The sequence below is a fragment of the Molothrus ater genome, chromosome 24 (assembly GCF_012460135.2).
Source record: "Molothrus ater isolate BHLD 08-10-18 breed brown headed cowbird chromosome 24, BPBGC_Mater_1.1, whole genome shotgun sequence".
Taxonomy (NCBI): Eukaryota; Metazoa; Chordata; class Aves; order Passeriformes; family Icteridae; genus Molothrus; species Molothrus ater.
The window spans coordinates 1,456,974-1,526,893 of NC_050501.2; the positions used below are offsets into that span (position 1 = coordinate 1,456,974).

At 54.6% G+C, this 69,920-nt stretch overlaps 1 protein-coding gene across 1 annotated transcript; it reads left to right on the forward strand.

Annotated features, from left to right (window-relative positions):
• The first annotated feature begins 11,669 nt into the window (after window positions 1-11,669).
• On the forward strand, window positions 11,670-28,430 carry SERINC2 (serine incorporator 2). Its single transcript, XM_036397241.2, has 10 exons — window positions 11,670-11,760; window positions 19,694-19,855; window positions 21,104-21,291; window positions 22,262-22,341; window positions 23,229-23,366; window positions 23,851-24,020; window positions 24,458-24,548; window positions 24,637-24,772; window positions 26,182-26,391; window positions 27,120-28,430. The coding sequence occupies exons 1-10, from the start codon at window positions 11,722-11,724 to the stop codon at window positions 27,256-27,258; spliced, it is 1,353 nt and encodes a 450-aa protein (XP_036253134.1). The 5' UTR covers window positions 11,670-11,721; the 3' UTR covers window positions 27,259-28,430.
• The last annotated feature ends 41,490 nt before the right edge of the window (window positions 28,431-69,920 follow it).

Sequence of the window (69,920 nt, forward strand, 5' to 3'; positions counted from 1 at the left end):
GAAGGGGAAAATGATTCCAGAATTATTCCCTGCTCAGGCAGCTCCCACTGGGAGCTGGCCCAGGGCAGGGCTGTGGTTCTTGGTGCTGCCCCAGCGTGGGGCAAAGGCTGCTCTGTGCTCCCTCTGCTCCTCCAGCTGCTGCTCTGGGGCTTTGCAGACCTCAGGATCCTCTTCCCAGGATGCTCCCAGCAGGATGAGCTGGGCCTAAAATCTATCATTTGTGCCCTTCTGAGCTTTGGGAGAGCCCTGATTGATCCATCAGGGATGTGAAGCCAGTGAGGACGGGCTCCGACTGCTCCCTGCTCTGCTCTAAATTCTATTTTCCCCAAAAACCCAGGATCCAGAACAGGGAGAAAATCAGTCTGGAAGAATCTGTTCTGCTGCTGCTGCTGCTGCCCAGCTGCTTTATCCCCCTGGGGCAGGAGGGTCAATGATCCCCACGGAGCCTGGGGCTGCTGCAGGGCTGGGGCAGCTCCTGGCGCTCCTGGAGGCAGCAGGGAGGGAGCAGAGCTGTTTTCCACTCCCCTGCCCAGCACTGCGGGCTCTGATCTGGGCTAAAAGTCACTGCTGGGGGAGAGCAGCCCTGTGCTGTTCCTCTTTTAGATGCACCTTTCTGATTTCCAGCCCGGCTGAGTGTGACCGTGCTCACAGGGGTCCCAGGATGAGGGAAGAGACGAGGATCTGACTCCATGTTTCAGAAGGCTGATTTATTATTTTATGATATATATTATATTAAAACTATACTAAAAGAATAGAAGAAAGGATTTCATCAGAAGGCTGGCTAAGAATAGAAAAAGAAGGAATGATAACAAAGGTTTGTGGCTTGGACAGAGAGTCTGAGCCAGCTGGGCTGTGATTGACCATTAATTAGAAACAACCACATGAGCCCAATCCCAGATGCACCTGTTGCATTCCACAGCAGCAGATAACCATTGGTTACATTTTGTTCCTGAGGCCTCTCAGCTTCTCAGGAGGAAAACTCCTAAGGAAAGGATTTTCCATAAAAGATGTCTGGGACAGCTGAGCCCCTGCTTGCCTGCTGGGGACAAGGTGACGTGCAGGGAAGGTCACTCCTGAGCCCAGGGGCTGCGTCAGTGCCTCCCTTAAGGGGCTATTTTGGGACATGGGTCACAGGGTTTGGGGACCTGTGAGTTGTTCCTGGCTGGGGGCTGGGACTTTCCATGAGGTCCAACAGGACACGGCCCTGTGGCCACCCTGGAGGGATGGAGGTGGCTCCTGAGGGATGGACCTGCAGGAAACGCCCTCAGCCCTCGGGGAAAACCTTCTTGCCTGTGAGATCTGGGGGACAAAGGCAGCCAGAGCATTTCCTTGCCTGCAGGATTTCAAAGCAGAGGGAAAATGCCAGCAAAGAGCTCCCAGGGAGAAGATTTGTCACACTGAGCAGAGTCTGGCCATGTCAGAGCTGCAGCAGTGCCCTTCCCAGGCACCCTCCGTGCTCCAGGACTCTGCCATCTGCATCCCAGTGTGCTGCTCCGCCCTGTCCTTCACAGGGCACAGGGATTCTGCAGCTCCATCTGCCCCCAGGACATCAGGGACCTTCTGGAGATCCTCCCCCTCAGCGTGTGCCCTGCCCAGAGCATCCTGCCCCGCTGGGGGACAGCGCATGAGCTGCTTTTCCTGATTTTATTCCCTACTTCGGGCTGGCAGGGCAGCTGAAATATCTGCAGTGAGTTGCACAGGTCTTTGCAGCTCATCTGCAGCCTCGCTGTCCCCGGCAGAATGGAAAATTTCAACCAAAAGAATGATTTGTTGCTGTTTTTGCAGCAGCAGACGCTCCCTCCTGACCCAAAGGTGAGGTGGATCCCGCAGCCAGACCCAATCCCAGCCCCAGGCTCATCCTGCTGCCAGCTCATCACAGGAGCCGGGGGAAAAGGGGCATGAATGACTCAAAGTGCCTCTCTCGGGGCTCAGCCACCAAAATATTCATCCCCTGCCCCAGTGGACCAGCAGAACGCGCAAATTATTTCTGGGAATTAGCTCAGGAAAGCACCTTGCCTGTGCATTGGCTCTGGGATTGGCTGGAATCCCACAGTTCTGGGCACAGCCTGGGCTGCACAGGCAGGAGTGAGCCCAGGCAAGGTCAGGACAGCTCAGAGCAGCACAGGAGGGGCAGGAAGAGCTGGGATGGGGCTGGGAGGAGCTGGGATGGGGCAGGAAGAGCTGGGATGGGGCTGGGATGGGGTGGGAAGAGCTGGAATGGGAAGAGCTGGAATGGGGTGGAAGAACTTGGATAGGGTGGGAAGAGCTAGGATGGGGCTGGGAGGAGTTGGGAGGGGGTTGGGATGGGGTAGGAAGGGCTGGGATGTGGCAGGAAGAGCTGGGATGGGGTTGGAAGAGCTGGGATGTGGAAGGAAGAGCTGGGATGTGGTTGGAAGAGCTGGGATGGGGTTGGGATGGGGTAGGAAGAGCTGGGATGGGAAGAGCTGGGATGGGAAGAGCTGGGATGTGGAAGGAAGAGCTGGGATGTGGTTGGAAGAGCTGGGATGTGGAAGGAAGAGCTGGGATGTGGAAGGAAGAGCTGGGATGTGGTGGGATTTGCCCCGTTCTTGCTTTAAGGGGCCAGATCAGGGCAGTGAGGGGAGCGTCTGGAGGAAAGGTGTGCTGGAGTTAACCGAGCAGAAAGGCAGCATCCCCAAAAAGATGTGTTCATGGGCAAAAGCAGGAGCGCTCAAATCCATTCTTCGTGCTCCAGTAACTCGCAGATGCCTGGATGGGGATGTGGAGCCTCACGAACACCGCCCAGCTCGGGGAGCACCTTGCGCCTCCTGTCTGCGCACAGAGGGGACAGAACTCGGCGGTTTCACCAAACCCACCCCATTCCGAGTGCCCGGCTGAGCGCAGGGATGCTGCAAACCGGCTCAAAAACTGCCAGGAGCCTCCAGGTGGGGGGACAGGGAGTGGCCACGGCGGTGCCGGAGATGAGCCCTGCCCGCCTCCAGCTCCCGCAGCCGCGGGGATTTGTGCAAAGCTCCCAGCGCCCGGCCTGGGCTTTTTTTATCCCTGGCTGCTCTTACGTTGACATTCTTAGCTGTGCCACTGGCTCCGGCGCTGCTCGCTAACCCCTTTTACAGGCGGCTAAATATAGCCCAGGCAGCCAAGCAAAATCTGCTCGGCACGGCCACGTGGGGCTCGGTGGAGCCGGGGGGGCTCTGCCGGCACCGGGGGGACAGCGCCAGCCCCGAGCCGGTGGCATCTGTCACTCTGTCACCCCTGGGTGCCCCAGGTGGCTGCTGGGGCTCCCGCCGGGCTCCGGGCCCTTCTCCCCGCCCTGGGTTCTGCTCCCAGCCCGGTGCTCCCGCCCCTCTGGAGCATCTGGAGCTGGTTAGGATCCCTGATCCTGGAAAAACACGGTGGGAAACACGGCTGGCTGCTGCGGGTAACAAAGAACAGCCCTGGGAGCCCGCGGGGTGCAGGCAGCAAACCCCAAATCCATGCAGGGCAGGCCCAGGGCTGGGGCTGGGCTCAGCTCGGCTCCTGCAGCTCTGTCAAACACAGGGTGGGGTGAGAGCAGAGATCCCTGCAGCCAGGGCTGGAACTTGGGGTTTATTGCAAAGGGCCTGGGTGCAGGGCCCTGCTGGGAGCTGCCAGGCACAGCTCAGAGCAGGCCTGGGAGAAGAGAGGGGGAGAGAGGATGAGAGGGGAAGAGAGCAAAAGGAGTATGACAATAAATGGGGTAAAAGGCAAGAGCTAAGAGGGGAAAGAATGGGAAGAGAGCGAGGCTCCCGTTACAATACCATAAATCTTCTGTGCTGAATATTCTAATTCTCGCTAACCAATCTAGTCCAAGACACAAATCCTACAGCATTTATATACAGCCTATAAGAATCATTCCATTACCACACTGGGTTACATTTTAAACCCTACAAACTCCTCTTTGGGCCCCTTCTGCCAAGCTGGCAGGGTCTGCTCTGAGCCTTGGGCCTGTCTGCAAGCAGAGGGGATTGTTTGATCAAAAGGGGATCACCTTCAGCTGGCCATGCCATTGTTTTCCAGTTGTTCAGGAACTGAGGGATCTCAAAGCTTGCTTTCATTTCAATCTCACTTAGAGTTTCCATATTCTCAGAATCTTTTGCCATGCAATCACATTTATAAGGCTTTCCTGTTCCATCTTCCCCAACAGTGGGGAGGGGACCCCAACCCCCAAGGCTGGGATGGGCCTGATTGCAGCTGGGGGCTGAGGGCAAGGGTCCTGTGTGCCCTAAATCCCACCCCAGAGCCCCCAGGATGCCAAAGGCAGGGCAGCCCCACAGACCAGGGGTTTGTCAACCCCAAACCCGTCACCCCAAAGTTGTATTTGGTGCCATGGCTGCATTTCCCTGTCTGGCCAATTTCTGCTGGATCCATGAACTCATTAAGCAGACACTGATCTCATTGTCTGCATTGTCTCCACGCTGCCACTTATGGGGTTTTCTTTTTTTGTTTTTTTTTTTTTTTTTTTCCTTTCTCTTTTTGGTTTTAACTGGCAAGAAGGAGGTGAAAGGTCGAGCAGAGAAGTCTAATTGGATCTCCATGGCTCATTAACCCTTCCCCAAGAGGGAGAATCGTTAAGGCTGCAGATGAAGAGGCTCAAAACCCGCACGTGCCTTGGGCAGCTCTCCTGAATTTCCATCCCCATGGCATTGCCCTGGCTCCTGTGAGCCCAATGGAGATGTCCTGTCAGCCAGGGGACGTGGGGAATGCGTGGAGGGACTCAGGGAGGCTTCTGAGGGGAATGCTGGTGACTTGGGGTAGCTTTGGGTGGCTCTGGTGACTTTGGGTGGCTTTGGGTGACCATTGGGTGGCTTTAGGTGACATTGGGTGATGTTGGGTGACATTGGGTGGCTTTGGGTGATGTTGGATGGCTTTGGGTGACCATTGGGTGGCGTTGGGTGACATTGGGTGGCTTTGGGTGACTTTGGGGGATGTTGGGTGGCTTTGGACACCAGGAAAGAAAATCGAGGGCCTCCAGTCTTGAGGATCCAAGCAGGAGCAGGGGGAAGGGAAGGGAAGGGAAGGGAAGGGAAGGGAAGGGAAGGGAAGGGAAGGGAAGGGAAGGGAAGGGAAGGGAAGGGAAGGGAAGGGAAGGGAAGGGAAGGGAAGGGGCAGCTCCTCCTGCCAGGTGGGTGAAGGACATCAGAGCAAGGTCTCCCCCTGCTGCTTCCTCCTGCAGGCTCCGCACCCCACTGCCTCTGTGACTCAGATCCTTGGGGAAGAAATGCAGCTCATGGTGGAGTAACCCCCCAGATTTTCCAGCCCATGAGAGACGCAGTGGTTGTGGCAGCACAGAATCTCTGCTGTGACACTGCCATCCATCACCAGGCAGGCGTCTGGGCACCGCCAGCACAAAGACAAACAGCATCTGTCCGAGCTCAGCGGGGAGGCAGCGCAGCTTTCCCAGCCTGTGCCCGTGTCTGGGAACCCAGGACAAACCAGGATTCTGTCACTGTAGGACACAAATAACACGATGCAGACACGGTGCTCTTTTCAAGGTAAAAAGGACTTTTTAATTTCTGACTCCAACATTTACAGATTTCCAAAAGTGACAGTGGATTGGAGGGTGACAGTGCCACCTCTGCAATGACATTGGACAAACCAACAGCCCATCAAATTTCTCCTCTTTCATAAAAGAATGCAAAACAATCAGTTATTTACATAAAGGGTGTGAGAAAGTTTGTTACAAGAATGTAAACATCAGAAGGCTTAGAAAACCTTAAAAAACGGGGTGCAGGATTCAAGGAGAGCATTTCCAGCCCTTCATCCCCCTGGACGGGAGGGGCTGTGGGGAGAAGACCCCAGGACATGACAAGGGACAGGTTTAGTGACAGCCCCTCAGCCTCTGTGTCATCCCAGTGGCCTTTGAGACATCTCAAACTGCAAAAGGTCCTTGAAGAGGGCCCCAGTTGCTCAGTGAGTTTGCCAGGAGCAATGCCAGGGGGTGGGAAGGCTGTCAGAGGGCTCAGAGGGATTTCTGGGGCTCCATCAGGCTCCTGTGCTGGGCAGCTCTGCAGGGCTGGTGCCCCAGGGATGGGCACGGCCCCGAGGCTGCCAGAGCTCCAGGAGCCTTTGGACACTGCCCCAGGCTGGGATTGCTGGGGGTCTGGGCAGGGACAGGAGCTGGCATTGATGATCCTGGTGGATTTCCAGCTCAGGATATTCTGTTATCCACGATTCTGGGATTTGAGATGTTCTGGGCTGGGAAGACAGGAGGGTCCTGGTGGGTGGAATGGACAACAAAGGAGCTCAGGCACAGAAGGCTCTGCAGATTCCTGCAGTGTTCCTCCTGAAAATCATCCCCTCATTTCCCCTGGTGTGAATCCCAGCTCCTGTGACCCTGAACACCCTGGCTGGCTGTAATTAAAGGCCCAGCAGTTGCCCATTGCTCCCGTGTGTGTCTCTGTTTATCACAGAGCAGCTTAGTGGGAAACCAATTCCCCGCCTGCCTCAGAGGCGTCCTGAGAGCAGGGAAAGGAAAGGGGCTGTTTCCATCTCAGCCCTTCTGCACCCACCCTGCCCATCCCAGCCTGGCCTTGTGCCTGTCCCCATTCTCACCTGGGGGCTTCAGACCCCGGGGAGGCAGCAGAGCTGAGCAAAGGCCCTGGGGGCTCCATTCCTGCCCCTCCTTGCAGCACAGGCTGGGAAGGGGACCCCAACCCCCAAGGCTGGGATGGGCCTGATTGCAGCTGGGGGCTGAGGGGAAGGGTCCTGTGTGCCCTAAATCCCACCCCAGAGCCCCCAGGATGCCAAAGGCAGGGCAGCCCCACAGACCAGGGGTTTGTCGACCCCAAACCCATCACCCCAAAGTTGTCCCTGGTGCCATGGCTGCATTTCCCTGTCTGGCCCAATGCTTTGGAGAGCATTGCTGGGTTTAGCTGCTTTTCCAAATGCAGTCCCAATGATTAATTATTATTAATTGCTCTAATGTAGGTTATCCACGACTCGCAGGGCTCGGGAGCAGCAGGATTCCTGCTGGCTGCACCCACAGCTAAGCTGGTATTGTCCCAGATACAGTCACATGAGAGGGTTTGTTCTCCCAGGCATCCCTGGCAGGCTGCTCCAGGCCCTGCTCCCCCAGCCCTACAACCCCCACGGGGGCAGGAGTGGGGCCCTGAGCCCTCATGAACCATAACTGAGGTTTTGGGAGCCCTCATGAATCACACCGGGGGAAAGATGCCTGGGGGATGCTGAGGGATGCAGGAGAAGAAGCAAAGGGGGAAAAAAAGAGTTTTCTTGGGTACAGGGATGCTCCCAGCTGGCCTGGCTGCAGGCAGCCCCCTGTCCTGTAGGAGTGTTGGGGGGTGGGATGATGGGGATGGACGGAGAGCAGAATCCCTGCAGCCAGGGCTGGAACTTGGGGTTTATTGCAAAGGGCCTGGGTGCAGGGCCCTGCTGGGAGCTGCCAGCCACAGCTCAGAGCAGGCCTGAGAGAAGAGAGGGGGAGAGAGGGTGAGAGGGGAAGAGAGTAAAAGGGGTACAAGAATAAATGGGGTAAGAGAGTGACGTTCCCATTACAACACCATAAATCTTCTTCTGTGCTGAATATTCTAATTCTCACTAACCAATCTAGTACAAGATACAAATCTTACAGCATTTCCATACAGCCTATAAGAATCATTACATTACCACACTGGGTTACATTTTAAACCCTACAAACTCCTCTTTGGGCCCCTTCTGCCAAGCTGGCAGGGTCTGCTCTGAGCCTTGGGCCTGTCTGCAAGCAGAGGGGATTGTTTGATCAAAAGGGGATCACCTTCAGCTGGCCATGCCATTGTTTTCCAGTTGTTCAGGAACTGAGGGATCTCAAAGCTTGCTTTCATTTCAATCTCACTGAGAGTTTCCATATTCTCAAAACCTTTTGCCAGACAATCCTATTGATAAGGCTTTCCTGGTTCATCTTCCCCAACACTGCCCCTGAGCTCTGGTGCCATCCCACATTTCCCTGTGTGCGGGGTGAGGTGAGAGTGGCCCGTCACAGCTCTGTCACCTGTGACACTGCTGTCACACGGCTGGCACAGCGCTGCTCCTGCCTGGTCCGGGGCAGCCCTCGCTGCCTGGATCTCATCCTGGGAAAGGGACATGGACACGGGGGCACCGGGGGCTTGTTGCACACATCTTTTATGAAAAATCCTTTCTTTAGGATTTTTCCTCCTGAGAAGCTGAGAGGCCTCAGGAACAAAATGTAACCAATGGTTATCTGCTGCTGTGGAATGCAACAGGGGCATCTGGGATTGGCCCATGTTGGTTGTTTCTAATTCATGGCCAATCACAGTCAGCTGGCTCAGACAGAGAGCCCAAGACAGAGCCTTTGTTATCATTCCTTTGTATTCTATTCTTAGCCAGCCTTCTGATGAAATCTTTTCTTCTATTCTTTTAGTATAGTTTTAATATAATATATATCCTAAAATAATAAATCAGCCTTGTGAAACATGGAGTCAGATCCTCGTCTCTTCCCTCAACCTGAGCCCCCTGTGAGCACGGTCGCAGGGGCTGACGCTGGCGCTGGTGGCAGTAGGGTGGCCTCTGGCGGGGGACACCGCTGGGCCCCTCTCCCTGCCGGTGGCCGTGCCCGGTGTCCGGCAGAGCCTCACTCCGGCACTGCCATCTGGTGGCACCATCAAAGGGACCAGGGGACAGTGGCGGGGGCGGGACCGGTCCCTGCAGGGTGCATGGAAGGATTCCTGCTCCTGGCGTGCCAGCCAGCTCATGTGCCTGCAAGGACAGCAGGAGCGAGGGGACAAACACCTGCCCGGCGCCCGTGTCCTTCCGAGGGGACAGGGCCTGAAGGACATTGCCGCTGCGGATGTCACACGGCTCTGACACCCGGCCAGGAGGAGAAGGAGCTGCCAGACCCCCTGAGCCGTGCCGGGGCTGTGTCAGAGCCAGCCCCGTGTGTCCCGGGGCGCTGCCAGACCCGTGCCCGGGGCAGGATGTGCCCGCCCAGCGCCTCCGGAAAGGAGAAACCTGAGAGCAGCTGAGATCAGAGCGCAGTTTTCGGGTGCTGACCTCTCCTGTTGCAGGGCTGTGTCCTGCCAGCAGATTCTGGGAGCCCACAGAGGCTCAGATAATCCTTCATTGGTTTGTGCCAACTGCTGATCAGGGGCCAAACCCCGGAGTTTTACCTCTGGAGCAAGAAGTGTGACACCCTCCTCTTCTTCAAGGACAGAGGGGACATGTGGCCCCCGCCCTGTGCCCCCGAGTCTGCTGCTGTCACACACTCATGGACTTTCTCCTCTGTCTAAATTTAGGCTCTGGATGTGGGCTGGCACCTCCCGGTTTATCCCAGCCCTGAATTATGCAGGGCAGAGCACTCACTGCCCCGGGAGGGCAGCCAGGCTCTGGCTGGGCAGGAAGAGCAGGAAAAACCTGCTCAGTGCCACCCTGAGCCCCCTGCCCCGGGTCTGGCCCTGCAGGGGAGTGGGTCCAGGCTGCTGGGTGGGCTGGGGTGGTGGGAATGCTGGAGCTGGAATCTGTGGTGTCAAATCCAGCAAGAAGGGCTCCAGCAGGAGGAAAAGCCAAGATGAGGTAAAACACAGATCCATTGCTCTGTGAGCTGGGGTGTGGCATTCACGTTCTCTGAAAAAATCCCTTCACCCAGGGTTTGTCTCCTGGGAAGCTGAGAAGCCTCAGAGAAAAGGAAAACAATTCTTCTCTCATTTGCTTCTCCTGTGCTGTGCTCATGTGGAATGTGTTTGGAGATTGTTTACCCACAGGTGATTGTTCCATTGGATTCTGCTGGGAGTTGTTTTCACTCTTTGGCCAATCAGGGCCAAGCTGTGTCAGGACTCTGGAGAGAGTCACGAGTTTTCATTGTTATCTTTTTAGCATTCTGTAAGTATCCTTTCTGTATTCTTTAGTATAGTTTAGTATTCTTTAATATAATATAGTATTATAAAATAATAAATATAAATAATAAATTATAAATTAAAATATAAATTAACTTAAATAGTATAATATAAATATTAAATAATAGAAATTAAATACTAAATAACATAAATTAAAATTATAAATTATAGTATTATAAAGTAATAAATTAGCCTTCTGAGAAGATGGAGTCCGATTCATCACTCCTGCCTTCATCAGGGCATTCTCTGTGGATCCCATAGTGGGGAATGGCTGAGGCAGAGAAAAGGAATACAGCCTTTGCCCCTTGCCAGCCTCATCCTCAGGTTCCAGAGAATCCAGAGATCCCACTGGAAAGGCTGCACCAGGGCAGACAGATCCTCCATGGGAGAGGGTTCAGACCAGGGCATGCTGCAGCAAACTGAAACCATTTCAGTCCTGCTGGGACACCCTGAGGGGTGAGGGTGGGACTGGTGGCATCGTGAGCTGCTCTCAACCACCTTTCACTGCTCCTGGGGATGGAGAGAAGAGTCTGGAAGGCTGCAGGAAACCAAATGTCGCTTCCAGAAGGGCAGGGAGGAGCCAGGGAGCTGTGGATACATCAACCTCTCCTCAGTCCCTAGGAAGGTGGTGGAGCTAATCCTGGGAAGCATTTCCAGGCATTAAGGATGACAGACCAGGGGAAGCCAAGCTCAGCCAACCTGACAAACTCCTCCAGTGGCTGGGTAGAGCAGTGGGTGTTTCTATACATTGGTGAGATCCCCCAAACCCCTCTCCAGGCCCATCAGCCCCAGCTTCCCAGCATTTCCTCACACATGAGATACTCCAGACCCTTTCCATGGGATACTCCTGACCCTTAATTACCTTCATGGCCCTTTGCTGGAGTCTCTCCTGCTCACCCACATCTCTCTTGTTCTGGAGAGCCCAGAACTGGACACAGCACTCTGGGGTGGCCTCACCAGTGCTGCCCACAGGATCCCCTCCCTCGGCCTGACCAGCCCAGGACACTTCTGACCTTCGGCAGCAGGGACTCGCTGCTGCCCTGTGCTGCCCCCAGGGCCTTTCCTGGAGCTCTTTTCCAGCTGAGTGCCCACCACCACATATTGGAGTCTGGGATTGTTCTCCCCAGGGCCAAAACTTTGTTACTTTGTCCTTTCACCTTGTTGAACTTCCTGAGGCTCCAGTCAGCCTCCCAGTGCCTGAAGGGGCTCCAGGAGAGCTGCAGAGGGACTGGGGCCAAGGATGGAGGGACAGGAGGCAGGGAATGGCTGCCAGTGGCAGAGGGCAGGGCTGGATGGGATCTTGGCAATTGGGAATTGTTCCCTGGCAGGGTGGGCAGGGGCTGGGCTGGAATTGCCAGAGCAGCTGTGGCTGCCCCTGGAGCCCTGGCAGTGCCCAAGGCCAGGCTGGGCATTGGGGCTGGCAGCACCTGGCACAGTCTGTCCCCCACGGCAGGGGTGGCACTGGAGGGGATTTCAGGTCCCTTCCTACCCAAACCCTTCTGGAATTCCATGACCCCTTCCCGCGGGCTGTTTTCAGCCCAGACAGGTCTCCTGGCCATCCCCCCAGCCCTGGCCATGTCCCCATGGTGCGGGTGGGGTCCCCTCGGCGGTACCCGGGGACAGAGGGGCGATGAAGGACGATGAAAGGGCGAGAGAGGGCTGTGGAGCGGAGGGTGGGGTGAGGATGCAGCAGCCATGGAGGGGCTCCCCTGCGGGCGGGAGAGGGCCCGAACCCCCCCGCTCTCCCTCCGCTGCCGTAGGGGCCGCCCCGGGGGAGGCGCAGCGGGCGCGGCCGCCCCGAGCTCCCGGTCCGGGCGGAGCCAGAGCGGCGGCGGCAGCGGAGGGGACCGGGAGCGGGACCGGGAGCGGCGGCAGCACCACCATGGGGGCCTGTCTCGGGGTCTGCTCCCTGCTCAGCTGCGTGAGTGCCCGCCCGGAGCGGGGGGAGCGCTGGCGGTGCCGCAGCGGCGGGCGCGGCCCAGGGCGGGCGAGGAGCGTCCAGGGACACCCCGGGGGCTGAGGGACACCCCGGGGATGTGCCCCGCCACACCCGGGCGCGGAGGGGTCCCAGGGATGCCGGGAGGGTGATGCAGGGTACCCATGGGGGATGCACCCCTGTGTACGCAGGGGATTTGGGGGATCCCCGGCAGGAGCCACCCCTGGGTATGGGGGGACCCCCGGGGGATGCTCCCTGCCCTGTGTAACCGGGGGGATGCAGGGGACCCTCGGGGGATGCTGCCCTGTGTACCAGGTGGATGTGGGGCACACCCGGGGTTACACCCCTGGATGTGGGGGGGTTCAGGGGGTGCATCCCTCGGTGCCTGGGGAGGTGTGGGGGATTCTCAGGGCAGGGGGTCCTACTGCAGCCGGGGTATCCATGGGAGACACAGAGAGCTCACTCCAGAAAGCTCTGGGGCCCACGGTGAGGGGAATGGGGAGGGAATGAGGTGGGTGGTGCACCCCAGGGCACCTGGGGGAGGTGGGAAGCCACAGCAGCCATGTCCTGCTGGCCCTGGAGGAGTGGGGGTGTCCTGGCCCCACCCTGCAATGAGAGGCTGGGGGTCCTGCCTGGCTCCTCTACTGAGCCCCAAAGTGGGGATGGAGGAAGAGAAGGAGCTGGGACAGGGGTGCAGGGGGCTGTGTTTGGGGTGCCATGGCCCAGGGCAGGTGCAGGGCAACTGATTTGGGGTGGCATGGCCCAGGGTGTGTGATTTGGGGTGCCATGGCCCAGGGCAGGATCACAGTGTGTGATTTGGGGTGCCATGGCCCAGGACAGGCACAGGTGAGTGTGATTTGGGGTGCCATGGCCCAGGGCAGGAGCACAGTGTGTGATTTGGGGTGCCATGGCCCAGGGCAGGCACAGGTGAGTGTGATTTGGGGTGCCATGGCCCAGGGCAGGAGCACAGTGTGTGATTTGGGGTGCCATGGCCCAGGGCAGGCTCAGGGCAGGTGATTTGGGGTGCCATGGCCCAGGGCAGGAGCACAGTGTGTGATTTGGGGTGCCATGGCCCAGGACAGGATCACAGTGTGTGATTTGGGGTGCCATGGCCCAGGACAGGCACAGGTGAGTGTGATTTGGGGTGCCATGGCCCAGGGCAGGAGCACAGTGTGTGATTTGGGGTGCCATGGCCCAGGACAGGCACAGGTGAGTGTGATTTGGGGTGCCATGGCCCAGGGCAGGCTCAGGGCAGGTGATTTGGGGTGCCATGGCCCAGGGCAGGAGCACAGTGTGTGATTTGGGGTGCCATGGCCCAGGGCAGGCTCAGGGCAGGTGATTTGGGGTGCCATGGCCCAAGGCAGGCTCAGGTGAGTGTTCAGGGTGCTGTGCCCTGTGATGTCAGTCTGTGCTTGGGGTGACGCAGGCACCTGCCCACAGCAGCACTTCCTGCCCTGGCACTGCCTCACCTGTGGGCACAGAGCCAGGGCAGGGCTGTGGAACAGCCTGGGAGCTGCTGGCCTGGAAACCTGGGAATGGGACCTGTTTTGTAACTTTCCCCCGGAGTGCTGGAGGTTTAACGAACAGGATGTTTGGAAATGAGGGGTGGGGTGGTCTGCAAGGCCCCCCCTCTGTAACACATTCCTGTACTTCTCCTTATGGAGAATTGGGGAAGCAGCGAGTTACCCCAGTGCAGGCCTGTGGAGGTTTCTATATGAATTCTGGATTATTTCCCCCAAAAAACTGTTGTGGCTCAGACTGTGGTAACAGTAGAGTCATTGTATAGGTTTAATTTTCCTTTTCCTTCCTGTGGAAGTCGTTGATGCAGGGGCTGGTTTTGTACAGGTCTGAGCTGAAGAACAACACTGAAAAAAACCCCAAACTGAATGAAACATTCCCCCTAGTCTGTGTAATTATTAAAAATAATTACTTTTAAGAAGCTTTTGCTTAATTTTGTTGTTCCTTCCAGTGGGCCTGGTTGGTGGGGTTGTTCTAGCACCGGTCTGAAGAGCCAAAACACTGAAAAAAACCCAAACCAAACTGAACAACCCCCTTAGTCCTTTTTTTTTTTTTTTGTTATTTTTAACAAGAACATCCTGACTAACTCCTTCTGCTCTGCCTGCATCCCTTGAGTCACAGCACCACGAGATTGCCAAGCCTTCCTTCAGTGCTTTCCCATACAAGCTGCTCCTGAGTGAAACCTTGAATCACAAAAGGAGAACTTCTCTGTCCCTGCCTCCTGTGGTCCTCCAGGCTTTGCCCATGGCTGCCATGAGCAGTGTGGTCATTCTGAGCTGCTTTTCTGGGTGACAGGCTTGGGGTTACCAGCTGAAGGCTGCCCCAGCCAGAGCAAAGCCTGGAGGCTTGGCCAGTCCTTAGACACCCCCTGGGGACACTCAACCTGGTGGCACCAATCCAAGGCCACCTGCCAGGCAGGAAGGCCACCAGCTCCCCAGGCTGTGGGGATGGGGTGGGATGGTGCCGATTAACCTGGGGATGGGGTGGGATGGTGCTGATTACCCTGGGGATGGGGTGGGATGGTGCTGATTAACCTGCTGCTCGTTAGTTTGGCAGCAGACAAACACCGGCTGCTCAGCATCGCTTTGGGTTGACTCACTCTGGGTGTACCTGGGACTGCTGGGGTGAAGGCAGCTGGAGGTGTGGTGGTGGGGTGGTGTAGATGGGATGGTGTACCTGGGGTGGTATAGTTGGGTTGTGGTGGGGATGGTGTAACTGGGATGGTGTAGTTGGGTTGTAGTGGGTGGTATAGTTGGGGTGATGTTATTGGGGTGGTGTAACTGGGGTGATGCAGGGGTGGTGTAACTGGGATGGTGTAGTTGGGGTGATTTTATTGGGATGGTGTAGTTGGGGTGGGGTAGAAGTTGGGTTGTAGTGGGGTGGTATAGTTGGTGTGGTGTAACTGGAGTGATGTTATTGGGGTGGTGTAATTGGGATGGTGTAGTTGGGTTGGTGTTGTTGGGGTGGTGCTGTGGGTCAGTGCTGTTGGGGTGATGTTGGGTGGATGTTTTTGGGGTGATGTTTTTGGGGTGATGTTGTTGGGCTGGTGTAGTTTGGTTGGTGTGGTTGGGCTGCTGTTGATGGGGGTGATGTAACTGGGGTGGTGTAGTTGGCTTGGTGGTGTAGGGGTGTTGTTGGGTGGGTGTTTTTGAGTTGGTACTGGGGTGACATAGTGGGGCTGGTGTTCTTGGGTTGGTGGTGTTGGGGTGAGAGTGTGGGGTGATAGAGTTGGGCTGATGTTGGCTGGGTGTTTTTAGGTTGATGTTGGGTTGGTGGAGTTTGGTTGTGTTGGGCTGGTGTTGGTGTAGTTGGGCTGTTGTTGGGGTGGTGTAGTTGGGTTGGTGGTGTGGCTGGGTGGTTTGGGGTGATGTTGGGTGGGTATGTTTGAGTTGCTATTGCTGGGGTGGTGTAGCTGGGTTGGTGTTGGGTTGGAGTTGGGCTGTTGTTGCAATGATGTAACTGGGGTGGTGTAGTGTGGTTGGTGGTGTGGGTCAGCATCGTTGGGGTGATGTTGGGTGGGTGTTTTTGAGTTGCAGTTGTTGGGGTGATGCTGGGCTGGTGTAGGTTGGTTGGTGTAGTTGGGCTGCTGTTGTTGGGGTGGTGGGGTTGGGTGGGTGTTTTTGGGTTGATGTTGGGCTGGTGGAGTTTGTGGGATGTGTTGGGCTGTTGTTGGGGTGGTGTAGTTGGGTTGGTGGTGTGGTTGGGTGGTTTGGGGCGATGTTGGGTGGGTATGTTTGAGTTGGTATTGCTGGGGTGGTGTAGTGGGGTTGGTGTTGGGCTGGAGTTGTTGGGCTGATGTTGGGCTGGTGTAGTTGGGCTGTTGTTGGGAGGATGTCATTGGGGTGGTGTAGTGTGGCTGGTAGTGTGGGTCAGCGTTGTTGGGCTGATGTTGGGTGGCTGTTTTTGGGTTGCTGTTGTTGGTTGTTGTTTGGTCAGTTGTGTTGGGCTGGTGTTGGTGTAGTTGGGCTGTGGTTGGGGCGGTGTTGGGCAGGTGTAGTTGGGTTGCTGTAGTTGATCTGATGTTGGTGTGGTTGGGCTGTTGTGGTGGTGGAGTTGGGATGATGTAATTGTGCTGGTGGTGTAGGTTGGTGTTATTAGTGTGGTGTTAGGTGGGTGGGTTTGGATTGGTGTTGAGGTGGTGGTGTTGGGCTGGTGGGTTTGGGGTGATGTTGCTGGATGATATTTTTGGGATGGTGGTGTTGGATTGGTGTAGTTTGATCAGTTGTGTTGGGCTGGTGTTGCTGTAGTTGGGCTGGTAGAGTTTGGGTGCTGTTGGGGTGAAATTGTTGGGGTGCTGTTTTTGGGGTGCTGTTGCTGGGTGCTGTTGCTATATGGGTGTATTTGGGGTGCTGTTGCTGTATGGGTGCATTTGGGATGCTGTTTGTGGGTGCTGTTGCTGTATGGGTGTATTTAGGGTGCTGGTTTTGAGGTGCTGTTGCTGTGTGGGTGTATTTGGGGCACAGTTTTTGGGGTGCTGTTGCTGTCTGGGTGTATTTGTGGTGCTGTCTCTGTATGGGTGTATTTGGGGTGCTGTTGCCGTGTGGGTGCATTTGGGGTGCTGTTGCTGTATGGATGTATTTGTGGTGCTGTTTCTGTATGGGTGTATTTGTGGTGCTGTTGCTGTCTGGGTGTATTTGTGGTGCTGTTTCTGTATGGGTGTATTTGGGTGCTGTTGCTGTCTGGGTGTATTTGTGGTGCTGTTTCTGTATGGGAGTATTTGGGGTGCGGTTTTTGGGGTGCTGTTTCTGTATGGGTGTATTTGGGTGCTGTTTCTGTATGGGTGTATTTGTGGTGCTGTTGCTGTGTGGGTGTACTTGGGGCGCAGTTTTTGGGGTGCTGTTTCTGTATGGGTGTATTTGGGGTGCAGTTTTTGTGGTGCTGTTGCTGTATGGGTGTATTTGGGGCGCAGTTTTTGTGGTGCTGTTGCTGTGTGGGTGTATTTGGGGCGCAGTTTTTGGGGTGCTGTTGCTGTCTGGGTGTATTTGGGGCACGGTTTTTGGGGTGCTGTTGCTGTCTGGGTGTATTTGGGGCTCATGTGTCCCTTGTCCCCATGCTCTCTCCATGCTGTCCTGCCCTGGGCAGGAGGGGTGATAGCAGCCCTGACATGCCAGCCCCACTGAGGTGAGCTGCACTCAAGGAGGAAGTCGCCGGTGAAACCGGAGAGTTTAATCATCCACCAGCAGCTGAAAACCAACACTTCCTCATTAACCCCCGCTCTCCTGCTGCTGCAGCCACTTCCCTCGCTGGCTTTTTCCATCCTGCTCTTTGTCTCTTCACCGTGTTCACATTTTGGGGCAGCTTTAAAAATCTTTGGAAGGAGAATCGGAGTGCCCAGCACTGCTGGGAGTGTGTTCCTTGCTGCTAACCATTGTTTTTAAAAGAAAAAGACTGGAATCAAGAGTGCCTGGGCAGCTGGAGGGGTCAGTGTGGGGCACAAAGGGTTCCTCAGCTTCACTGCAAAGGAGCTTTGAGGGAATGATCCTGAAAGGAATCCACAGGATTCCCGTGTGACAGAGCAGAGCAGTGGGATGGAGATGCTGTATCCTGTTACCTCAGCGGCTGCAAGACCTGTGAAACCTGAAACACAACCAGGGAGTTTGGCTATGTGAGAGTCATCCTGCAAAACAAACATCCAGGGATGCTGCAGGCTCCCAAAACCCTTGTGATTGTTGGAGAGAATCCAGAGGAGCCCACGGAGCTGCTGCAGGGCTGGAGCCCCTCTGGAGCCAGGCTGGGAGAGCTGGGGGTGCTCCCCTGGAGAAGAGAAGGCTCCAGGGAGAGCTCAGAGCCCTTGCAGGGCCTGCAGGGGCTCCAGGAGAGCTGCAGAGGGACTGGGGCCAAGGATGGAGGGACAGGAGGCAGGGAATGGCTGCCAGTGGCAGAGGGCAGGGCTGGATGGGATCTTGGGAATTGGGAATTGTTCCCTGGCAGGGTGGGCAGGGGCTGGGCTGGAATTGCCAGAGCAGCTGTGGCTGCCCCTGGAGCCCTGGCAGTGCCCAAGGCCAGGCTGGACATTGGGGCTGGCAGCACCTGGCACAGTGGGAGGTGGCCCTGGGCTGCAATGAGCTGGCATTGAAGATCCCTTCCCACCCAAACCACTCTGGCATTCCCATTCCTCAATCCAGGATGGAAACCAGCAGCAAAAACCATTGCAGCAAATGGAGAAAGGAAAGGAAAGAATGATTTCCTGGATGGTTCCAGGTGCCCCCAGTGCCATTTGCCACAGGGGGTTTGTAGCCTGGCAAGGCCTGGTTGGAGAGGTTTGGGCTCTGCCAGGGTGCCCAGAGCAGCTGTGGCTGCCCCTGGAGCCCTGGCAGTGCCCAAGGCCAGGCTGGGCATTGGGGCTGGCAGCACCTGGCACAGTGGGAGGTGGCCCTGCCATGGCAGGGGTGGGATGGGATGGTCTGAACCCCCAAATCCACACCTTCCTAAGCAGCACCAAACCTCCTGATTTTCCTGTCAGGATCTGCTGATTCTGGGACTGGTGCTTTTTGTTTCAGTTAGCACTGAATGAGGAGGAGCTGGGGGTGTGGATGGAGCACTCAGGGGCTTTGCTGCATCAGATGATGCAGTAATTCTGCATTTAAAGGGATTTTTGTTGTTGCTCTGCATTTCTTTTTTAATTTGAAGGGAAATACAGTAACGCTGGTGCATTTTAATGCACTCTGGTGCACGTGGTGCATTTAATGAGGCTGAAGTGAAGCAGTCTCTAATTGAAAGCCATTTTCCCATGCTTCCAAGTTGAAAACATGATGTGATGCCTCTGAGCAGCTCCTGGAGGGGCAGGGTGAGAGTTCCCATGGGATACCTCGGGTCTCACACCCACCCCAGCTCCTGTGGGTACCATCAACTCAACACAGATGTTCATGGGGCAGGGATGTGGGGCTGGCATGAGATAAGAGGAACAAGTCAAGAAGGAGTGGATTTTTCACAAATAATGGTGTCCTTATGCTTAAAAAATATTGAAAGCCACCTTTGGTGATTTGGGGGCATCAAAGTGGTCACTTGTGCTGAGGGAGCCACACACAGCAGCTCCACATCAGGTTTTGTTTTTTGCCATGTCCTTTTTTTATGCTGATTCCAACAATGAGAAATGTAGATTCGAGTCAATACCGAGCCATCTTTAATTAACACCAAGCGCAGGCCCTGATTTGGAAGCACGTGGCCATAATAAACACACAACTCGTGCACATCCCTCAACAGAGGAGAGAGCAGAGCCCTTCCCCTGCCTGCTCTGCTGAAGTCCAGGAGAGGAGGAGCTGTTCCAAGGTTTATCCTGCACTGTCCCTGCACAGCAAACTCCCACCAATGTTTTGGTATCAGTGAGTTTGGGTTTCCTCAGCCAGGATTTCCCTGCTCCGGGACAGCAATGGGAGTCTCTGGAATGGGGTGCACCTGGCAGCACTGCCTGTGCTGGATTTGGGGTGCCAGGGGACTCTTGGGGATGCTGTGCCTCAGTTTCCCCACCTGTCAAGTGGCCTTTGCAGACGGGAAGGATGGCAGGATGAGTTGCTTCCCCCATGGTGCTGATACCAATATCACCCATCCTGGATTTGACTGAAAGGGCAGCCTGAAATTGTCTTGGAAACCTCATTTTTATACAAAAAGGAGGCTCCTGCAGGGCAGGGCTTGCTTTGACCATGTCCTTGCATGGAGCAAAAAACATGGGGGTATCTCCAGACTCTGGATGTCATTTTCCATTGGCTGTTCCTGCAGCTCTTTTGATTTTCAGCAACATTTTGGGGAATTTGGTGCCATTTCCATGAGGTCCTGTGCGCTGTGGGTTGTGGTGTGAGTAGCTCCAGGCAGCAGTGTGGATTCCTAGGCTGATCTCCTTAAGGATCAAACTGGGCACGTATTTTGGGGCAAGTTTCTCCCCTCATCACTGCTCTCCTTGCAGGTGTCGTGTCTCTGTGGCTCTGCCCCCTGCCTGCTCTGTGGCTGCTGCCCCTCGGCCAAGAACTCCACCATCTCCCGCCTCCTCTTCACCTTCTTCCTCTTCCTCGGCACCCTCGTGTCCATCATCATGATAATCCCGGGCGTGGAGAAGGAGTTGCACAAGGTAAAGAACTCCTGGAGGTCGCTGGGAAGAAACGACCTAGCTTGTGGTGGGGACTTGGGGCTGAGTCAAAAAGGTGAATTTTTGGGTCATGATGTGCTTTTGTTCCTCTTTTTTCTGAGCATCTCACTGGGAGCAGGCATTATCAGCCCTTGTTTTCCATGGAGAGGAAAACGCAGTGGGATCATTTAATGCAATTTTTAGTTTTCCCAGATGTCTCCCAGGAAAGTTTCCTACATCCCGTTTTTGGGGTTCATCTGGTGACTTGGGGGATGCACGTTGGGGTTCAACTTTTTTTTGGGGGGGGTTCAGCTGATGACTTGGGGTTCCACTGATGCACGTTATGGAGGAGGGACTTCAGGTGGAGGAGCAGAGCTCTGCCAGCTGAGTTGGGCTGCAGGGACGAGCTGGTTCATGCCAGCTTTCCACTGACCGGCTGGGTGGCTTTATCTGTGTCACCTCAGGCAAGCGGCATTGGAGCAGTCATGGTCTGGCCCATCCTTGGTGGCACCAGGGCTCGTGGTGGGTGTGGAATCACAGAATGGTTTGGGTTGAAAGGAACTCAAAGCCCTTCCACCCCCTGCCATGGGCAGGGACACCTTCCACTGTCCCAGGCTGCTCCAAGCCCTGTCCTAGCATAGATATTTTTGCCCCTGACGAAGGGAGAAATGATGAGGAGGACTCCATCTTATCAGAAGGCTAATTAATTATTTTACTATATTATTCTATACTATATTACATCTATATTACATTACATCTAAACTGAATCTGCCAAGCACTCAACTCTGCACACAACTGCCCAAAATGTCATGACTGTCAGCTGACAGTCCCCACACACACACCTGGATCCAGTGGGGGGTCAGTGAATCACAGCACTCACAGCAGAATCCAATCACCAATTCCCTTCAGGTAAATAATCTTCCACAATGCATTCCACTTGTGAACAACACAGGAGCAGTCAGTGAGATAAGAATTGCTTTTCCTTTCTCTGAGGTTCAGAGAATGTGAAACCCAGAAATATCTTTGGGAAGAATTGTGCTTTGCTTTTCTCTGTGAGGAGAAATGTGGCTACACTGTCCAACCTGGCCTGGGACACTTCCAGAGGTCCAGGGGCAGCCACAGCTGAGGCCGCTTCACAGTGGAGAAGCTGATCTTTAATCCAACCAGTAGATCTCCAATCCAGACCTTCCCACAACACCACTTCCCACAGGACGTGCTGAGGTGATGCTCACGCTCCCATCCCTGTTTCAGCTCCCTGGTTTCTGTGAAGGCAGTGGCTCGGTGCTGGGGGTGCAGACCAAGGTGGACTGCAGCAGCTTCCTGGGCCACAAGGCCGTGTATCGCATGGGCTTCGCCATGGCCGCCTTCTTCTGCCTCTTTGCCGTGCTCATGGTGTGCGTGCGCAGCAGCAAGGACCCGCGGGCCGCCCTGCAGAACGGGTGAGTGCGGGAGGACACCAAAGGATAGCGCTTGTATCTGAGTATTGTCTTGGTTTGGAGAGACAGGAGTCTGCTGAGGAAGGCAGGAGCCTCCCCTGAAATGGAGAATGCAAACCCTCCCCACCCCTCTGAATTGCTATAAATTTTAAATTAAGGGGTTCTCAGGCAAAAATATGGGAGCAGGAAATAACAGTTCTTTAATAGGGAAGGAAAAAAAAGGATAAAATAAAGAATGCAGTGAACTAAAGCAACAGTGCCAGAGTCAGAACCCAGCCTGACACCCTGTGGGTCAGGCTGGTGGCAGCAGAACCATTGGAATTGTGGCTCAGCCCTCCTGCAGTGCCAGGGCTGGTTCTGCTGGAGCAGGGATCCTGGAGAAAGGTGCAGTCTCTGCCTCTGCAGATCCAGGGCAAGAGGCAGCTGCTATTCCTCTGGGCAATCCAGTGCAGAAGCCGTGCTGGTGTTCCAGAATCTCCAGATTCTATCCGGGTAGGAATGCTTGGCTCCTCCCCCTGGGCTCCCATCTGCCAATGGGATGCTGTAGTTCTTATCAGCCATGCAGGGACATTCCATAGCTGTTATCAGCAGGTGTGTCCCTGGAGGGAGGAGTGATTGTGGTCACTCAGAGAGATAAGGCAATCTGCCCACTTGACAAAAGATAATCTGCCATACAGATGGTAATAGAAAACATCCTGCATTGCAATCTGGAACAAGTATAAAACCTCAGTCTCCTTACTTTCAAAGGATAATAGGAATCCAATGGTTTTAGGAGCCACTCATCTTGGTGCAAATCCAAGTGAAAGTAATGGACCTCTCACTAGTCCTAAACACATTCATACTCGTAACCCTAGCAAGCCTCTCCATCCCCATCCTATTTCCACTTCTATCCAACAGCCTGGGGTGGGGACAGGCAGGACCCCCATCCCTGTCCCTGCCATGTGCACACTGTGCCTCCTCTCTCTTCCCACAGCTTCTGGTTCTTCAAGTTCCTGGTGCTGGTGGGGATCACAGTGGGCGCCTTCTACATCCCCGACGGTGCCTTCACCTCAGGTGAGGAGCTGCCCGTGCCCTCCTGGGCACTGACGCTGTCTGGGGGCTGTGTACAAATCACAAACGGGGCGGGGCTGCTGTGAATGTGCCTTGAGCTGTTTTATTTTCCAGCATCAGTCTCATTACATGATTATGACAATGGGAATATGCCAGCAGCTCACATCTCAGGCAGCAGATCAAGAATTTAATGTTACAACTCACTTTATAAGTTTTTTGACCAATCATACAAAGCAAAAGCACATTGACAGTAGTTCTATCCAACCACTATAAGCACAGGTACCTTTGGTTAAAGCAATGCTTGCTTATTTCGAATACAATACCTGCTTGTGAGCCTTAAAACACAATGCACAGAACTCCATTATTAAGCTTCAACATTGCTAATATCTTGCTAGATAAACTTTTCTGTAGCTTAGAGAGTTATTCTAGACAAGCATTAATACACAGACCATTGTTCTATTTGTCCTTGCTTTTCTACAGTTTATATAATTTTCTGCTGACCTCTCATGGCTGCTGCTTAGCTCTAATCACAGTTCTGCTGTCTCTGAGGCTGCCTTTTGCAGCTTTCCCAAAACCCTGTAATTTTGTGGATTCCCACAATTCCCCCTCTCTGTTCACCTAAGAAGAAACTTTCATAATTGTGTCATTTATTACTTGCGTTTCGTAGCTTTACTATAATATTTCTGCTTTTTACCTGCTTAAAACCTTTTCTTGCTTGCACTAAGCATTGCTATATTACAACACAAGCAATTTAATGCTGTGAAAGTCTAGTCAGTTGAAAGGGCATAAATTACACCTGACAATAGTTACAACTCATTGTTTGAAAAAGTCTTGTCGATTCTAAGGTCTTAATTCAAAACCTTCTTCCATGGTTTTCTCCTCCCCTCAAGTCTGGTTTTACTTCGGTGTGGTCGGCTCCTTCCTGTTCATCCTCATCCAGCTGGTGCTGCTCATCGACCTGGCGCACTCCTGGAGCCAGCGGTGGCTGCACAACGCGGAGCAGGGCAGTGCCAAGGGCTGGTACGCAGGTGGGTCTGCTGGGCACCCGTGCCCTGGGGCTCAGATCATCCCAGGGCTGGGCTGGGGGCTCTGCTCTGTGACCGTGTTCACAGGGATCTTGGATGAGGGAAGAGATGAGGATCTGACTCCATGTTTCAGAAGGCTGATTTATTATTTTATGATATATATTATATTAAAACTATACTAAAAGAATAGGAGAAAAGATTTCATCAGAAGGCTGGCTAAGAAAAGAAAAAGAAAGAAACAATGATAACAAAGGTTTGTGGCTCGGACTCTCTGTCTCAGCCAGCTGACTGTGATTGGCCATTAATCAGAAACAACCACATGAGCCAATCCCAGATGTACCTGTTGCATTCCACAGCAGCAGATAACCATTGGGTACATTTTGTTCCTGAGGCCTCTCAGCTTCTCAGGAGGAAAAATCCTGAGGAAAGGATTTTCCATAAAAGGTGTCTGTGACACTGCTCCAGCCTCTTTGGTGTCCTCCCCCAGCCCTCTGCACCGTCACCTTCATCTTCTACGCCGCCTCCATCGCGGCCATTGTGCTGCTCTACGTCTACTACACCAAGCCCGAGGGCTGCACAGAGGGCAAGGCCTTCATCAGCATCAACCTCATCCTCTGCCTCATTGTCTCGATCGTGTCCATCCTGCCCAAGATCCAGGTGAGGCCGTGGGGAGCACTGGGTCACCCTGGGGTACAGGAGCACCCAGGGCTGTGTCACTCCAGGGTACAGGAGCACCAAGGGGGCTGGGGCTGTGTCACCTCGAGGTACAGGAGCACCCAGGGCTGTGTCACTCCAGGGTACAGGAGCACGCCACAGCTGGGACTGTGTCACCCAGGGTACAGGAGCACTCAGGGCTGTGTCACCCTGGGGTACAGGAGCACCAAGGGGGCTGGGGCTGTGTCACCCAGGATACAGGAGCAGCTGGGGCTGAGTCACTCCAGGGTACAGGAGCACCCCACAGCTGGGACTGTGTCACCCGGGGTACAGGAGCACCAATGGGGCTGGGGCTGTGTCACCCTGGGGTGCAGGAGCAGCTGGGGCTGTGTCACCCCGGGGTACAGGAGCACCCCCAGCACCCACTGTTGTGTTTGCAGGAGGCTCAGCCACACTCGGGGCTGCTGCAGGCATCCCTCATCACCCTCTACACCATCTACATCACCTGGGCCGCCCTGGCCAACGTGCCGAGTAAGCCAGACCCGCCTGGGCTTTGGGGAGGGATGGCTGGGGCAGGAGCACTCACTGCAGTGGGCTCTGTCCCTCTGTGTCCCCCCAGGCCAGCGCTGTAACCCCACGCTGCTGCTGAGGAACAGCACTGGCTCAGCCACGGCCACCGAGCCCCTGACAACCTGGTGGGACGCCCCGAGCATCGTGGGGCTGGTGATCTTCATCCTCTGCACCCTCTTCATCAGGTGAGCACTTGGTGTGTGTCCCTGGGGACTGCCCTGTCCCCTGGGCGCGTGCAGCCGCAGGGCCACAGCCTGCAGGACACACGGCCAAGGGCTGGGCAGGGCTGGCAGGGCCACAGGCAGCCCGGCCTTTGTGCCCTGGGCTCGGGCAGCGCCTCTGGAGGCCCCACAGGAGGAACTTTCCTGGCAGGGGCTGCACTTTGCTTCTCCCTCGGCCTCCCTGGGGAGGCTGGCAGGGGCTGCAGGTTTATGGCTTTTGTCCTTGCTGCCCCTCACATCCCCCTGGCCCACAAACAGCCCCAGCCCCTAGCCAGAGCCATGGGAGGGGTCTCTGGAGGGGAGGTGACACCTTGGCCCGGGGGTTTTGTCACCAAAGGCTCTTTGTCCAGCCATCCCTGTCCCCAGGGACACAGGCCTGACCACAGTCACAGTTTTAGGGTTTTTCCAGAGCCCCAAAGGGCTCTGCCTGTCCTGGGGATGGCCCCAAGGACAGAACCCCTGCCATGGGGTGGCCTTATCAGAGCAGATCACTGGGTGCCACCCCTCAACCTGCAGGCAGAGCTTTGCCTGTCCAGCCCAGGACACCTCTCACCCTCTGTAGCAGGGACTCGCTGCTGCCTCGTGTTCCCCAGTGCCCAGCAGCACCCCCAGGGCCTTTCCTGGAGTGCCCCCCATTCCACACTAGAGCCTGGGGCTGTTATACCCAGGGGCAAAACCTCGCCCTTCATTCTCTTTGTTGATCTGGAGGTTCCAGTCAGCCTTCAGTGCCCAAAGGAGCTCTGAGCGAGCTGGAGAGAGGCTTTTGTGATGGTGTTCACAGGGGTCCCAGGATGAGGGAAGAGACGAGGATCTGACTCCATGTTTCAGAAGGCTGATTTATTATTTTATGATATATATTATACTAAAACTATACTAAAAGAATAGAAGAAAGGATTTCATCAGAAGGCCAGCTAAGGATAGAATAGCCAAGAATGATAACAAAGCTTTGTGTCTTGGACAGAGAGTCTGAGCCAGCTGGGCTGTGATTGGCCATTAATTAGAAACAACCACATGAGCCAATCCCAGATGCACCTGTTGCATTCCACAGCAGCAGATAACCATTGGGTACATTTTGTTCCTGAGGCCTCTCAGCTTCTCAGGAGGAAAACTCCTAAGGAAAGGATTTTCCATAAAAGATGTCTGCGACAGGCTTTGGACCAGGGTGACAGAGATTTTGGGGTTCTCCACAACCTGCCTACCCCAAACTGCCCTGCCCATACCCAAAGGGGCTCCAGGAGAGCTGCAGAGCTGGCTAAGGGCCACAGGCAGAGTTTTTAGGGTTTCCCCACAGCCTCCACCCCCCAAACTGCCCCGGGCACAGCGGCCCCGCCATGGGGGCAGTGGTGCTGACCCCGCTGCCGCTGTGCCCGCAGCCTGCGCTGCTCGGACCACCCGCAGGTGAACAAGCTGATGCTGACGGAGGAGAGCGGGGCCGGGGCCGGGCCGGGCGCGGCGGAGGAGGGCGGAGCGCACCGCGCCTACGACAACGAGCAGGACGGCGTCTCCTACAACTACAGCTTCTTCCACCTCTGCCTCCTCCTCGCCGCCCTCTACATCATGATGACCCTCACCAACTGGTACAGGTGAGAGCTGCCGTGGGCACCCAGGGCTGTCCCTGTTCCTGCAGGTCCCCTCCTCGCGGGGTGCCGTGTGCTGGGCACTGCTGAGGTGTGTGAGGCTGCTGGACGTGCTCCCTTAGCGGCATTAATTATTATTAGGGTTGTGTTGTGCCTGGGCCTGCCAGCGTCCTCTGCTGCAGCCCGGGATCCCTTGGGAGGAGGGGGAGCAGGGACCGAGGCCGCAGTGCTGGGGTCACACCCGGGGTGGCCACAGCAGTGGGGTCACTTGGGGTGGCTGCAGTGGTGGGGTTGTACCTGGGCTGGCTGCAGCATTGGGGTCACACCCGGGGTGGCTGAAGCAGTGGGGTCACACCCTGGGATGGCTCCAGTGTTGGGGTCACATCCAGGGCTGGCTGCAGCATTGGGGTCACATCCAGGGCTGGCTGCAGCATTGGGGTCACACCTGGGGTGGCCACAACACTGGGGTCACACCCTGGGATGGCTCCAGTGTTGGGGTCACACCCCGGGGTGGCTGAAGCAGTGGGGTCACACCCAGAGGTGGCCAGAGAAGTGGGGTCACTTGGGGTGGCTGCAGTCGTGGGGTCACACCCTGGGATGGCTCCAGTGTTGGGGTCACACCCTGGGGTGGCAGTGGCCACGGGGCACCCCGGTGTTCCCTGGGGGGACCCGTCCCTCCGGGGCACCGTCAGGGTGTCACAGCAGTGGGTGCCACCCTCCTGTGGCTGTTTCAGGCCGGACGAGAGGCTGCAGGCGCTGAGCAGCCCCTGGACAGCCGTGTGGGTGAAGATCTGCTCCAGCTGGGCCGGGCTCCTGCTCTACCTCTGGACCTTGGTGGCTCCGCTGCTGCTGCCGGACCGGGACTTCAGCTGAGGTGGCCCTGGCCGTGCTGCTGCCATCGTGGCTCTGTCCCTCGAGGCTGGGGACAGCCCCAGCTCTGCCTCAGCCTCCGCTCTGCACGCTGGAGCTGCTGTGCTGGGTTGTGCCTTCTTGCAGCTCTTTAGTTTTAATTTGAAAAGGATGAAGTGCCAAGCAGAGAAAATTAAGGGCTGAGAGATACCTGAGGGTGGTTTTAAAGCTCTCATCATCTCCGAGTTTGTGTAGTGCCTTGGGCAGTGCCTCCAGACCCTCTCTGCCCAGCAGACACCACTGCCTTGCCTTGGGAGGGTTTGGTTCTCCCCAGCTGCCGGTGCCCCGTCAGGGATGGGTCCCTGTTGGTGCCTTTTGGGGTCTCTGGGGTCTGGCGGGGTCCCAGGACCCAGGCCCTGGCCGGTGTTGTGTCCCCAAAGAGCCTGGAGGGAAACTCCAGGGGGACTCGTGGCTGGGGGCAGAGGTCCTGCTGTGCCAGCCTCGGTGGTGGCCCCAGCTGCCCGGGGCTGTCCCAGCAGGAGCACAGCTCAGTGTCACAGCTCCCTGTCACAGCTCAGTGTCACAGCTCAGTGTCACAGCTCCCTGTCCTCTCTGGGTCACAGCTCAGTGTCACCACTCCCTGTCCCCTGTGGAGCACAGCTCAGTGTCACAGTTCCCTGTCACAGCTCAGTGTCACAGCTCAGTGTCACAGCTCCCTGTCCTCTCTGGGTCACAGCTCAGTGTCACCACTCCCTGTCCCCTGTGGAGCACAGCTCAGTGTCACAGCTCCCTGAGCTCTGTGGGGCACAGCTCAGTGTCACCACTCCCTGTCCCCTGTGGAGCACAGCTCAGTGTCACAGCTCCCTGTCCCCTGTGGAGCACAGCTCAGTGTCACAGCTCCCTGTTCTCTGCAGGGCACAGCTCAGTGTCACAGTTCCCTGTCCCCTGTGGAGCACAGCTCAGTGTCACAGCTCCCTGTCCTCTCGGGGTCACAGCTCAGTGTCACAGCTCCCTGTCCCCTGTGGAGCACAGCTCAGTGTCACAGCTCCTGTCCTCTGTGGGGCACAGCTCAGTGTCACAGCTCAGTGTCACAGCTCCCTGTCCCCTGTGGGGCACAGCTCAGGGTCCCACAGGCCTGGCCCCAGCTCTTTGCCTCGTTAGTCAAGTCTCATTTGGAATAAACACGGTTTATTTGGGTTTGGCTGTTTGGAGTCTTTCCTGGTGGGTGGGTGACTGGAAGGAGGAGGGAGTGGGGTGTTTTAAACTGACCCGACAGCAGGGTGGGGGCACAGCTGGCAGGGCTGGCATCGCTTTGGGAGCCCTGGACCCCCCTGCCAGCCTGTGACACCCCGAGAGCCGTGGTGGTGGTGAGCAAAGGGGGAGCACAAGGCGGGGTGCAGACCATGCCGGGGCTGGGCACAGGGGATGGGGCGAGCTCCGTGCGGGGCACTCACAGTGCTGGGGCACAGAGCAGGGGCTGGCCCTGGCAGGAGGTGCGGGCACTGGTGCAGGTGGGAGCTGCCCTCGGAGCCGCGGGGCCGGGCACTGCCCGCTGCCCACCGTGCAGCCCGTCCTGGGGCGCCCCAATCTCATTCTGGTTCCCGTTCCCAGTCCCATTCCCGTTCCTAGTCCCATTCCCGTTCCTAGTCCCATTCCCGTTCCCATTCCCGTTCCCAGTCCCATTCCCGTTCCCATTCCCGTTCCCGTGCGGGGCGGCTCCAGCCGCGCGATGGCGCTGCGAGCCCGCGGAGCGACAGCGGCACCGAGCGGCACCCAGGGACCCCATCCTGCTCCCTGCGACTCCATCCTACAACCAGGGACCCCATCTGGCACCCAGGGACCTCATCCTGCTCCCTGTGATCCCATCCTGCTCCCTGTGATCCCATCCTGCGTCCAGTGACCCCCAGTCTGCACCAAATTACTCCCAGTCTGCACCCAATGACCCCATCCTGCACTCAGGGACTCCCAGTCTGCACCCAGTAATCCCATCCTGCACCCAGGGACCCCATCCTGCTCCTTGTGATCCCATCCTGCACCCAGTGATCCCATCCAGAACCCAGGGACCCCATCCTGCTCCCTGTAACCCTCACCCTACCCTCTGCACCTTTCACCCTGCACCCCTGTGTCCCCCTGCACCCTTCACCCTACACCCCTGTGTCCCTACACCCAACACCCTTCACCCTACACCCTGTACCCATGTGTCCCTACACCCTGCACCCTACACCCCTGTGTCCCCTCACCCTGCACCCTACACCCTGTACCCATGTGTCCCTGCACCCTGTGTCCCTGCAGGGAAGGTTCTGGCAGGGATGGCATTGCCAGATTTATTTCCCCATCACGCCTCCCTCCACCATTTCTTTCCAGGACAATGTTCTTTGCCCCCTGGCAGCTCCACCCCAGTGCCAGGCCCTGTGCACCCCAAAACGAGCCAGAAAAGCGAGGCAGGGCACTGGGGTGACCCTGGCTGTGCTGCCTGTGCCTTCCCTGGGTTTGGGATTCCAGCAGGGCAGGTTGTTCCCAGTGCCATCTGACCCATCCATCTGGATTTATCTGCCCAACTAATCCAGAGCTGTGCAAGGCACCCCAGGAGCTCCAGCCACAGGGAGGCCTGGCTGCTTTTGCCTTCCTGGCTGTATTTTGGGAATAAATTAAAAAAAAAAAAAAAAAAAAAGAAAAAAAGAAGAAAAAAAAAAAAAGAAAAAAGAAAAAAAAAAGATGGATTGATGGCACAAAATGCCCCAGAACTAAGCATGATGTGAGTGGGACTCATGGGCAGTCTGAGCCCCATTTCCCTCTCTGGGACTGCTCTGAACTCCACACAGAGTTGTGGCTGTTCTGCATTTGCCTCTCAGCAGTGCAATCCACAGCCCAGACACGCTGTGTTCTGCAGGGGGGAGGAGGGAGGGAAGCAGCTCCCTGGGCAGCACCCTGAGCTCAGCCGGTCAGGCAGAGGCTGCGGGAGTGTCCCATGGCCCCTGGAGGTGGCACCCAGCCCCTGGTGCCCACAACTGCCCTGGGGTACCCCAGCTGGGCTGGGCATCATGGGGCTGATGGAAAAGGGAGGAACCACGAGAGATCTGGGAGAGGGACACGGGCACAGAGCCATGAGGGACTGAAAACTTCATCTGGTGACTGTCACCTCCAAAGGGGAAAGTCTCCACAAGCAGCAGCAGCTGCAGCATTTCTGGGAGAGCTGGGGGTGCTGCCCTGGAGAGGAGAAGGCTCCAGGGAGAGCTCAGAGCCCTTGCAGGGCCTGAAGGGGCTCCAGGAGAGCTGCAGAGGGACTGGGGCCAAGGATGGAGGGACAGGAGGCAGGGAATGGCTGCCAGTGGCAGAGGGCAGGGCTGGATGGGATCTTGGCAATTGGGAATTGTTCCCTGGCAGGGTGGGCAGGGGCTGGGCTGGAATTGCCAGAGCAGCTGTGGCTGCCCCTGGAGCCCTGGCAGTGCCCAAGGCCAGGCTGGACATTGGGGCTGGCAGCACCTGGCACAGTGGGAGGTGGCCCTGGGCTGCAATGAGCTGGCATTGAAGATCCCTTCCCACCCAAACCACTCTGGCATTCCCATTCCTCAATCCAGGATGGAAACCAGCAGCAAAAACCATTGCAGCAAATGGAGAAAGGAAAGGAAAGAATGATTTCCTGCATGGTTCCAGGTGCCCCCAGTGCCATTTGCCACAGGGGGTTTGTAGCCTGGCAAGGCCTGGTTGGAGAGGTTTGGGCTCTGCCAGGGTGCCCAGAGCAGCTGTGGCTGCCCCTGGAGCCCTGGCAGTGCCCCAGGCCAGGCTGGATGGTGTTTGGAGCACCTGGGAGGTGTCCCTGCCATGGCAAGGAATAAAACTGGCTGAGCTTTAAGATCCCTTCCAACCCAACCCCTTCTATTTCCATGATAATTTTCCGGGTGAATAATTCATCAGTGAACATCTGCCACCTCCAGCTCAGCAGAAAACGCTGCCCTGGGCTGGGTCCCCTCCCTGCCTGTCCCTGCCCCAGCCACAGCTCCAGCCTGGGGTGGCATCAGAGCAGGGACACCCCCATTATCTCCTCAGGTGGCTTTAATTGCTTTAATTGTTTTAATTACTCTCCCTGGGGGCCACCCCAGAGGGATGGATGGGGCGGTTCAGGGTGACTTTGGGGAGCCCAGGAAAAGCCAAGCAGCACTCACTGAAGGTGGCTGTGACCCCTGCATTCCCGAATTAAACGGGATTTAACCCCAGGGTTGGGCACAGGACCCTCCTGGGGTCACCAAGTGTTTGGCACCATGAGAAGGGAGGACCCCTCAGTGCCACCCAGGTCTGGGTGGTGGGGACAGAGGCGCCACCCTGGCTCCGGCCATCCCTGTGCTTCCAGGGGCTCCCCAGCATCTTTTATTCCCTCTAATGCATGGCCTCCCTTGTTTTTTATTTTATTCCTGGGATTAACACATCGGGCAGCAGCCGGGCTGGCTCCCGCTCAAAAGAGGAGGGGAAAGCGTTTACATAATTCATTTAAATGAGGCACCCGAGGAAACCCAAATTGGGCTTGCAGCATGTTTACAGAGCCACGCAGAGCTCCGCCATCCGCATCTGGAGCCGTTAATGCCTCCCAGACGGAGCACAGGGCATGGATAATTAATTAATTGTGGAGCAGAGCCCTTGCCCAGCCCCCAAAGAGAGCGCGGGGGCCGCGGGCGCTGCTCCCCTGGGGTGGGGTTGGGGGGGGAATTTATATCCCGGGGCTTTTCTCCTTCCCAAAATGTTCCTTGGAGGTGCTGGGGGTGGTGGGGTTGAAGCCGTGGGAGGAACGAGCCGAGCTGGGCTGGAAAATCCCTGCCCGGAGGGGTTTGAGGGGAGGAGGAGGCCGGCGGGGGCTCCTGGGGGTGATGATGGGGCTGAGCCCTGCCCGGGGAGGGGAACGAGGGGACACGAGAGGGGACACGGGGACCCTTGGAGGGGACACGGGGACCCCGCAGAGGGGACACGGGGACCCTTGGAGGGGACACAGGGACCCCGCAGAGGGGACAAAACCCTGTAAGGGGAGAGGACACGGGGACATCTCGGAGGGGACACAGGGACCCTTGAAGGGGACAAAACCCTGAAGCGGGTATGGGACACGGGTACCCCTCAAAAGGGACATTGGGACCCCTTGGAGGGGACAACCCCCCTGCAGCGGGCAGGGGACACAGGGACCCCGTGACATGGGGACATGGGGACCTCTCGGAGGGGACAAAACCCTGCAGGGGTGGGGGACACAGGGACACTTCGAGGGGACACAGGGATACTTGGAGGGGACACAGGGATACTTTGAGGGGACAACCCCCCCTGCAGCGGGGAGGGGACACAGGGACCTCTCAGAGGGGACACTGGGGCCCCTCGGAGGGGGCACGGGGACCCCTCAGAGGGGACAAAACCCTGAAGAGGGAGGGGACAAAACCCTGCAGCAGGTAGGGGACATGGGGACCCCTTGGAGGGGACAAAACCCTGTAAGGGGGGGGACACAGGGACCCTTGGAGGGGACAACCCCCCTACAACGGGGAGCAAAGGCCCTGCCCCACTCAGCCCCAAACATCCCTGTTCTGTAGGATCAGGCAGCCCCTGATCCAAGCGGGGGGGGTCCTGTGAGACACCAGGGGTGCCCCTGGACCCTGCCCTGCGCTCAGCCCCTCCTGCCCTCGGGAATCTCTCCCTGAGGATCCCTCAGGGGCTGGAATTGCTCCCTGGGGATCCCTCAGGGGCTGGAATTGCTCCCTGGGATCCCTCAGGGGCTGGAATCTCTCCCTGGGGTGCTCCAGCTGCAGCACCCAGAGGCAGCTCCAGCCCCAAACCCTGCCCTGATCCCGGGGGGCTCTGGGGACGCTGAGAAGGAGCCCCCAGCCCTGCACAGGGACACGGGGACGCCTCAACCTTCATCTGCAGCCCCCTGCAGCTGGGATTGACTGCTCAGCCCTCCCACTGCTCTCGGAGCTGCTGTCTCTACCTTCAGCACCACTTTGAAGAGCAAAGGAGGGATGGGAAGACAAGGAGGAAAAAAAAATAAAAAAAATTTGAAAACCTCCAGCTTGAACCCTGCTGCTGGAGAAACATCTGTATCTATAAATATCTGTGCTGGGAGTGGGAACAGGCTGTATCTGTATTTGCAGCAGCTCCCGAGGCAGCAGCAGCAGCAGCAGCCCCAGCTCACCCCGCTCCAGCTCCCGCACATGCTCCCGAACGCGCTCCGGGCTCCGCAGCCTGCCCGGGGATTCTGGGGACAAACCCCCCAAACTGGTCTCTAATCAAGCAGGAATCAAGCAGGGGAAGCTGTGCTCGTGTGGGCAGCGCGTTCCCAGCGCGGGGAGCGGCGGCCCTGGGGTCACTGGGGCTCTGCGGGACAGCGGGGCTGTCCTTGCTGGGACACGATGTCCTGCTGCTGTCCCCACCCCGCTGTCACTCTGGCAGCGACCTCGTCCATCCTTCTAGACTGGATTGTGTGTGCTCAGAGAAACCCGGATCACAGTCTCAAATCCCAAGCCCAAATCCCAATCCCATATCCCAGTCCCACATCCCAATCCTGTATCACAATCCCATATCCCAATTCTGTATCACAATCCCATATCCCAATTCTGTATCCCAATCCCGTATCTCAATCCCATATTCCAATCCTGTCTCCCAATCCTATATCCCAGTCCCATATCCCAATCCCATATCCCAGTCGCATATCCCAGTCCTATATCCCAATCCTGTATTCCAATCCCATATCCCAGTCCCGTATCCCAGTCCCATATCATGGTTTGGGATAGAAGGGACACACCGGGCACCGAGAGCTCCTCAGCACAGGGGGTCCAGGGGGTCACCCCGCGTTGCTCTGTCCCCCTGAGGTCAATCCCATCCTTTCCCTGCATTCCCAGGCTTCTCAAGAGCTTCCCGGGACTCTCCCATTCCCAGCAAACCCCATCCAGGTCAATCCCACAATCCTGGGGCTGCTCTGGGGCCACCCTGCACCAGGACACTCCATTCTGGGGGGACACTGAGCTGTGGGGGGACACTCCAGTGTGGGGGGACACTGCTGTGGGGGGACACTGAGCTGTGGGGGGACACTCTGCTATGGGGGGAAACTCTGGTGTGGGGGGACGCTCCAGTGTGGGGGGTACACTCAGCTGTGGGGGGACACTCTGGTGTGTGGGGGACACTCTGGTCTTTGGGGACACTCTGCTATGGGGGGGACACTCCACTGTGGGGTGGCCCTGCCTGGCTGCTCTTGGGGCCGTTTCTCCATCCCACACCTCAAAGCTGTTCTTTTTCTCATCCCAACACATCCATTGTCACTTTCCCTTGGATCAGGGCCGTAAATCCTCCAGGATTCCCTCATTTGGCTCCAGGAGGGAGCCCTGGAGCCCCCCAGCTCCAAAGATCCCCAAGGGCTGAGTGAGGACTGGAAACCTTTTCCTGACAGAACTCTGCCTCTTCTCACCAGATCCCATTTCCCCATTTTTTCTGGCTTCCCTCCTCCCAAAATCCCTCTCCGTGCTTCCCATGGAGTGTAAGGGCTGTAGGGTGGTTTTATTCCCATTGCAGGGATCCTACAGCTCCAACAGCAAAATCCTGGGACACACCATTGTGCCAGCTTTGCAAGGATTCATCCCAGATCCTGGAGATCCCCATGCCAGGAGCATCCTCCCCTTGGCACGTAGGGCCTGGGCAGGTGGGAAATCCTTGGGATCACACGCAACCCTTGGGATCACACATAGGGCCTGGCAGATGGGGAACCTCTGGGATCCCATGTAGGGCCCAGGAAGGTGGGAAACCCTTGGGATCACATGGAAACCCTTGGGATCACATGGAAACCCTTGGGATCACATGGAAACTCTTGGGATGACATGGAAACCCTTGGGACCACACAGCTGATGGGAAACCCCTGGGATCACACGGAAACCCTTGGGATCACACGTAGGGTCCAGGAAGGTGGGAAATGCTTTGGATCACATGGAAACCCTTGGGATCACATGGAAACCCTTGGGATCACATGGAAACCCTTGGGATCACACAGAAACCCTTGGGATCACACGGAAACCCTTGGGATCACACGGAAACTCTTGGGATCACATGTAGGGCCCAGGCAGATGGGGAGCCCTTGGGATCCCACGTAGGGCCCGGGCAGGTGGGGAACCCTTGGGATCACCCCAAAGGCAGCACTTTGGGAAGCACAGGGCTGCTCTCACATCCCCTCCTCTGCAGGTCCCCTCCACAGCACCAGAGCTGTGCTTTTTTCCCTTTTCCCCCTTCTTTTCTCCTCCCCATCTCCCTGTAACAACCAGGGCTTTTCAGGAGCCGCCTCCCTCCCCTTTTCCTCCTGACCCATTCCCGCTGTCCTTCCTGCGGGATGTGCCGGTCCCCACGTCCCGCGGGAGGGACTGAATGCAGCACAGAGAACATTTCCTTCCCTTTGTGCCGATTCCAGCAGGGAATTCCAGTGCCAGGCACAAACAGCTCATCCCCAGGGGGCTGAGGCAGGAATTCCCTGTCCTGGGACTGTGGGGTTTTTGTGGGGTGCTGTGGATGGAGTGGAAGAGCTTTTCCAGGCTAAGGGATCCTGTGGTGGAGGTGTGGCAGTGGGTACAGGCTGCTCAGGGGCTGCTCCAGCACCGCCCTGAGCTGTCCCTGTTGGTGTCTGGGGAGGGGACAGGGTGGGCTCATCGAGGTCCCACAGTCCCTGCTGGGCTGGAAAGGGGGATTGGTTCCTGCAGGGATGGAGGTGGCTCCGTGAGCCCTGGGGTTTGTCCCCAAATGGCAGCAGTGCTGTCACAATGCAATCACCTGTGCCAGCCTTTCCCCACCCTTCCCAGCGACCTGCAAAGCTCCTGGTGGCTGCCAGTCCTGTCCCCATCCCCGTCCCTGTCCCTGTCCCTGTCTCCAGAGCTCTCTGGGGACAGTTGCACTCCAGAACAACATTGGGGAACTGTTGGGGAAGATGAACCAGGAAAGCCTTATAAATATGATTGCCTGGCAAAAGATTCTGAGAATATGGAAACTCTAAGTGAGATTGAAATGAAAGCAAGCTTTGAGATCCCTCAGTTCCTGAACAACTGGAAAACAATGGCATGGCCAGCTGAAGGTGATCCCCTTTTGATCAAACAATCCCCTCTGCTTGCAGACAGGCCCAAGGCTCAGAGCAGACCCTGCCAGCTTGGCAGAAGGGCCCAAAGAGGAGTTTTTAGGGTTTAAAATGTAACCCAGTGTGGTAATGGAATGATTCTTACAGGCTGTATGGAAATGCTGTAGGATTTGTGTCTTGGACTAGATTGGTTAGTGAGAATTAGAATATTCAGCACAGAAGAAGATTTATGGCATTGTAATGGGAACCTCGCTCTCTTACCTTTTTTACTCCCTTACTCTCTCATCTTCTCTCCCCCTCTCTTCTCTCAGCCCTGCTCTGAGCTGTGGCTGGCAGCTCCCAGCAGGGCCCTGCACCCAGGCCCTTTGCAATAAACCCCAAGTTCCAGCCCTGGCTGCAGAGATCTCTGCTCTCCATCCATCCTGACTGTGCCACCCCCCCGAGGCTCCTACAGGGAATGAAATCCCTCAGCCCCTTCCATCCTCTCCCCTTCCCGTCCACATCCCTTTGGCTAAAAGGACACAATGACCCACAAATCCAGCACTGACCCCTCCTCAAGCCTCACACCCCAGCCTCACCCCAAATCCCAGCACGGCTCCACCAGCCCAGCCCTGTTAAGGGGGGTCTGTACCCCATAAAAGGGAGTTCAAGAGCCTGGAGAAGTGACCACTGCCACAGAGGGACCCAGCCCGGTGACAAGCTGGCATTTGTGGCACTCAAAGCCACACTGGACACCCCTCACTGTGGTGTGGCTCACCCTGGAGGGGGGGAATGCACTGAACCCTTCACTGAACATGTGGGGTCATCGCTGCACAGGGCTTCAGTCCCATCCCAGCCTCTGAATCAGAGAGAAATAGAAAGAAAAAATCTTGGAATCAATCACAAAATCACAGAATCCCAGAGTCACAGAAGGGTTTGGGTGGGAAGGGACCTGAAATCCCCTCCAGTGCCACCCCTGCCATGGCAGTGACACCTCCCACTGTGCCAGGGGCTGCCAGCCCCAATGTCCAGCCTGGCCTTGGGCACTGCCAGGGCTCCAGGGGCAGCCCCAGCTGCTCTGGCAATTCCAGCCCAGCCCCTGCCCACCCTGCCAGGGAACAATTCCCAATTGCCAAGATCCCATCCAGCCCTGCCCTCTGCCACTGGCAGCCATTCCCTGCCTCCTGTCCCTCCATCCTTGGCCCCAGTCCCTCTGCAGCTCTCCTGGAGCCCCTTCAGGCCCTGCAAGGGCTCTGAGCTCTCCCTGGAGCCTTCTCCTCTCCAGGGGAGCACCCCCAGCTCTCCCAGCCTGGCTCCAGCTCTGCAGCAGCTCCATGGCTCTTCCCTTTCCCAGTGCAAAGCAGCGACCCTCGATGTGCAGAAGGATTGGGCTGGGGCAGGAATGCAGATTGATCCCTGTGCATTTGTGTCAACAATTGTCCCTTTGTGCCCTGCCATCTTCCCCGGGGCTCGGGAGAGGGGGAGCTCCGGGCTGTGCCAGGGAGGACCGGCCTTGGTGTCCCTGCAGTCGCTGCTCCTGCAAGGCTGCAGGGGGATTTGTGGGATTTAAGGGCTCAGCACCAAAGGGCTGGAGGATTTTCAAGCTTCGTTTTGTTGCTTCTGGTGAATAAAGCTGGGAATTGAGGAGAGCCGAGTGCTGGTTCTGCCCTGGCAGGGATGCCCCGAGTTCCCACCCCTGGCCCAAAGCAGAGGGGCCCACGGTCCCTCCTGGGCTGACCTGGCTGCTCCTGCTGCCAGCCTTGTCCCTCTCCATCGACGCCACATTGCTTTTCCTCCCGCATTTCAGGGGAGGAGAACTCTGCCAGATTGCTTAGGCCCGTGCAAACCCAGATTTGTGTGTGAGAGCTCACCCAAGCCCCCAGCCCTCCTGTGCTGGGGTGCAGCCCGAGGGATGCCCTTGGGCTGGGGGGCTGAGTGCCAGCAGCAGGGGGACACTGTCCATGTGTCAGCCTTCACCCCTCCTTCGTCCCCTGCTGCAGCCCCGGGCAGGGCTCTGGGGGTGCTGAGGGGGCTGGGGGTGCTGGGGGCTCTGGGGGTGCTGGGGGTGCTGGAGCTGCTCGGGGCCCTGGGGTGCTGAGGGTGCTGGAGAAGATTGGGGGTGCTGGGGACGCTGGGGGCTCTGGAGGTGCTGGGGGTGCTGGAGATGATTGGGGGTGCTCGGGGCGCTGGGGGGTGCTGGGGGCTCTGGAGGTGCTGGGGGTGCTGGAAGTGCTGGGGATGCTGGAGATGATTGGGGGTGCTGGGGGTGCTGGAAATTTTGGGAGTGCTGGAGGTGCTGGGGTCATTGGGGTCATTGGGGGAGCTGGGGTCACTGGGGTCACTGGGGGTGCTGGGGTCACTGGAGGTGCTGGGGTTACTGGGGGTGCTGGGGTCATTGGGGGTGCTGGGGTCAGTGGGGGTGCTGGGGTCACTGGGGTCACTGGGGTCACTGGGGGTGCTGGGGTCACTGGGGTCACTGGGGTCACTGGGGTCACTGGGGGTGCTGGGGTCACTGGGGTCACTGGGGGTGCTGGGGTTACTGGAGGTGCTGGGGTTATTGGGGGAGCTGGGGTCACTGGGGGAGCTGGGGTTACTGGGGTCACTGGAGGTGCTGGGGTCACTGGGGGAGCTGGGGTCATTGGGGGTGCTGGGGTTACTGGAGGTGCTGGGGTCACTGGGGGTGCTGGGGTCACTGGGGTCACTGGAGGTGCTGGGGTCACTGGGGTCACTGGGGTCATTGGGGGTGCTGGGGTCACTGGGGGAGCTGGGGGTGCCTCCCCCCCTCTCCGAAGCAGCTGGGGCTGCATGAGCGAGGCTCAGCTGACGGCGAGCAGCGGCAGTGGGGACAGTGGGAGCGGGGCTGCGCATCCCCCGCTGCCAGCGCGGCTGCCGAGGCTGGGAAAGGAGCAGAAATTCCTTTTTTTTTCCCCCAGGAGATAAAGGTAGGGGAACGAAGGGGAAGGTGGATGTTTCAGAGAGGGACAGGGCAAGGAATCTGCTGGAAGAGTCTCCTCGCTGCCGGGGGTGCCCGGGTCCTGTCCCCCGGCTCCCCGGGGACAGCAGCTGCTCGGGCAGCGCCCCCGTTCTCACAGCCCTGCGCTGTGCGTGTCACGGGGATATCGAAAATAAAGGAGCAGCTCGGGGGAGCTGCAGCCTGGACGTGGCCGCGGTCACATTCACGTTCCTCAGCCCGGCCAGCGGTGGGGCTGGTCCGGCCCGGCCAGGGGGAGCATCCCCAGCCTGGGAAGGAGCGCCCTGAGCACACCCACAGAGCTTCCGCGGCTGGAGCAGCTTCTGGAGGTGCCCGGGCCACACCAGGGCTGCAGCAGGCACAGGACGGGCGGGTCCTCTCCTGGTTGTGCCGTCCTGGAGTTTTCCTGATGCTTCCCGCAGGATCTGTAACCCACTGAGCCCAGGAGGAGCCCAAATAAATCACTCCTGACAGACCTTTCCCTCTCTGGGCATTAAATCCTGCTGAGGTGTCGCAGACATCTTTTATGGAAAATCCTTTCCTTAGGATTGTTCCTCCTGAGAAGCTGAGAGGCCTCAGGAACAAAATGTACCCAATGGTTATCTGCTGCTGTGGAAGGCAACAGGGGCATCTGGGATTGGCTCATGTGGTTGTTTCTGATTAATGGCCAATCACAGTCAGCTGGCTCAGACTCTCTGTTCGAGCCACAAACCTTTGTTATCATTGTTTCTTTCTTTTTCTATTCTTAGCCAGCCTTCTGATGAAATCCTTTCTTCTATTCTTTTAGTATAGTTTTAATATAATATATATCATAAAATAATAAATCAGCCTTCTGAAACATGGAGTCAGATCCTCATCTCTTCCCTCATCCTGGGACCCCTGTGAACACGGTCACACAGAGAATCAAACCCCTGCAGCCCCGGGGATGCTGATGCTGATCCCCCTCAGGCTCATCCCCTGTGCTGCTGGAGCCGTGTCCCGCCCGTCCCTCCCTGCAGGGACCATTCCCAGCTCCGTGGGTGCCTCTGCCCTGTCCCCAACACCCTCGTGGAACAGCCTGGTGCCTTCCTGTGTCTTCCAGTGATTCTGCTGTTTGCAGGGCCCCAGGCTGACAGCTGATCCCATCTGAGTCGCGCTCAGCGTGTGATCGGCTCTGAACCCCAGCGCTGCCGCTCTGAGCTTCCCTGGCTCCTTGTGCTCTGCTGGCTGCATCCCACAGGGACAGGGCTGGATGGGATCTTGGGAATTGGGAATTGTTCCCTGGCAGGGTGGGCAGGGGCTGGGCTGGAATTGCCAGAGCAGCTGTGGCTGCCCCTGGAGCCCTGGCAGTGCCCCAGGCCAGGCTGGACATTGGGGCTGGCAGCACCTGGCACAGTGGGAGGTGGCCCTGCCATGGCAGGGGTGGCACTGGAGGGGATTTCAGGTCCTTTCCCACCCAAACCCTTCTGTGAATCCATGACTCTTTCCCGTTTCCAAAGGCAGAGTCTCAGCAGAGCAAATCACAAGATCCAGCCCCAGAAGGAACCTCCTGGAGCTCTCAGCATCAGCCACAGAGCAGCAGCTCCCAGACCCAATATTCCTGCCCTGGCATTGCTTTTAAGTGAGGATGAGATGGATCCTAGTACGGTTTTGAAAAATGGTGCAAGTGGGCAGGAAGGATTGCTGGAGCTCATTTGCAGCTGTGGACATTGGGAAAGGAGGTGGATGTGGCCACAACTGAGCTGCTCCCCTTCCTGGGAACACCCTGAATCCCTGAGCTGTTCCCGTTCCCAGGAACTCCTGAATCCCTGGGACACCCCAAATCCCTGAGCTGTTCCTGTTCCCAGGAACTCCTGAATCCCTGAGCTGTTCCCCCATTCCCAGGGAACTCTTGAATCCCTGAACTGTTCCTGGGAACACCCCAAATCCCTGAGCTATTCCCCTTCCCAGGAACACCCCGAATCTCTGTGCTGTTCCCAGGAATTCCCTGAATCCCTGAGCTGCTCCCATTTCCAGGAACACCCTGAAATCCTGAACTGTTCCCATTCCTGGTAACACCCCAAATCCCTGAGCTGTTCCCATGAACACCCATATCCCTGACCTGTTCCTAGGAATTCCCTGAATCCCTGAACTGTTCCCCCCTTCTCAGGAACCCCTGAATCCCAAACTATTCCCGTTCCCAGGGAACCCCTAAATCCCTGAGCTGTTCCCAGGGACCTCCTGGATCCCTGAGCTGTTCCCCTTCTCAGGAACATCCTGAATCCCTGAGTTGTTCCCAGGAACACCCCAAATCCCTGAGCTGTTCCCAGGAAGACCCCAAATCCCTGAGTTGTTCCTAGCAATTCCCTGAATCCCTGAGCTGTTCCCATTCCCAGGAATTTCCTGAATCCCTGAGCCTTTCCCATTCTCGGGAACACCCTGAAACCCTGAACTGTTCCCCTTTCTCAGGAACACCCCAAATCCCTGACCTGTTCCTAGGAATTCCCCAAATCCCTGACCTGTTCCTAGGAATTCCCTGAATCCCTGAGCTGTTCCCCCCTTCCCAGGAACCCCTGAACTATTCCCATTCCCAGGAATTCCTTGAATCCCTGAGCTGTTCCCATTCCCAGGAACCCCTGAATCCCTCAGGAGAGCTCCCATGGCCAGACTGTCCATCCTGATGGCACAAAGAACCTGCCAGGCTTTCCTATGGTCTATCTCCAGTTGAAATCTAAATAATTTCAGTATTTTGCCCCTTTTTTTTTCCTTTGCTTCCGAGGAAATCTGGCTGCAGGATCTTTGTTCCCCACGTATTTCCATGTTCTGAAGCACTTGGAATATAAAAATGGAGTGTGAATCATATCCTTGCTTTAAATAAAGCTCCTTCCATCCTTAAGGATGTGTTTGTCACTGACTGTGTGACTCCTGTGATTGAGCAGTGCTTAGAAGGAATAAAGCAGCCAATAATTATCCTGAAATTCCACCAAGGAGTGCTTTATTGAGGAAGAGATAATGAAAGAGGCAATGTTTGAGGAGAAGAAATAAAATTTTTTATTAAATCAAATTACAGAGCTGGAAAATAAAGACTGGATTTTAACCACAGCCTGGAGTTTGGCCTTGGACAGTGGAAAATGTGGAAAACCTGATTTTTTTCTCTCTATCCTATTTAATCTGAAGATGTTTGTGAGTCACCCCTGCCTCCCTTCCATCCTCTCCCAGCAGAGCTGTCACTGCACTGTCACAGCGGGACAATAAAAGTCACCTCCTCATCTGCCAGGGGGATGGACTGGGGAAATGATTTGTAGAACAGTGACAAAAAGGAAATGTTACCTTTCCCTGCTGCAGATCCCACCTTCACCCTGCTGCTTTCCTGCTTTTCCTTTGGGATGCTGTGCTGGGAGCCCTGGGAAGGGCTGGGTGACCCCGCACACTGCGGCCTTTGGTGGCCTTTGGTGGCCTTTGGTGGCCTTTTGTCCACTCCAAAACATCCCAACCCTTTCCAGGCAATAAAACATTTGGAGAGCTGGCTCTGGAGTCAGGGAAGTGTCTCCAGTGCCTGTGGGATGCAGGGCTCAGCTTCAGCAGGTTCATGGAGCCTCTGGGATCCGAGTTCTGGGAATCACAGCTGCAGGAGACCCTTCTGTACCATGCTCTGATGGGCAGAACCTGGTTTTTCCTTCACTTTCCCATTTTTTTCCTGAAAATTCCCTTCTTTGAGCTATTCCTGGCCCCTCTCTCCTCCTGAGGGTGAAGCAATCGGGCAGAACCTGGTTTTTCCTTCACTTTCCCATTTTTTCCTGAAAATTCCCTTCTTTGAGCTATTCCTGGCCCCTCTCTCCTCCTGAGGGTGAAGAAATTGGGCAGAGAAGGGGGATTTTGGTGGCACAGCTCACACGTTGTTTTGGGACCCTCTCCTGGGTCACAGGGGAGGGTCACAGTCCTGACAGCTCCTTTATCCAGGGAAGAAGTGGAGTCACCATCCCTGGAAGTGTTCAAAACCTGAGCAGACACTTCCTGCCATGCTTTAGGGGGAATGGTGGGACTCAAAGGTTGGACTTGATGACCCTGGAATGTCTTTTCCAGCCTTGATATGATTCTGAATGATCTGAACCAGGAAGAGGCTGGAACACTCCAGAACTTGCCCTAAAATATTCTGTCCCACCACATCTTCAGGAGCTCTAGGACAGGCAGGAATTCATTATGTCCCAAATATCCCTTCTTTCATATTCCCAAATAAATCTGATTTCCCCCCAGTGTTTGAAGGTCCAGCGTGGAGGACACCCAGCCATGGATGTTCAGCAGGGCCTGGGAGAACTGGTTGGAATAGGAATTGAAATTCCAGCAATCCCAGTGTGCAGAGCAGGGATGGACCACGGACACTGCTGGGGAAGGAGCAGCCTGGAGATCTCCTGAAACCTCCTGAGGACAGATGGGAGGTGCTCCACGACACAGGGAGTGTCCCAGACCCCAATTCCATGAGTGTCCCCTGGGAGAAGTTAAAACAACCCCAAGGAATGTATTGGAAACATCTGGAGCAGTGAGAAATGTCCCTGTCCCCAGGGGCTGGGGGGTGGCAGAGAGAATCCGTGGAAATCTGGGGTGGGTTCCTGGGAAGGAGAGGACATGGGGACCCTCTGGAGAGAGCAATCCGTGTGCAAACATATCCATAAATACGGGCACACATCCAGAAATGCGAACATACATCCACAAATATGGACACAGCCATGAATATGGAGACACATCCACTGATATGGACACACATCCACTGATACAGACACACATCCATTGATATGGACACACATCCATAAATATGGACACACATCCATGAACAAGGACATGGACATACATCCATAAATACAGACACACATCCATTGATATGGACACACATCCATTGATATGGACATGCATCCATAAACATGGACACACATCCATGAACAGGGACACACATCCATGAACATGGACACACATCCACTGATATGGACACACATCCATGAACATGGACACACATCCATTGATATGGACACACATCCATTGATATGGACACACATCCATGAATACAGACACACACGTGGAATGTGGACAGCTGTGCATGGACACAAACAAGCAGCCTGGCACCAGGAACCCCAGCAGGAACCTTCTTCCAGCAGCTCAAACATGGACACCAGCAAGGGACGAGTGACCCATCCCTCCACCAAGGGGACGGATGTGTGGAGAGCATCCAGACATGGAAAAGGCACAGACAAGGCCCTGATTTGGAGCATTTCCAGCAGCAGCAGGACCTGGGCAGGGGATGCTGTGCTTGACCTCTGGAACCAACCTGCTGAGACCCAGCTGTTTGTGTTGGCAGTGCCATGGCTCCTCCCAGGGCCACCACGTCCTTCCCAGGCCTCCTCCTGCCTTCCAGACTATGGGGTGGCTCCAGGAAATCTCCTTTTCATCCATGTCCATGTCTACTGAGTTATCCAGAGTTCCTGAGTTCTCCAGGGGTTCCTGAGTTCTCCTGAGTTCTCCTGAGTTGCCTGGGCTCTCCCACTCCCCTGGGCGGCTCAGCAGCTCTCTGGTGAGGGTGACAGCCAGGCTGTCCCAGCCAGTGCACACATGGCTCTCAGGACAGGCCCAACAAGGCCAATAATTGTCCACAAACCAGCAAAACCGAATCCATTCTTCCTCTGGCAATTTTGGGAAGCGGTTCTGAAGCCTCCACTGCTGCTCAGTGGTGAGGAAAAGCTTTGGAGTCTTGGAGAAGGTGAGGGGCTCATGACTGGAGGGCTCAGGCACCCTGTAGGGATAGGGACAGTCCTGCTCCTGTGGGAGGAGGCACTGGAGCACCTTCATGCCCCAAACCAGGGCAAATCTCTCTAAAAAATCTTCATTCTCCCCAGCTTGGTGGGAAGGAGCTGTGGGATGGGAATGGCTCCTCCTCTGCAGCAGACTCTGCTCCTGCACAGAAAATGGGGAAAAAACATGGATTTGAGGGACTCTTTTTCACCTTCCCATTCCCTGTCAGCAGCCCTGGAACAGCAGGTGTGGCAGAAAACAACCTTGGTTATGCACAGGGTCCCTATGAAGGTGATTCTGCTCTGTCACGTGCCACAGCCACCCTCATTTCAGTCACCCTGGGCTGGATTCCCCCATGGAAAGGACAGGGAGGAAAGCACGGAGCTGTTTTGCCAGAAGATGAACCGACAGCTCGCTGTGCCTCTCCACAGTCCATCTCCACATTTATCTTCCTCTCCCCATCCTGCTCTGCCCACGTGCAATCTGCTGCTCTGGAGCAATCCGGGCTTCCATGAAGCCCCTGGGGCGATGGGGAGGGAGCTGCTCTGCTTTGGGAGCCTCTTTTAGAGCTGGGTTCAAATCTCTGCTGCTCCTTTTCCCTTCTCAACTCGCCCCAGTCTCCAGGGAGATCAGGGGAACCTTTCCAGCTGGGGAGGAATTTTCCACCTAAACACTTTCCTGACCTGAAATCACTTCTTATCCTCCCAGCATTATTTCCATAGAAGGTGCCTTTTCCCTCAGCAACTAAAACCCTTGAGCTCAGCTTCCAGAAAAGAGAGATTTTATCCTGAACACTGAGCATCAAGGACGGGGTTTTTTTGCAAATAAAATTCCCCAGGATGTGTCCTGAGGGGCCCATCCCGGGAGTTTCCAGCCCCCCAGTGAAGGCTGGGAGCCAGCAGCACATCAGCTGCCTGCAGAGCTGCTCAGCTCCTTCAAACCACCAGCACAGAGCTGGAGAGCCAAGGAACTCTCCCAGGCCAGCCAGACTTGGCTGCCAGAGGGGGCTGAACTCATTCCTGGCGCTGCTGTTGGCAGCTCTGCTTCCCTGGGATCTGTGGATCCAGCCCTGGAAAGGCTGGGGCTGACTAATGGCAAACACGTGGGCACCTCCTTCCCCTTTCCTTTCCTTTCCTTTCCTTTCCTTTCCTTTCCTTTCCTTTCCTTTCCTTTCCTTTCCTTTCCTTTCCTTTCCTTTCCTTTCCTTTCCTTTCCTTTCCTTTCCTTTCCTTTCCTTTCCTTTCCTTTCCTTCCCTTCCCTTCCCTTCCCTTCCCTTCCCTTCCCTTCCCTTCCCTTCCCTTCCCTTCCCTTCCCTTCCCTTCCCTTCCCTTCCCTTCCCTTCCCTTCCCTTCCCTTCCCTTCCCTTCCCTTCCCTTCCCTTCCCTTCCCTTCCCTTCCCTTCCCTTCCCTTCCCTTCCCTTCCCTTCCCCCTTTTTCCCCCCCTTTTCCTCCTTTTTTCACCTTCCCCTTCCCACCAGGATGGAGGATCAGGACAAGGATGGAGGATCAGGACAGGGATGAAGGATCAGGACAGGGATGGAGGATCAGGAGAGGGATGAAGGATCAGGACAGGGATGGAGGATCAGGACAGGGATGGAGGATCAGGACAGGGATGGAGGATCAGGACAGGGATGCTCCATGCTCTCCTCAGCCCCAGCAGCTCAGCCTGGCAGGACCAGCTGGCCCTGCACAGGGCTTGGCAGCAAATGCCAGGATCCTGGGCTAAGAGGAGCCTTTTCCAGGCCAGATGGAGGCAGGGATGGTGGCTGGTGGTGCTGTGGGCTGCCAGAAGGGCAGGGATAATCCTGGAGAAGGTTTCCCTTTGGGCTGTGTGCCCCTGTATCCCCACCTGCAGCCAGCCAGGCCTTGCAGCAGGGGTGTCCTGGGAGCAGCTGGAAGGGTTTTCCTTGCACAGGGACATCTGCAGGGCCTCATTTGTGCCCACAGCCACAAGGACTGGAAGATTTCCAGGAAATCTGTTCCTACCCCAAGGAGTGCTGTGAAAAACCCCTGAGGAGCTGTGGGGGGCTGGTGGAGCAACTGGGGCCATCCAGGAGGGAAAACTGAGGTGTGAAACCAGGCCATGGCTTCCAGACAAGCCTTGGCAGCATTCAGGGGTTGGTTTTTTTTTGTGGATCCAGCAGGGAGGTGGATATTGTTAAACCTTTCCAGTGTGGAGTGATGGCAATGACCATTTCTGGAATAAAAAAAAAAAGGATTTTGCCCAATCCTTTGTCCCCTGGTAGCTTCCAGCATGAGCTGCTGGGTTTCAGATGCCTCATCCTGCAGAGCCAAATCCTCCTGGCAGAAGGTCTGTGACCTCAGGGACAGCATTCCCCCTCAAGGCCCCAAATCCCAAATCCATCTGCACAACCCTCTGTTGTCCACGGTTGGAATAATAAAATCATTGAGGTGGGAAAATCCCTCTGAGCTCAGTGAGGCCAACTGTTAACCCAGGCCTGCCAAGGCCAGAATCTCCAATCCTGGGCTCAGTTCTGGGTCCCTTTGGACAAGAAGGACCTGGAGGGGCTGGAGCACATCCAGGGCAGGGAATGGAGCTGGGAAGGGTCTGGAGCCCCAGGAGAGGCTGAGGGAGCTGGGCAGGGGCTCAGCCTGGAGCAAAGGAGGCTCAGGGGGCCCTTGTGGCTCTGCACAGCTCCTGCCAGGAGGGCACAGCCGGGGGGAACAGGGACAGGAGCAGAGGGAACGGCCTCAGGCTGGGCCAGGGCAGGCTCAGGGTGGGCACTGCAGGAATTTCCCCATGGAAAGGGGGCTCAGGCCTTGGCAGGGGCTGCCCAGGGAGGTTTGCAGTGCCCAGCCCTGGGGCTGTCCCAGGAATGCCTGGAGGTGGCACTCAGAGCTCTGGGCTGGGGACAAGGTGGGGATCAGCTGGGACTCGATGTCCTTGCAGCTCTTTTCCCACCTCAGCTCTGGCATCCTGAACACCAGAATCCCAAAGGCTTTTCCCACAAGGGAATCTCCATCCAATGCAAGCCCCAGCAGCAGAGGTGGCCCTACCCCAGCCCCTTCTGGCAGGGAACATTTCCTGTTCCCCACAGCTCCAAACCCCTCACACCAACAACAGAAAAGGAGCCCTGAAAGTCCTTAAAATCCCATTTTTGCATATTGGGGGAAAATTTCTGCATGGAAAGGGGGCTCAGGCCTTGGCAGGGGCTGCCCAGGGAGGTTTGCAGTGCCCAGCCCTGGAGGTGTCCCAGGAATGCCTGGAGGTGGCACTCAGAGCTCTGGGCTGGGGACAAGGTGGGGTCAGGTCACAGATTGGAGGTGATGATTCCAGAGGTCTTTTCCAGCCCAGCTGATTCAGGGATTCTGGGATTCTGTGAGGTCCCTGCTGGCAGCAGCTGCCTGAGGCAAAGCTGAGAGACAGCCTGGGCTTTGCTTCCCGACATGGAACACGCTGTGCGAGACAGATCCTGGTGGGACTGAGGTTCACACATTCCCAGAGAAGTTTGGATGCAAGATCCAAGTGAGATGACACTTCAACTGGAAATAACAGCAGCAGAGAAATCAACAAACTCCAGGCCTTGGAGCCTGTTCCTTCACTGACATCAAATCCAGCATATTCCTCTAAAACTGTCTGGAGCAGAGCATTGTTGTTTTTTTTTATTTTTTATCCCAGAAGACACCACCAGCAGTTTCTGGTTCAAATTATGAGGTAATAAAACAAATCCCACCATGCTGCTGTTTGTTACTAATTATGGGGCTTGTGTTTTGGTGTCAGCAGCTCCCAGCTTCAATCTGCTGGCAGTAACAACAGTCCAAAAGCAATTCAGGTCAGATTTTACAAGCCTTTAAACACATTATCTCTGATTCCAGTCAAATCATCACTCCTGGTTGATATTTCTATAAGACACAGTCAGCAGATGCTCCTGAGGGTGAATCCAGCTGTTTTCTCTGCTGATGTATGGACAGATGTGACTTCATCATTAATCTTATCCCATGTCCAGGGGTGGAATTTGAATTTTGGGAGGCAGGATGGCAGAGAAGTGGACCCAGCAGGGTATTTAGACAGGAGTTAAGAAGGAGCTGGTCTCATATGATGGGAGTGGGGGCACTGGATGTTTCCAAGGATAAAAAGCCCTGGAACCCTCAGGAAGCCAAGCTGGCTTTAGGAGGGGTCACAGAGCCCAGCTGGACACTGACCCCAGAAGGGCCAGATTCTGATGTCTTTGTGGAATTATAAAATCATCAGGGCTGGAAAATCCCTCTGAGATCATTGAGTCCAACCTTTAACCCAGCCCTGCCCATGTCCCCAAGTGCCACATCCACAGGGCTTCTAAATCCCTCCAGGGATGGGGATCCAGCACTGCCCTGGGCAGCTGTGCCAGGCTGGGCACCCTTTCCATGGGGAATTCTTCCCAAAAATCCACCCTGAGCCTGCCCTGGCCCAGCCTGGGGCCGTTCCCTCTGCTCCTGTCCCTGTTCCCGGCTGTGCCCTCCTGGCAGGAGCTGTGCAGAGCCACAAGGGCCCCCTGAGCCTCCTTTGCTCCAGGCTGAGCCCCTGCCCAGCTCCCTCAGCCCCTCCTGGGGCTCCAGACCCTGCCCAGCTCCCTCAGCCTCTCCTCACAGGACTGCAGCACATTCCAGCAGGGAGAGCTGAAATCAGCCCCCATGAATCCCAGAATTCTGGAATGGTTTGGGTTGGAAGGGACCTTAAATCCCATCCAGTGCCACCCCTGCCATGGCAGGGACACCTCCCACTACCCCAGGTGGCTCCAAGCCCTGTCCAAGCTGGCCTTGGGCACTTCCAGTGATGTTGAAGATGTGAAAGGATTCATCCAACTGCTGCCAGTCACAGGGAGCAGCAGCAGTCCTGGGGGCAGTGAGGACTGGGAGAGCACAGCTGGAAAGAGTCACCTGGAGGAGGAATATCTCAGCTTCCCAAGTTGCCAGGAGGATTCAGTATCTGGAGTCACATCAGGACAGCAGCCCTGGCTATGGAGGGAGCTTTATTTGCAGCTCCAGCAGGAAACTTCCACTCCAGCACTGCTGATTTCACTGCTGCTCCCCTCAGCCGCAGGATCCGCGGTGTCAGACAGGAGGTGTTTGCAGATGAGAGATAACAACTGTCGGAAAATTAATTTAGGAGTGCTTGGAAAGTGTTCTTGGAGCTGCAGAGCCAAGCCAGCTGTGCCTGCCACACCTGGGGAGCTGATAAAATCTTGCTGTTTCACCCAGCAACAGCTCCTGGAGGGAAATTGTCACCTGGCCAGGGAGGAGGAAGCGGCCCTTGGAGCCAGGAGAGAGCAGGGGCAGGTTTCAAGAGGCACAGAGGCCCTGCCAGGGCTTTGATGTGTGTTTGCAGAGTGTGTGCCAACAGCTGTGCTCCCAAAAAAAGCTGCTGTGCCTCCTTGTGTTTTGTTTGGATCTGGCAGGTTGGGAGGAGGGGATGGGGTTGAGGAGGCCTCGATGCTCGTTCAGGCTCTGCCTGGGTTCCCCCAGCCCCAAACCAGGTGGGTACAGGGAGAAACTGCCCACAAACAAAGAGATGCAAACAATAAAAAAAGGAAAAGGAATATAACCCTCATGGTTTCTCAGGGCAGGCTGGAGAACCAGCAGGGAATTCTGCTCCTGCCCTGAGCTCATCCCTCAGTGAGCACAGCAGGATGAGAGGGGGGATCCTCCCCTCTGCCCCTCTCAGGTGATTCCCCACCTGCAGAGCTGCCCCAGCCCTGGGAATTCCAACCTCAGCAGCACCTGGAGCTGCTGGAGAGAGCCCAGAGGAGCCCACGGAGCTGCTGCAGGGCTGGAGCCCCTCTGGAGCCAGGCTGGGAGAGCTGGGGGTGCTGCCCTGGAGAGGAGAAGGCTCCAGGGAGAGCTCAGAGCCCTTGCAGGGCCTGAAGGGGCTCCAGGAGAGCTGCAGAGGGACTGGGGCCAAGGATGGAGGGACAGGAGGCAGGGAATGGCTGCCAGTGGCAGAGGGCAGGGCTGGATGGGATCTTGGCAAATGGGAATTGTTCCCTGGCAGGGTGGGCAGGGGCTGGGCTGGAATTGCCAGAGCAGCTGGGGCTGCCCCTGGAGCCCTGGCAGTGCCCAAGGCCAGGCTGGACATTGGGGCTGGCAGCACCTGGCACAGTGGGAGGTGGCCCTGGGCTGCAATGAGCTGGCATTGAAGATCCCTTCCCACCCAAACCACTCTGGCATTCCCATTCCTCAATCCAGGATGGAAACCAGCACCAAAAACCATTGCAGCAAATGGAGAAAGGAAAGGAAAGAATGATTTCCTGGATGGTTCCAGGTGCCCCCAGTGCCATTTGCCACAGGGGTTTGTAGCCTGGCCAGGCCTGGTTCGAGAGGTTTGGGCTCTGCCAGGGTGCCCAGAGCAGCTGTGGCTGCCCCTGGAGCCCTGGCAGTGCCCAAGGCCAGGCTGGGCATTGGGGCTGGCAGCACCTGGCACAGTGGGAGGGGTCCCTGCCATGGCAGGGGTGGGATGGGATGGGATTTGTTCCCTTCCAACCCAAACCCTCCTATGAGTACAAAACCCTCCCCAGGCCAGGCTGAATTCCTGCCTATCCAAAGGCAAACAGCACAACAATCCCAGACAGGATCATTTGGTTTTTTTCTTTTAACAGACACAGACAGCTAAACTCTCTCTTTCCCTTTTCCCAGTGTGAGAAACAACTGCTCACTTTTAAAATTTTAAAGGTTTATTAAACCTTAACAAAAAATACAACAAAAGGACTAAATGAGGAAAAAATTACAGCACTGGGGACCCCCCTGACTATCAGCCATGTGCTCCTCTTCAAAATGGATGCTCCACCTTTTCTACTTCCAGCTCCTCCTAAAGACTTGTCAGTTAACTCCTTCCTTGCTGTCCAGGGGTGGAGATCACTTTCTGACACCTTGATTGGCAGTCAGGTGTTGCCACAGTAACGAGCCCACCCTCCCCAAATGTGGCATTCACATTCTCTGAACAGAGAGAAACATAATTCTCTCTCAAGATTTTTCCTATAGAAGCACAGAGAGAAGAAGAGAAAACAATTCTTATCTCTGCTTACTACTCCTGTTGTTTTTGCACCTGTGGAATGTGTTAAGAAGATTGCTTTCCTAAAGTAATTTGTCAAGTAGATTCTACTAAAAATTGTTTTGTTTCCTTAACTAATGAACTCAAAACTGTGTTTTAGCTGTCTCAGACAGTCACAGATTTTTCTTTAGTATTGTAAAATGTGGGGTCCACTGATGAGGTGAGAGATGAGAATATGACTCCATGTTCTTAGAAGGCTGATTTATATTATATTATTATATTATATTACATTATATTACATTATATTACATTATACTACATTATACTACATTATATTATATTACATTATACTATATTAATACTATACTAAAGAAAAAGGATACATCAGAAGGCTTAACAAGAATGAATAATGAAACCCCGTGACTGATTCAGAGACCCTGACACAGCTGGCTGTGATTTGCCATTAAGAAAAAACAATTCACATGGAGCCAATCAAACGTTCACCTGTTGGTAAACAATGTCCAAGCCCCATTCCAAAGCAGCAAACTCAGGAGCAGCAATCAGATCATTATTGTTTCCATTCCTCTCTGAGGCTTCTCAGCTTCCCAGGAGAAAATCCTGGGCAGAGAGGATTTCACAGAAAACATCCTGGTGACACCAAACCTCTCCCTTGGAGAGATGTCCTTGAATGGGCTGTGGTGAGATCTTCCCAAACCCTCCTGGACTGAGAAACCCTCCCTGGCCATGGTGAGTTCCCAGCACACTTTGGGGTCCCAGGAAGGTTCATTGGTTTTTCCCCTTTGTACCACCCCTGCTTTTCCCCATAAAACCCCAATTTCTGCCCTGGTCAGGGGGAGCTGCTGTCACTGGTGTCCTTTGCAGGGTGCTGGAATAAAGGAACTCTGTGGAACAACCACACGGTGCTCCTGTCTCTGTCCCTGGGCTGGCCTGGGGACACCTCACAAGGCAGAGCTGGAATCACTGAGAGCTGAAATCACTGAGAGCTGAAATCACTGCTCAGAGCTGAAATCACTGCTGAGAGCTGAAATCACTGAGAGCTGAAATCACTGCTGAGAGCTGGAATCACTGAGAGCTGAAATCACTGCTGAGAGCTGAAATCACTGCTGAGAGCTGAAATCACTGCTGAGAGCTGGAATCACTGCTCAGAGCTGGAATCACTGAGAGCTGGAATCACTGAGAGCTGAAATCACTGCTGAGAGCTGGAATCACTGAGAGCTGAAATCCCTGCTCAGAGCTGAAATCCCTGCTCAGAGCTGAAATCCCTGCTCAGAGCTGGAATCACTGAGATCTGAAACCACTGCTGAGAGCTGAAATCACTGCTGAGAGCTGAAATCACTGCTGAGAGCTGGAATCACTGCTGAGAGCTGGAATCACTGCTGAGAGCTGGAATCACTGCTGAGAGCTGAAATCCCTGCTCAGAGCTGGAATCACTTCTCAGAGCTGGAATCCCTGCTCAGAACTGGAATCCCTGCTCAGAACTGGAATCACTGCTCAGAACTGGAATCACTGCTCAGAACTGGAATCCCTGCTCAGAGCTGAGCTGGCTGCCCCTTGCTGAGGTTACCCAGCAGCTGAAGGTCTGCCTGAGACCCCACCAATGCATTGTGTATTATTCTTTGCTGAGTATCTTAGTACATAACAACCAATCAATACCTTTACTATTACCTGCAGCCCAGAGCATCATCCCCCGGGAGGAGATTTCCTCTTGTCCTCCTCCCTCCCTTTGGGTCCTTCACCCACAGAGCCTCCAAGTCCATTATGATGGAATATTTCTCACTCTGGACACACAGAATCCATCAGGACAAAACTCCAGCTCTTCTGGGGCCTCCAGATGCTCCTTCCTCTTCCTTTTCCTCACTTTTGTCTTCTCCTTTTTCTTATTTTTTTCCTCCTATTTTTCCCTCCTTTTCCTTTTTTCTCTTCCTCCTTCTCCTGCCTCGGTGCTGTTTGTCCCTGGTCTCCTCTGACAAGGAGGGTCCAGCCCTGGATCCCTGCCATGTGCAGAATCCTGACACTTTCATTTTAGCGACAATCAGCTGCCCCTGCCAGGGATGAGGAGAGGGGGAATTTGGAAATGATCCTGGGAAAGGTCCCTTTCCACATCAGGGAGTGGTGGGATGGGCAGCAGGACCCCCTCAGGGTGGCCATGCAGAGCTCTGCAGGCTCTGCCAGCAGGATCTGGCTCTAAACCCAACCCTGCCCCACAGAAATGTTGTTTTTGGGGACCACATCGCTGTGAGCTCCTGCAGCAGCCATCGGTGCTTTATCCATCAAATTCCCTCCTTCTCCTCCTTCTCAAACGGGAGGAATTCTCTCCCTGGGTGACCCCAATCCCTCTGCCCTGGAGCTCCTCTTGAGGAACAGCTGAAAAAGCCACCAGTGTCCCGTCCCCAGGTCCCCCTGCCATGGACACGACACGGAGCCGTCACCTCGTGAGCCAGAGCAACACACGGGCCCTTGGATTTGGGAAATATCCCACAGAAATTCCTTCCCTCCAAATATTTATTTTCACGACCCAACGGGTCAAACAGCCCAAGATGTTTTCTCAGTTGCTTCAAGCTGAAGCGATCCAAGAATTCTGGGAATCTTCCTCAGAGCCGAGGTCCTGGGTGAACAATGCAGGACGTGGCCGAAGGTCTGCGTGGAGCACCCACCCTCCACATCTGCTGGGCTTTCCTTGGAGATTTATTATGGACAAAAGCAGCTCTGGGAAGAGCTGTTCTCCTCCTGTTGGAGCAGATGGACAGAAATATTTCACACATGACTCAAATTCTGGATGGCTCCACCACAAACTCCAGACGAGAACGAGCAGGGTGGACATTAAATCGTCCTTGATTTATAGACAACCCCACAAAATAAATCCCAGCCTTGCTCAGGGATCTTCCCCACTTCAGTTTCACTCTTGATCTCCAAGCCAAGAGGCTGAAATTCCAGGTTTTTGCAGCCCCAAAGCCAGTAGCAGTAAAAGTTTATAAAATACTGGTGGATTTGTGCTGCAGGTTGAGTGGGGAAAGTGATCCGAGATGAAATTCTTACTCTGGAAAACAGGGATGGATTTCCAAGGCTGCGCTTCCTACCTAGGCTGGAGCAATAAATATTTAACGAGGCAAATGGATCCTCCTGCACTCGTAATTAGGGAAGGGGGGATAAATTGCATTCCTAATTATTCCTAACAAAAGGGAAAGCAATTTCCTCCTTGATCAGGGATAATTCCCATTTCTCCCCAGGTGAAGTAGGAGCAGGGAATGGATTTGAAAGGAATGGGTTTGAAAGAGGACATTTAGCATCTGATGGAGATAAAAGGCAGTGCTCACCTCTACTGGGGAGTTTATTCTGTTTAAACTGGTTTTACTGGGATAACAGTGGGAATTCTGGGCTCATGGACCACAGGAAACTCTCCATTCCTGGGCCTCAGTTTCCCATTTATAATTTGAAGATAAAACTGGCTGGAGCTCACAAGGACTTTGTTCCTGGAACACTTTTTTTGAATGCCAAAAATACAGATTGCAACATCTCTTGGAAAAAATCCTCTCTGAGCAGATTTGTTGTTGGAAAACATGAATATCCAAGTGTGGAATTCTCAAATATTGCTTCATATTTTATGATTTTTCCTCCCATAGTTATTTTTATGACTTTGAAGTGTTTTGCTTCACAATCCCCAACTGTGAACAGAGGGATTTATTGACTGATAACAACATAAAATGCAGATGAACAGCACAGAATCATGGAAACGGCATCCAGCCTATCTCCAGCTGTCCTAAAAAGAAGGAAAGTGTTACTGAAAAAAGGGAAAATGATCCTAAAAAGAGGGAAAATGTTCCTAAAAAGAGGGAAAGGAGCAGGGCTTGGACCTCTCCTGTCTGGGTTACTGTTGGGGAATCTCACTCATCTTCCCCCTCCATGATCCAGTGAAGCTGCAGCCTCTTCCCTCCCCTCTCCCCTCCATCCTGGAGCATCCCTAAATCCCTGGCACTGTTCACACCCTTCTCTTTCCCTGGATGCTCCCTCCCTGTGCCCTGGCTCCCACTCCAGGAGTTTTTCCCAGTGCAGCTCCTCCCATCCCTTTGTGCAGCTGATCCTGGATGGAATCACATCTCCCACCCCACCAGCTCCGTGTTCATCCCCTGCCCCTTTCCCAATCCCAAATCCCTGTGGATATCCCTATAACTCTGCTCCCAGTTTCCATTCCCACCCCACCAGCTCGAAGTTCATCCCCTGCTCTTCCCCAGTCCCAAATCCCTGTGGATTTTCCTGTACCTTTAGCTCTGTTCCCTTTTCCATTTCCACCCCACCAGCTCTGCTTTCATCCCCTGTCCTTCCCAATTCCAAATCCCTGTAGATATTCCTATCTTTATAACTCTGTTCCTAGTTTCCATTCCAACCCTACCAGCTTCATGCCCATCCCCTGCTCTTCCCCAAACCCAAATCCCTGTGGATATTCCTACATCTAGAACTCTGTTCCAAATTGTCTTGGTTTGAGCAGCCAGGTGTCTGCTGAGGAAGGCAGGAGCCTCTCCTGAAATGGAAAATGCAAACCCTCTCCCTACGAATTATTGTGATTTTGAAATTAAAAAGCTCTCAGGCAAAGATATGGGAGCAGGAATAACACTTCTTTATTGGGGAAGAAAGTAAAAATAAAATCCAAATGCAAGAGTACAAAGCAACCCTGGCAGAGTGAGAGCAGGCCCTGGCACGCTGTGGGTCAGGGGGTGGCACAGCCCCATCCCATGGGGGCTCAGCCCTCCTGCAGTGCCAGCTGTGGCTCTGCTGGAGCAGGGATCCTGCACAAGGGGGGAGTTTTCCTCTGCAGCTCCAGGGCTGCTGCAGATGGGCCTGGGCTCCCTCTGGCCATGCAGGGCAGCAGAAGCTGCTCCTCTGGCAATGCCCTGGGCAAAGGCTGCTGTGCTGTGCCAGGCTCACATTGGATCCAGGTAGGAATGCTTGGCTCCTGCCCTGGGCGCAGCATCTCCCCATGGGATGCTGGAATTGGATCAGCCCTGCAGGGACACTCAGTGGCCATGGACAGCAGAGATCTCCTGCAGGGAGGATTGGCTGGGGGAGAGATCAAGAAAACTGCCCCAAGAACAGCAGAGAACTGCCCAGCTCTGACACATGGGGACAGGACACACAGCCCAGCCACATCTTGCATTTCCAACCTGACACCAATTTCCATGTCCCAGCCCATCCCCTGCCCTTCCCCAATCCCAAATCCCTGTGGATATTCCTGCATCTCTAAGTCTGTTCCCATTTTTCCATGCTCCACCCTTCCCCTCGTTCCCAGTGGATTTAACTCCAAAATTTTCACCCTCAAGACCCCAAACTGGGCAATCCTCCAGGGCAGGGGGAAATCAGGACTTTGCTGTTGGAGCTGTAGGATTTGGATCCCTCTAATAGGAATAAAACCCCCCACAGGCCCCCATGGAAAGCACAGTGAGCTCACAAATTTTGGCCAAATTTGGTCAGAATTACCAGGCTGGGGAAAACAAGAGAATTTTTTTTCCTTCTAACTTTGTTCTTTGAAACTGCTGAATTGTTTTGGCTGAAGCTCCCTCTCTCCCTCAGCCCTTAAAAAGCAAAAGCAGCCCGAGGTGGATGCTCCATTAGAGAAAAATCTCAGCATAAATGATGGAAATTAAAATTATAACTCCAAGCAGAGCTTTCCAAGGGGAGTTTCAGGGCTCCTTAATAGGCCAGGACCCTGCAGCTGCTCCAGTGAATCCCTGATTTACTGGGAATATTAATGGGCCTCTCTGCACAATTACAGCCAGAAACAGCAATTAAAGAAAAAATCAGAGAGGGCAGAAACTCAGGGAAGGATCCTCAGCCAGCACTAATTGGTGCAGCTCAGAAACCAACAGAGCTGAGCAGAATTGCACCCGTTCAGGGCAGCTCTGAGGAATTTCTCATTTCCAGCCACCTTCCTCTTGCATTTATCTCTTTTTTTTTCCCCTTGGAAAGAGCTAAAGCACCATTGGTTTAAACCTAAAGATAAAAGAAAAAATGAAAAATCTGGGAGGCCTGGGATAATTGCAGATTTCTTCCAGTTTGGAAAAGTTGTTTTGGGTTTTTTATTGGTTCATTTTATATTTTTTCAAATAATTTAAGAGTTCCAATTGTAAGACTAATTTTTAATTTTAAGAGTACCAATTCTAAGTATCCTCCAGGACCTTTTCTTTCACTTGCGTCTTTTAATGGAGCAAAAGTAATTATTATTGGGCAGTTAAAATTGATATTTTTGTGACAAAAAAACCCATTCTGCAGTACAGAAACGAACAGAGCTGAGCCAAATTCCACCCATTCAGGGCTGCTGAGAGAAATTTCCCATTTCCAGCCACTTTCCTCTGGAGTTTATATATTTTTTTTCCCCTTGTGTTTTTCATTTTTTCTTTTATCTTTAGGCTTAAACCAATGGTGGGTCTGCTGGTTGTTAGCTCTGGAAGATAAAAGAAACAATGGCAAGGATTCCACTGATTGATGAATTGGAAAAAGAGATTTGCTTTTACAAATAAACTTTAGGTTTGCTGATGAACGAAATTAGACATTGAAAGATGACAGAAACAATGGGGAAAACCCCTAAATTCCATAAGAATTCAAGATTAAAAGCAGGGTTATACATTAGAGAGGAATCTTTGGGAAACCTTCAGGTTCAGGCGTATTGGGAAGTCTGAACCTCTCAAGTGCCTCAGAAATGGGGAAAAAACCCCTAAATTCCATAAGAATTAAAAATTAAAAGGGAGGGTTGTATATTAGAGGGGAATCTTTGGGATCAGGTGTATTGGGGAGTCTGAACCTCTCAAGTACCTCAGAAATGGGGAAAACCCCTTCAATTCTGTAAGAATTAGAAATTAAAAGGGAAGGTTGTACATTAGAGGGGAATCTCTGGGATCAGGTGTATTGGGGAGTGTGAACCTCTCAAGTACCTCAGAAATGGGAAAGAGAGAAGGGAAATGCAGCTGGAAATTGGGATAAAAAGGAGGCTGCACCCTCCAAAAATTGGAGAGACCCCAGGGGAAAGCCCCATGGCCTCTGCCTTGATTGGAATAAAGTAAAAGGACTCCTCTGTCTCCTTTTTGGACATGAACCTCTGGTGTTTGTGGATTCATTTTCCTAACACAGCTCATTGGGAACTTTGGAAGCTCCAACAGCATCACCCGAGTCCTGCAAGCCCAATCTGGGAGAAAACAGCGATTATGAAAGAAAAGCTGGCAAAAACAACCCCTCTGTTTGCTGCTCTGCCCGCCGGGCTTTGAGGCTGCACCAGGGCTCAAGTTTTCCGTGTTTGCTCCGAAACAAATGATTGCCTTTTTCACTGGAGCTGGGGATCAGCACATCATTATCACCTGCTGCCCTGGACCAGGCCAGGAGGGCCCGTGGTGCTCAGAAATGAGGTGTCAGTGGACACACAGCGGAGGAAAACTCCATCCTGCCCCTCTCCAGACGTGTGTGAGACGCTTTCCCCTCTCTGGTGAGACTTGCCGTGACCACAGAGCCTCGTGATTAACGTGGAGGAGCCAAAGGAGTGGGGAAAAAAACCCTGGAAAAATAGAACTGTTTTCTTTTTCCTTGCCAAAACCTGTGCCTGGTGTTCCAGCTCTGGCTGAGGCATCTCCCACGTGCTGCAAGAAGGGGAGAAAAAAACTCCAGGGATTTCCCTCTTGTTCCTGGTGATTTGAGGAGCAAAAGGGGTTTGGGAGCATGGAGACTCCTCATGGAGAGGGGGAAACCCAATGGGAAATTCTCCTCCCAGCGTTTTTGGGTGCTGTTTGTGCCCAACAAACTTTTCCTGCTTTCACCTCTGGGGTGCTGTGAAATCAGGCACAGGGGGGAGATTCCTCTGCTTGCTTTGCCTGGAAATCATTTTAAATCCCACCAGCTCATCCTGCACACCCAGGCACACACGTGTGGCAAAGGACAGAGTGGAAAAAGAGAAAAATGTGGCCTGGAGTAGCTTTTTTGGAGGTTTCTGTCACCCTGATTTTTTAAGATTTTCCAAGCCTTCTGATGTTTACATTTTTGTAATGAATTTTTTCACACACTTTATGTAAGTAATTGAATGTTTTGCATTCCTTTATGGAAGAGGAGAAATTTGATGGACTGTTGGTTTGTCCAGTGTCATTGGAGAGGTGGCACTGTCACCCTCCAATCCACTGTCACTTTTGGAAATCTATAAATGTTGGAGTCAGGAATTAAAAAGTCTCTTTTACCTTGAAAAGAGCAGCGTGTCCATGTTGTGTTATTTCATGTCCTATATTTCTATTTATATATTTTATACATTTATAAAATTTTAATTTTATTTTTATTTTTAAATTTTAAATTTTATTTTATTTTTATTTTATTTATATATTTATATTTATTTATATAGAAATATATTTTATATATATCTATTCCTATTCCATGTCCTATAGCAACAGGTTTCCACTTCAAATTTGGGGGAGTTCCCTTCACATTTGGAGCTTTGGGGGGAAACAAGAGCAGGGAGAGTTTGGCGGGGTAGGCAGAGGGAGCATCTGGACACAGGGCTACCCCAGAGGAGGAGGATTTGGCCCTGAGGGATCCCAGTGGGATCTCCCAGCCCTGGGGACAGACCCTTCCAAGGTTGCCCTCCATGCCCAAAATGCCCCCAGGGATGCCCTGGGACAAAACTGAGCCAAGGCTGCCTTGAGACAGCGTTTTACTGGTTGGCACCAACCCCAGATGGGGCTGTGAGGAGAGGAGGCAGCACGGGATATTCACATCAGGATCACCCAGGGTTAAATTAGAGGTGGTTTAGCTTTAAACCCTGACTAAACCTCTTCAGGTTGTTCTGGCAGCCTCTGAGCCAGGGATGGTGGGGGAGAGGGCAAAGTGCTTCCCTCAGAGGGTGCTGGGCACTGCCCAGGGAATGGGCACGGCCCCGAGGCTGCCAGAGCTCCAGGGATGCCCAGGCTGGGGTTGCTGGGGGCTCTGGGCAGGGCCCGGGGCTGGATCCATGATCCTGTGGGTCCTTTCCCACTCAGGATGTCCCATAATATTCCATGATATTAATATTCTATAATATTCCATAATATTGCATATCTATAACATTCCATATTCCATATCTATAACATTCCATATCTATAACACTGTATATCTATAATATTCCATATCTATGATATTCTATGATCTTTTAGATGAGTGGGAAGTTCCCCCCAACCCTGCCCGCTGCAGAACCCCAAGTTTGTTGTGACCACCTGAAGAACAGAAGCAGAGGCAGAAAGGAAAGGGGCCAGGAGATGCCAGATTAAAGACCAAGCCTCACAAATCCAGGGTCTGAGCAGAGCTGGGTTCATGTGAGGTCCTGAGCAGCCCTCCTGCTCCTTGCTGCCAACCAAACCACCTCAAAGCCACCCTGAATCATCCCTGGGTGCTCCTGCCCCGCAGCAGGAAACTCAGCGATGATCTTCCCTCCCTCTTCTGGAGCATCATCAACAAAAGCTTCCTCAGGATTCTGGTGCTCTGAGGCAGCTCCAGGCACGAGGGCTGCCAGGGCTGAGCTGGGGTACAGAATTACAGGGGTGTGATTCTGATTTAGGATCAGTCCCATGAGCTCCCCAGAGGAGCAGCTCAGGGCTGGGGAGTTTTGCATTCTCACTCCCAGAGTTTGTGTCTGTGCACAAGGAACAGCCCCTGCCTGGCTGTGAGCCTGAGCAGCCATGGCTGTATTGGTTAATTGATTAATTAATTGATTAATTGGCAGGCTGGGCTGTCCCCAACACCACAGCATGTGCCCATGGCCAGGCAGGACAGGGGGTGTTGAGCTCAGCCCTGTTCCAGCAGTGGCTGCACTTTGTTTTGCCAGGTTAAAGTCAGTTCCTAGAGCAGAGCAACAGAGGAGAGGAAGAAAGGTCCCTGTGGCTTTCAGAAGATTTTTCTGACATTCTCAGAAAAATCCCCTTGCCCAGGGTTTTTCTCCTGGGATGCTGAGAAGCCTCAGAGAAAAGGAAAACAATTCTTCTCTCATTTGCTTCTCCTGTGCTGTGCTCAGTGGAATGTGTTTGGAGATTGTTTACCCACAGGTGATTGTTCCATTGGATTCTGCTGGGAGTTGTTTTCACTCTTTGGCCAAGCAGGGCCCAGCTGTGTCAGGGCTCTGGAGAGAGTCAGGAGTTTTCATTGTTATCTTTTTAACATTCTGTAAGTATCCTTTCTGTATCCTTTAGTATAGTTTAGTATAGCATTCTTTAATATAATATAGTACCATAAAATAATAAATTAGCCTTCTGAGAACATGGAGTCAGATTCATCATTCCTGCCCTTGTCAGGACATTCCCAGCAAATCCAATAGGCCCCAAAGGCAGAAATGCCTCCTGCTGGGCTGGAGGGAGGGCAGTGCCCAGCTGATGCCAGCTCTGGGTGCTTCCAGCCCTGCCTGGAGCTGGGAATGCCGGGCAGAGCAAGGAGCAGAGCTGTGCTGGGGCACTCTGGATCCAGAGCTGTGCTGGGGCAGTTTGACCAAAGCTGTGCTGGGGCAGTTTGGATCCTGAGCTGTGCTGGGGCAGTGTGGATCCAGAGCTGTGCTGGGGCACTCTGGATCCAGAGCTGTGCTGGGGCAGTTTGACCAAAGCTGTGCTGGGGCAGTTTGGATCCTGAGCTGTGCTGGGGCAGTGTGGATCCAGAGCTGTGCTGGGGCACTCTGGATCCAGAGCTGTGCTGGGGCAGTGACCAGAGCCAGCTCTGAATGTGCAGCTCCAGGAAAGGACAGAAGCTGGGATGAAGCCCAGGGAAAGCAGAGCTGTGACCTCTGCCAAGGCCTGGCAGTGCCCTTCCCGGGGCTCAGGGCTGTGACAGCCTGGGGACATCAGTCACAGCACTGGCACTGGCTCAGCCCGAGCTCCCTGAGCCATTCCCAGCTCCCTGGGAGGGTGCAGAGATGGGGATTTGGAGCATTTCCAGCCTCAGGGGAGCTGGAGGAGGCTGAGCTGTGTTCAGGGGTTTTCCTGGGTTTCTCCAGGATTTAGGCACCGCTGATTTCAGCATGTGATGGAATCACTGCTGGTCTGTGCTCCCTGGCTGTGCAGGGCTGAACAAAGAGGGGAAAACCACCCAGGGACAACAAGTTTGACAAAAGGTTGCCACCAGCAATGAAAAGGAGTTGGAAAGGCCACTCTTGTTATTCCTGCTGTAATTAAAATGGAGAATTTATTCCTCCTTGCAGGCAGCCTCCTGCAGAGAATTAACCACAAGATTAATGAGATGCCTGATGGTTTGTGCAGCCCCACTCAGAACCAGAGCATTGTTTGCTCCTGGTGTGCCTGGGCGTGGAGAGCAGCCAGCTCCCTCCTGGTGACGTCCTGGGCTCCCAGGGCCGCTGCAGAAGGATGTTTGTGCTGCTGGCTGGGATTTGGGAACAGCAGAGCCGAGGGAACACGCTCAGAGCCCCTGCCCTGAGGCACAGGGAGGGGACAGCAGCCCCGGGAAGAAGCAATGCCCAGTTTGCTGTCCCAGGAAGGTGAGATCCAGCTGGGATCAGAGCTGTGAAATCGAGCTGCTGGTGACACTTGGTCACCAGTGCCACCGGCCCGTGGGTGGCTGGAACAGGCGCTGGCACCTTCTTGTGTGACCACTGGATGTGTTATCTGATGCTCTCCCTCATTTTCCCCTGATTTTAAGAACAACCCAGCTCCAGTTTCACTGCCCAAGCAGCTTCACATCAAACCCACGTGGATCTGAAACCGAGCTGCTGGTGACACTTTGTCACCATGCCACAGGCCCGTGGGTGCCTGGGACATGCAGTGCCACCCTGTCCTGCCAGTGTCCCCAACAAGCAATAATTGCTCCAGTTTTTACTGGATGTGTTATCTTGTGCTCTCCCTCATTTTTCCCTGATTTTAAGAACCACCCAGCTCCAGTTTCACATCAAAGCACTTTCACAACAAACCCACACGGCTCCAGTCGTGGGTTTTCCCTCCTGGTTTCCTTGATCCTTTCTGCAGTGAGGGCTGGGAGCAAGTGCTGAACCCCATGTGGTGGCTGGGAGTGAGAGGAACTGCCTTGGTTTGAGCAGCCAGGTGTCTGCTGAGGAAGGCAGGAGCCTCCCCTGAAATGGAAAATGCAAACCCCCTCCCTCTGAATTATTGTAATTTTGAAATTAAAAAGCTCTCAGGCAAAGATATGGGAGCAGGAATAGCAGTTCTTTATTGGGGAAGAAAGTAAAAATAAAATCCAAATGCAAGAGTACAAAGCAACCCTGGCAGAGTGAGAGCAGGCCCTGGCACGCTGTGGGTCAGGGGGTGGCACAGCCCCATCCCATGGGGGCTCAGCCCTCCTGCAGTGCCAGCTGTGGCTCTGCTGGAGCAGGGATCCTGCACAAGGGGGGAGTTTTCCTCTGCAGCTCCAGGGCTGCTGGAGATGGGCCTGGGCTCCCTCTGGCCATGCAGGGCAGCAGAAGCTGCTCCTCTGGCAATGCCCTGGGCAAAGGCTGCTGTGCTGTGCCAGGCTCACATTGGATCCAGGTAGGAATGCTTGGCTCCTGCCCTGGGCGCAGCATCTCCCCATGGGATGCTGGAATTGGATCAGCCCTGCAGGGACACTCAGTGGCCATGGACAGCAGAGATCTCCTGCAGGGAGGATTGGCTGGGGGAGAGATCAAGAAAACTGCCCCAAGAACAGCAGAGAACTGCCCAGCTCTGACACACGGGGACAGGACACACAGCCCAGCCACATCTTGCATTTCCAACCTGACACCAATTTCCATGTCCCAGCCCATCCCCTGCCCTTCCCCAATCCCAAATCCCTGTGGATATCCCTTTCTTTAACTCTGCTCCCATTTTTCCATGCTCCACCCTGCCCCTTGTTCCCAGTGGATTTAACTCCAAAATAGAACACACACCTCCAGCCACCTAGCCCATCCTGTAACTTAGGACAGGGACACAGCAGAAATTAGGAATTCCAGGATTTTCCCTTTCCCGAGTTTATTTTGAGGGCTTTTCATGCTGGCATCCTGCAGGATGCACAAGCAGCTGTGCCTGCAGGGCCAATGTGACATTGTGACCTCTGCACCTCCTGCTCCCTTTCCCCTGTCAGGACACGAGCTGGGGCTGGTCCCTGCTGCTCCTCTCTGTCCCTATAACTCAGAGGAGCTCAGGGGTCCGTGGCTGTGTCCTGGAATTCGAGGGCATCACGGTGGCACTGGTGGGGGTTCCCCCCCAACATTTCTGAGGAGGAGCTGTGGGCTCAAAGATTTCTGAGCTGGGGACACCCAGGAGGTGGCCCTGCCACCCCACCCCTGTCCCCATGGGCACCAGCCTGGCCAGGCCCCCCAACCTCTGATAAAACCCAACCAACCTCCACTTGCCTGAGTGACCACTGAGTGACCCCTGGGTGGCTGGAGAGTGACCAGGGGGTGACCACTGAGTGACCACTGGATCAGGAGTGGACAGAGAGTCCAGGCTCAGCTCCAGATCCTGCAGGACCTGCAGAGAGTGACCAGAGTCCAGGATTTCCCGACTCCCCCATGGGGGTTTTCTTCCTAAATCACCCTAAATGCCCCCAAATCACCCTTCCCATGATGAGGAGAACGCTCTGTCTGCTCTCCCTGCAGAGCCTCCTCTCGCACATTGCTCAGAGCTGTTCTCACGTCTCCCCTCAGCACTTGCAGACTAAACAAGCCCAGGTCTGTTTTTGGGACCTCTGACCAGCCCTGGCCTGGCTGATCCCTCTCTCTCCCGGGGCGGTGCCCGCTGGATGCAGTTCCAGGCCTGGGAGCACAGGGATGATTTGGCATTTCTCCTGGCCAGCTCTTGGATTTACAGCTCTGCAGGGAGGAAGCCAAGCTCCCCTCAGCCAGTTATGGCTCTGCCTCACAAACCAGCTCCCAAAATCCACTTTTAGGAGTTTTAGGAATTTTGTCCCCAATTCTGGTGCCCAGGACCCCACTGGGTTTGGCTGTTGTGGGGCTCCCTGCACCTGGGAAGGGTGGGAGCCCCAGACCTCCCTCAGCAGGGAGTGCTGAGAGATTACAATTGCTGGGGTGACAGAGATAGGCAGAAAAATTATAATCCCTGTTCCCTGGACAAGGATTGGGAGAAATTCAATATTTTTTCCCATAGAAAACCAAAATCTGAGAATTTTGGGCTGAAAACCAATAAGGGTTTTTTTTTCCCCTTATTTTTGTCCCTTCTTTTTTCTCTTTTCCTTTTTTTCTTTTTCTTTTTTTTTCCTTTTTATTTCTTTTTCATTTTTTCCTTTATTCCTTTATTCCTTTATTCCTTTTCCTTTTCTTTCTATTTTTTGGTCCTAGTTTCCTTTTTTCCCCTTCTCCCTTTTCATTTTTGTTTTCATTTTGATTTTCCTTCTCATTCTCCTTTTCTTTTTCTTTTCTTTTGTTTCAGTGTTGTGATGTTTTGTTTTATGTTTTAATTCTAGTTAATTCTAATTTTCTAGTGAATTCTAATTCTAATTTTTAATTCTAATTCCTCTCCAGTGTCTTATGCATCTCTCTGGAGCTCCCTCTCCATTCTCCAGCCAGACCCTTCCTCCAGGTCACCCTCACCCAACCTTGCTGTTCCACCAGGGAGGAACCCCAGAGACTGATCCAATCTCCGACCCCCAGAGATGCAATTTTTGGCCAAAAATCATCCATTTTTGAACAGAAAAATGAATCTGTGACCCAAATCAAGACCAAAGATGTCCCTAAACCTTCACTGGTGCAATCTGGGGCCGTTCCCTCTGCTCCTGTCCCTGTTCCCCCCGGCTGTGCCCTCCTGGCAGGAGCTGTGCAGAGCCACAAGGGCCCCCTGAGCCTCCTTTGCTCCAGGCTGAGCCCCTGCCCAGCTCCCTCAGCCTCTCCTGGGGCTCCAGACCCTGCCCAGCTCCGTTCCCTGCCCTGGATGTGCTCCAGCCCCTCCAGGTCCTTCCTGAGCTGAGGGATGAATGGAAAACTGGAGCTTTACAGTGATCCAAGGAGCTTCAGGGAAGGTGGCTGGGACAGGAGTGGGGACAAGCTCAGATGGATCCATGCCCCAGGCCCACCCAGCATCTCACCCTGCCCCACTTCCAGCACCACCCAGCAGGAAGGGCCCATCCAGCCTCATGCTGTAAATCCAGGAGCTGTTTCCTCACCGAAGGGCTCTGCCAGGCCTCATGACAAACCTCCAGGAGGCTTTTCTGGTGGTGAAACCCTGAGCTCTGTCTTGGCCAGGCCAAGTGGGCTCAGCTCTGTCCTCTGGATGAAGTGGGATTGGATTTATTGCTGTTTCTGCAGCGCTGGAGCTTCACTCAGGAGGCAGCATTACTCACAGAGCTGCCTCCTGCAGGGCTCCCCTGCTTTCCCTGATCTTTCCCTTCTTGCCTTCAGCTGAATTCTCTCTGCCATGAGCCATCAAACACAGAACTGCTCATAGATCACCTCTTGTCAGGGCCTGGCAGCGATTCTGGCCTGGCCTCTGAGCCCCACAGCTGTTGGAGAGTTTGGCTGGCTGGAGGGAGGGAGGGTGGTCTGGGTCAGGCTCTGGGGGGATCTCAGCCCGTCCACGTTCCAGTGGAAGCTGGATTCTAGCTGGAAAACCATCCTGTGGTGAGGGGAAAAGCAGGAATGCACCACAACCTCAGGTGCTTCACAGAATCCCAGAATATCCTGAGTTCAAGGACCCATCATGAATCCAACCCAGCCCCTGCCCAGAGCCCCCAACAGCCCCAGCCTGGCCATCCCTGCAGCGCTGCCCAAATTTCTCCCCCATCCTTCATCTCCCCCATCCCTCCCTCTCACAGAATCATGGAATGTGCTGAGCTGGAAGGGACCCACAGGGATGATCAATGCCAAAGCCAAGCCCTGCCCAGAGCCCCCAGCAAGCCCAGCCTGGGCATCCCTGGAGCTCTGGCAGCCTCGGGGCCGTGCCCATTCCCTGGGCAGCCTGGGCAGTGCCCAGCACCCTCTGGGGGAAGAGCCTTGCCCTGAGCTCCAGCCTGAGCTGCCCTGGCCCAGCTCCAGCCGTGCCCTGGCTGCTGTCCCTGGCCCAGAGCAGGGACATTTTCCAAACCAGGTTTTCATGGGTACTTTGCTGGAAATCTCACAGATTTCTGGCTCAAAGCTTTGTGGGGAATAAATCCTGCAGGGAAGGGATGGGGCAGGGTAAAGTCTGTGCTGCTGCAGCTGAATCCATGAAATCCTGCTGTGCCTCTTGGATTCTGAGTGGAACAGCTCCTTCCCTCCCTGATCTGCACCTTGTGCCTCTCAGAACAAGCTGGGTCTGGACCTGGTTTCTTTAACCTGCCTAAAAAAGCATTTTACTCACCCAAGGCAAAAGAAAACATTCCAGCTGGAGCTGGAATTGCTCTTACCCAGCCCCTGGTGTGTCCCTCTCTGGGTGCTGTAATTTAGGATGGGGCAGGCAGATCAGACAGCCTTGATGTGGCTTTGTTGTCTCCAGGAGCTTCTCCAGCACACTCATCCCTGCTTCCCGTGCCAAGCAGCTCTCCCTCCCCTCCCAGCCACCACGGAGTTGCCCCCTGATATCAGGAACTAAAGGAAAAACACTTTGTAAACCGCTCAAAGTTGTGTAAATGACATTTCCCAAGAGCCTGGTGCACCCCATTGCCCTTCACCATCATGGAAGGGATTTTGGAGGGATCACTTCTGGAATTCCAGGGGAATTTTCCAGCAGTGCCTGGGATGGCAGTGAACTGCTGGGGATTTGGAGCAGTTTTCCCACCTGGTCCCTGTGTCAGCTCAAAGGCCTCATCTGAAATGGCAGCCAAACCCCAGCACTATATTATACTATATTATACTATATTATACTATATTATACTATATTATACTATTATTAGTTTTCAATTATGAATTAATAGATTAACAAGTTCTGCTGGTTAATTACAACAGGCTAAAGCAACAACCTGGCTTTGCAGCAGAGTGTGCTGAGGAGGAAAAGGAATGGGATGAGGGCAGGGAAAGCAATGGGATGAGGGCAGGGAGGTGCAGAGGGATAACCCTGAAGGGTTACAGGGAATTCATCTTTCAGTTAATTTCCAATTTTCTGCTGGAAAAGTCAGCTTCATGAGCATGGACATGCTTCCATTTGGAGCTGAGAGCTGCATGTCCCATCCTGCACCAATTCCCTGAGGATCTGTAACCCCACCCAGCCTGAAACGCAGGAGCAATCCCAGTGCTGAGGGACTGGGATGTCACTTCCACCACTCACAAACCCATTCCCTATTCCCTGACCCTCCATGGTGTTTGTAATTGTTGATCCCAAACTGTAATTAATCCCCTGTTCCCCAAATTAACAATGCTCTCCTCTGGTTTTAAATGATTTTCATGGGTACTTTGCTGGAAATCTCACAGATTTCTGGCTCAAAGCTTTGTGGGGAATAAATCCTGCAGGGAAGGGATGGGGCAGGGTAAAGTCTGTGCTGCTGCAGCTGAATCCATGAAATCCTGCTGTGCCTCTTGGATTCTGAGTGGAACAGCTCCTTCCCTCCCTGATCTGCACCTTGTGCCTCTCAGAGCAAGCTGGGTCTGGACCTGGTTTCTTTAACCTGCCTAAAAAAGCATTTTACAGGGCACTGAAGTTTTATTGCCCTGTTGGACTCCCACATCCCTCCAGATGAAAAACGAGCCACTTAAAATGATAAAAGGTTTTATTTACTGCGTTTTATTGGCTGGAGTGGCAACAAAGCCACATCCCTCTGCTAGGCTGGATCCTTGTGGACATAAAGCTCTTTGCAGGAGAGGTTTGAAGGCTGCTGCAGGAATTCCTGCCTGGCCTGAAGTTTATTCCTCTGAAGCTGAGCCATCCTTATACCCTCCCCTCCCATCCCTACACCCTTCCCTCCCATCCTTACACCCTTCCCTCCCATCCCTGCATCCTTCCCTGCCATCCTTGCACCCCTCCCTCCTGTCCTTCCATCCTTCCCTGCAATCCTTAAATCCTTCCCTCCCGTCCTTCCATCCTACCCTGCCATGTTTACGCCC

What these genes read in the sequence shown, in the direction of transcription:
- SERINC2 (XM_036397241.2), top strand. Translation starts at nt 11,722, where the DNA reads ATGGGGGCCTGTCTCGGGGTCTGCTCCCTGCTCAGCTGC. An exon ending in TGGAGAAGGAGTTGCACAAG is followed by an intron (nt 19,856 to 21,103) that starts GTAAAGAACTCC and finishes TCCCTGTTTCAG; the next exon opens with CTCCCTGGTTTCTGTGAAGG. An exon ending in CTCTGCACCCTCTTCATCAG is followed by an intron (nt 24,773 to 26,181) that starts GTGAGCACTTGG and finishes CTGTGCCCGCAG; the next exon opens with CCTGCGCTGCTCGGACCACC.